The following is a 72,089-nucleotide window of genomic DNA, read 5'->3' as shown; positions in this document are numbered from 1 at the left end:
GGTGTAAAAAAAAAACGATCCGCCTACCAGAATGGACGGCGACAGAACGGGGGGCGGAGCCAGCAAGCCATGGTGTAGGACGTCTTCACCTGAGCTCCACACCACTAGCCCAGCTACTTCAGCTTTATTCAGTGGAAACTGATCCCAAAATGGGGAAAACTCTCAGAGACAAAGACAATGCCTCCGGGGCCACTTTGAAGACGAAGAAAACCCAGGGGGACTTGAATAAGTTCCTTAACAGGAGATCTACGTCGCACCCCGATGGTGGCAAGATGGCGCGTGAGGCGCGTAACCTCTCTGAGCGGGAAGGAGCCGATTCGGACGCAGACAGCTCTGATGCCGAAACATACAGCAAAAGTGAGTCGGACTCCCTACCTCTCACCCGTAGCTTTCTGCAGAAATCTCTGACTCAGGCCCTCACTCCGGTCATGAGGGAACTATCGGACATTAAGGCCGAGTTTCTACAACTTGGCCATCGAGTGGAAAGCCTGGAGGATAGCCATGATCAAATGATCCAGCGGGAAGCAGGTGTTCAAGACCATCTGAAGATGGTATCCAAAATGATTAACACAGCCTTCCTGAACCTGGAAGACCAGGAAAATAGGGGTCGGAGGAAAAACGTCCGTCTGAGAGGCATACCTGAGATGGTTCAAGCAGAGGACCTGACAGACACCGTTCGCGGTATATTTGCCTCCCTCATAGGAGAAGAACAGGCCGCCGCCATTGTTATAGAAAGAGCGCATAGAGCGCTCAGGCCAAAACCGCCCGCAGGTGAGCCGCCTAGAGATGTGGTTTGCGCCCTCATGAACTTTCTAGATACCGCTGCTGTCTTGAGAGCAGCAAGGGAGAAGGGGGATGCCTCCTTAGACGGCCATAAAGTGCTTTTATTTCAAGACCTGGCGGCTAGCACGTTAGCTAAGCGCAGAAACCTGCGCCCACTGACCACAATGCTCAGAGAAAAGAAGCTACCTGTCAGATGGCTGTTCCCTTTCGGCCTCAGCACCGCCATAGGAGGTAAACAATTCACCGTCAGACTCCCTGAAGATCTGCCACCTATTTGGGAGGCCCTAGGTACAGAAGCTCTTGATATCCAATCATGGCTCCCCTGCGATCCAACTTCAGAGCTTCCAAATCTGCCGCAGTCAGAGGGCTGGCGCTTGGCGCAAAAGAAGAAGTCTCCAAAGAAAAGAATCCCCTAACCTGCTCCTGTGAGACATTTCCTGGGATTTCACATTGTTCCGGATCACCGGAGCCCTTTGTTTTGGGTCTCCACTGTTGCTGTGTTCCAGTTATACAGGACTCAGGTTTTATGCCCTCTACCTGATTATTATATTATTGTGCCAATGCATCTAATAACTGTCTCTTCAACTTGCTTAACCTGGCATAAGGGCCATTAGTATACTTTACATTACTTATTTGTCTTGCCTCTTCCCTTTCCTCCTTTTGCTTTCTTCCCTTACCCTCACCTTGTCCATAAGCCACCGTCTGGTTGTTTTTTATGATATAGAATCTGCTGATTATGCTTTCCTTAGGGTCTATGCAAATCCACTGTTTATTTCAATACGTTGGGTTTGGGGTGTGGGCTCTGGCTCTGGGGTGTTTACACACTAGTTTTCCCCCGCCGGGGTCCCTGACCCTCTAGGTAATTGTTACCTGTATAGTACTTACCTTTAATCCCTTCTCTAAATGTTATGTTTATATTCATTGTTCTACTGTTACCCTGTGTCGCCCTCATTTGGTCACTTAGCTTTACTGCTTAGGCCCGCTCACTCTCACCATGACTGACATAAAGGTGCTATCTCTCAATGTGAATGGCATGAACACACCACAGAAAAGGAGCCAAATATACCATACACTCCGAAAAGAAGGAGCTGACTTAGTCCTGTTGCAGGAGACCCATTTTAGACACCTACATATACCCAAAACAGAAAATAAACATTTTCCTATTTGGTATCATGCCTCTTATTCCTCGGCTGCCAGAGGCGCCTCTATAGCCCTAGGACAGAGCTTTCCCTTTGCTCTAGGGGCCAAACTAGCGGATCCTGATGGCCGTTTTCTTTTCTTAAAAGGCAAAGTTGCAAACACCATGTTTACTATAGCCAACCTGTATGCCCCAAACAGCAGGCAGGTCACCTGGTTGCTCCACACCCTGGAGGCCCTAAAAACATTTAAAGAGGGATTCCTCATTCTGGGAGGGGATCTTAACCTCACACTCGATCCTTCTATAGACTCGACCTCTACAGGTCGCCCTACCTCAAGAAGACAGCTGAGGAAATTACTTATTACTCTAAGGGACTTAGGGGTCTCGGACGTCTGGCGCATTCTCCATCCTGAGGGAAAGGATTACACTTTCCACTCACTGACGCACAATTCATATCAGCGCTTAGACTACATTTTCTTTGCAAACCACCTATTGTCCTCAGTCACTGAGGCTAAGATCGGTAACATAACCATTTCCGACCATGCGCCGGTGAGTGTGAGGGTGAGAATCAATGAGCTGCCTCCGAGATCCTGGGTCTGGAGGTTGAATGAGACGCTCCTAGAGGAGGAATCCCATAAAAAAGCCATTGAACAGTGCCTCAAAAACTACTTCCTAGAGAACACTAGTGACCTTACTAAGGAGACGTTACTATGGGAGGCTCATAAGGTTGTAATCAGAGGGGAACTCATTAGTCTAGGCTCTAATGCAAAGAAACGGAGACAGAAACAATTAGACTCCCTCCTTCAGCAAATCTCCACACTTGAAATTCTCCACAAGAAAACAAAAACAGAGGAGGACCTAGTATCACTTAAGTGTTTAAGGCATAAGGTCATTGACCTTTTGAACATTAGGGCAGCTGGGGCCTTGAAGAGGTTGCGCTTCAAACAATATCTTCATGGTAATAGAGGTTCTAAACTAGTCTCCAACCTTATTAAGAACCAAAGGAACAAATCCTTTATTCAAGCCATTAAATCCGCCTCGGGCCTCCGACTCATCAACACCCCGGCGATAGCCCAGGAGTTTTGCTCCTTTTATTCGAACTTGTATAACCTCCCGGTACCCCTCACTAGCCAGCAGTTCGAGACTCGTTCATCTGAGTTCCTCAGCTCCATCAACATCCCAAGGTTAACTGCGGATAATATACATCGGCTACTTCAGCCATTCACAATAGAAGAAGTGGAAAAGGTTCTTATGTCCATCCCTTCAGGCAGGAGCCCGGGGCCTGACGGGTTTCCTATTTCTTATTATAAAAAGTATAAAGACATGTTAATCCCACACTTTGCTTCAGCTTGTAATCTCCTCCTTGGGGGTGGCTCTCTGACCCCACAGGCTCAGGAAGCACATATTACGATTATCCATAAAGAAGGGAAGGATAAAGAGGCTTGTGGAAGTTACAGGCCAATATCGCTGTTGAATACCGACCTGAAATGGTGGGCTAAATTGCTTAACAGTAGGATGTCGGCGTTGCTTCCTGGGCTTGTGGGAGAAGAACAGGTAGGATTCGTTGCAGGAAGAGAGGGCAGGCATAACATCAGTAGAGTTATACATACGATTACCCACTCCATTAAATCCAATTCTCCCCTTGTGCTTTTAGGTACTGATGCGGAAAAGGCGTTCGACAGGGTCAGCTGGGCCTATATGGGTAAAGTATTACAAGCCTTTGGTTTCCCAGAGGACTTTATCAGAGCTATTTTTACACTTTATTCTGCACCATCAGCGAGAATATTAGTTAACGGCACCCTGTCGAACGCCTTCCAAATTAGAAATGGTACCCGTCAGGGATGTCCATTATCTCCCACCTTATTTGTCCTCACCCTAGAGACACTTCTGCTTAAATTCCGCCAATCCTCTGTGATCCAAGGGGTGAAGCTAGGAAATTTCGTCCACAAGATGGCCGCTTTTGCGGATGATTTGCTGCTCCTACTATCTAATCCTGTAGAGGCGTTGCCGGAGGTTATGCAGGTTTTTGAGTCTTTTGGGGTCATCTCAAATTTTAAGATAAACTTTGATAAGTCGGAGGCCCTTGGAATCTCCCTTTCTACTGCCCTGCGCACTAAAGTCAAAGCCCTCACACCCTTCAAGTGGCCAGCGCAAGCGATAAAATATCTGGGAGTGATGATTCCGACGAATCCCAAGCTGCTGTTCAGTCTTAATTTTCCCCCACTGCTCTCCAAAGTTACCTCAATCCTTTCCAGAAGCAGTTCTCCATTCCTGACCTGGCTAGGCAGGAAAAATGTGCTCACCACCTACATCCTGCCGTTGATACTCTACACTTTGAGAGCCTTACCCATCTCGATACCTATTAGTTTTATCAATAAACTACAATCTATCATGAGCAGGTACTTATGGGACAAGAAGCGCCCCAGAATGTCCTTTCGCCTCCTTTCCCGAAGGAAAAAATGTGGGGGTATTTCCCTCCCTGACCTATTGACTTACATACAGGCCATTAGCTTGGAAAGATGGCTTAAACTTGCCAGAAAAGAAATACACTGTATGCATATAGACCTTGAATTAGCCTTGTTGGGTAGGGAGCTATTTCATAGGCTGTGGACACCCGAGAGAGCAGGAGAAGAAGTCAAAATTGTAAGTGAGCTTACCAAAGCAATGCTTCATATCTGCCATAAATTCTTGGGGTCAACTTCTACTCAAGATAAGATTTCCCCACTAGCCCCTATCTCAGTCATCCCCACATTATTATTTCCACGAATTAAATCTCCATCAGACATCTGGTTATCAATGTCACATCACAGATTAGGAGACATGAAGGGGATACAGCCCTCATCCAACTTCTATACTGCCCTCTCGGGTGAACCTGCTCTTGGTAAAGACTTTATCCAAATTAATGACTTTGAGAATACCTGTAAACAATTTATGTCATCTAAGTATATTCCATTGCCTGACCCGTCATGGTTAGAGAACTATGTATTACTCCCACACCTACCCCATAAATGTACCACCCTCATTTATAGACAGATTCTAAAAGCGAGAGACTCTAGCATACCACCATGGGTCGCTGAGTGGGGAAGAGAGCTCCAACTTGAATTTAATAATGCTGAAAGTAATTGGATTCAAAAATCCTCGCACGGTTTTTCCAAGTGCATTAAAATCCAGGAAAATTCTGTTAAAACAGCGATGCGATGGTATAGAACCCCTGAGTACCTCTTTAAAATACATCTGCTATCCACGGATCTCTGTTGGAGATGTTCGGCTGCCACAGGTTCCATATCCCATATCTGGTGGTCTTGCCATGCCATCAAATCCTTCTGGGCAGATGTAGAATCTGCCATTAACAGGATCTGTACATTGACCCTAAAGCTTTCAGCTCAGTTAGTACTACTCTGGATGCCAACCCCCAACTTTCGCCCCGGGAAAAATAATCTGGCTACTCACTTACTTATGGCTGCAAAGCTTTTAATTCCAGTTAAATGGAGAGCAGTTGATCCACCAACACTGAAGATGTGGCGCAACAGGGTTCATCAAATATGTCAGATGGAGGAGCTGATAGGCTGGACTTACCATAGCAGAAATAGATTTCTGCAGGTTTGGCAACCATGGCTAGATTATAGATCAAACCTTCTCAATTCCCAACTGTGGGAATCTGATTAGAAATGCAGGTAGATGGCCACCCCTTACAATAGCTAGACAATACCCCTTCCACCTCCCCCCTTCTCTTTCCATTCGTTTTCCATTCGTCTTCAATCTGATCATTGCTGGCGATTGGGTTCGGATATGCTATACCATGCCTTTGACATTGTAAACAATATTGCCTTTATAGCTATTCCTGAGCAGAATGTAAATGCCGCTTTGGGTCGACACACTGTTGGGTCTGTTATTTCCCTTCTTCCCCTCCCTCTTACTGTTGTGTTATGTGATGAACGTTACCCAGACGCATTGTAAGATCAATCATTTTAAGGGCCCTTAGCCCTAGAAAAGTGGTTGTCACACCCTTACCTGTATTGTTAGGCATTGCCTTTGACGATCTATGACTAGACTTGATGTGATGTGACATACGCTGTACTGCGCTACATGCGACATGATGATTGTTTATTTTATTTGCTTATCTAATAAAAAGAGATTTCAAACAGAATGGACGGCGACGCACCCGTTAGGAGGGATGGTGCTGGAGGAAGAATGCCAGCAGCGGCTGTAATAAATCAGTTAGCAAAGTTTGATGGCAATAATATGTCTGTGAGTGTGTGGGCAGAGCAGATACGAATGGTACAGCGCATGTACCAGACCTCACCAGAAGTACTAGTAGAGCTAGCCATATTGACGTTACAAGGGGATGCTAAGACTACAGTGATATTGCGGCCATTTGAACAAAGACAGACATTTGAGCAAGTTGTCCAGATTCTAGAAACTATTTATGGAGAAACCGCATTGCTGGGGTCCCTGCAGGCACGGTTCTTCCAGAGGGTACAGAAGGAGAAAGAAAGTCTCCCTCAGTATGCAAATGCCCGACAAGAACTGCTCCGAGATATTCAAGGGAAGGAAAGAGGGGGCTCACCAGCCTTCTGTAACCCTGATCGGACACTCCGTGACCAGTTTATTCTGGGGATCCGTGATGGCAGTTTGACTGTTGCTATGACTTTATACGACGGGAGACTGATGCAAAATTTCATGACGTACAGGTAGAGGCCATCTCACGTGCCAATAGTATGGTTCAGAAGCCTCAGACCGCAGTTGGAGTTACATTGTCGCAGGGGGCTAGCTCTGGCCCAGAAACAGTGGAAAAAGGGACAGTTAAAAAGATACTTACAGTAATGCAGAAATTGCAAGAGCAAATGGAACACCTACAAACCAGTTGTAATGAGAATTCTATGAGAATTGCAGGCCTCCAGAAAACTAGAGACGAAGGGGTGGGTCGTTCACACCAAGAAGGTCAGAATCACCCACAACCCCGCTGGGGGGATGAGGATAGGACCTACCGAAGGGGTCCCAATAATGTAGTACAACTCTTAGGAGAGACCGATGGGGCTTGCCGAAGGGGCCCAAACCGATGGCCAGAGCGACGGAAAATACGCTGCTGGGAGTGTGGACGCATGGGCCTCATTGCTGCTAGATGTCCAGAGCAGCGACAAGCTTATGAGAGACCGCCGTTAAACTGAAATCCCCTGCTGCAGTAGGGCGGGCAGTAGGGGAAACTGAGAAGGAGACTATGAGGGGAGAATGCCCTAAAGAGGACCTGATCGCTGCAAGTCCCATCATACAGATGGAATTGGAAGGTATTCCGGTTACCGGGATGATTGACACGGGTTCCCAAGTAACGACCCTGAGTAGAAACTGTTACTAACGGTACTTTCAGCAACATGTGAAATATGATCCCCATACATTCATACGAGTGGTTGCAGCTAATCAGTTACCAGTACCGGTGGTGGGAGTGGCCTGGATAAATGTCAGATTATGTGGCCAAGATCTAGGCAAGAAAGGCATTGTGGTGTTACAGGAGTCACATGAAGTAAAGGTCCCTGTCATCTTGGGGATGAATGTGTTAAAATAATTGGATCAGATTCTCTTTGAAAAGAAAGGTCACGGTTATTGGAGAGAAACCACTAGCCATTGGCCTACTCAAACGGCCTTCCAGCGGCTGGTCCGAACATGTGGCTTACAGAAAAGTTCAGATGCACAGTGTCCTCCTGCTCGAATTTCGGTCCCTCTGCATACAAAAGTTACGTTGCCACCCAGACGGGAGATGATAGTGTCCATGCCTGTAGGCACCTGTAGGAAACTAGAGGGCATAGCTGTGTTGATAGAACCACTGCCGACAGCCGGAAGAAGTGTTGATTCGCTAGTAGCCCGTTCCTTGGCAGTAGTCCGCAATGGGAGGGTACCCCTCCGATGTGTGAACACCCAGGATCAGAGTGTAGACCTAGCCCCAGGAAGGCTGCTGGCTAACCTCTATGTGACTCCGGAGGAAGTGAGGAAAGCGACCCCGATGTAGTTGAGGCCGGCTGAACAAGGTGAATGGACCGTAACCGTGTCTATGGGGGAAGGCGAGAACCCCACCCCTAAATGGAATGGCGGTGCAATTCGAGAACAGATGAAGATAGAGACTTCTTCGTGTTCTCTGGAACAGATCCGGAAGGTAGATGAACTGTTATTGGAAAACCGCACAACCTTTGCACGTCATGCTGAAGATTTTGGATGTACAACAGGGATCTACCATGAGATTCCCAAAGGAGACACCCCTCCAATCAGAGAGCGCTACCGAAAAATTCCTCCACAGATGTATCAGGAGGTGAAAGAACTGTTGACCCAGATGCTGCAGAGTAGGATCATTCAAGAAAGCCAAAGTCCCTGGGCAGCTCCAGTGGTACTAGTAAGGAAGAAAGATGGGTCCATTCGGTTTTGCATAGACTATCGAAATTTGAATACCTGCACCGTACGAGATTCCTAACCCTTACCTCGGATTGAGGAGTCCCTTTCGGCACTAGGAAGAGCCCAGTACTTCTCCTCGCTAGACCTGGCTAGTGGGTATTGGCAGGTGCCAATGCCCGAGAAAGATAAGGAAAAGACAGCCTTTATCTTGCCCATGGGACTATACGAATTTAACCGGATGCCCTTTGGGTTGACAAATGCACCTGGAACGTTTCAACGATTGATGGAGAAATGTCTTGGTGACTTCAACTTTGAGTTCACTCTCATCTACTTGGACGACATTATAGTGTACTCTGCAACCTTTGAGGACCATCTCCACCAGTTGGGACAAGTATTTCAACGATTGCAGGAACATGGGCTCAAACTGAAACCTAGTAAATGTCGATTGTTCCAATCTGAAATTGATTACTTGGGTCATCGTGTATCAGGAGAAGGGGTAAGGCCGTCGAGGGACAAGATAGCGGCTGTTCAAGATTGGCCGACACCGACTACCCTGCGAGAGGTAAGAGCGTTCCTGGGAGTAGCCGGCTACTATCGACGGTTTATTAAGGACTTTGCTAGGGTAGCAGCACCACTTAATGCTCTCCTACGAGGCAACTTCGGGGGTCCGAAGAACCTGTCCGTGAAATGGGGCCCTGAACAGGAACACGCCTTCCAGGCATTGATGGATGCTCTTACAATGGCCCAATCTTGGCGTATGCTGATTACCACTTGCCCTTCCAGCTATATACGGATGCAAGCCTGTATGGTCTCAGAGTGGTGCTTTCTCAGTTCCAGGATAGCCAAGAGCGTGTCATAGCATATGCCAGCCGATCCTTGCGAGATTCTGAGAGAAACCCTGACAATTATAGTTCATTTAAGTTAGAACTGTTGGCACTGGTATGGGCCATGACTGAGAAATTCTCTGAGTATTTGACCGGAGCTGAAGTCTTAGTACTGACTGACAACAACCCATTAGCTCACCTGGAAAATGCCAAGCTCGGGGCTTTGGAGCAGAGGTGGATAGCGCGAATGTCTAAGTTCAATTACCGCATTAAGTATCGGTCCAAGACAGAGAACCAAAATGCAGATGGACTTTCTAGGGTAACTACCCAGGCCCCCAGCGGAGACGTGGATCATGAGTTAGAGCATGTGGAGGTGCCTGACTTCAGCAAATTTTCACAAGCCTTGCTCATTGCTATGCAGTATGCGGTGGAAGGGACTGAAATGGCTCCTTTCTTTGGCCCCTCACGACAGGAATGGGTGCAAATACAGCAGGCCCATGAGGGGCTGGCGAAAATGATCAAGTGTGTTGAGAAAGGCAAGAAGCCCTGTAAAGAGGAAAGAGAACGACACGTGAAATGCTATCAGTCCTGAGCCAGTGGGAAAAGTTAGAGATGAAAAATGGAGTGTTATGCCGAAAGGTATATCTACCTTCTGAAATCGACATTCGTTACCAAATCGTAGTGCCTAGTGAACTGGCTCAATCATTGGCTCTTGAGGCTCATAATAAGAATGGACATTTTGGTCATGAGAAGACCTTTCGTTGGCTACAGCGACTGATTTACTGCCCAGGCCAAATGGTCGAAGAAGTATGTCATAGATGTCGAACTTGTGAGATCCATAAGGCGATAGAACAAAGAGCTCCCCTGCAAGCCATAGTGACCCAGGAACCTTTGGAGATTGTCATGATAGACTACCTAATGGTGGGCCCATCCAACAGTGGGCACCAGTACTGCCTCGTAATGGTGGATCACTTTACCAAATTTGCGGTGGTGACTACCACCAAGGACCAGACCGCTGAGTCGGCAGCTCGAGCCCTATGCCAAGATTTCTCCGAGTGTACGGGTGTCCACAACGCATCCACTCTGACCGAGGGGCTTGCTTCGAGGGACATGTAATGAAAGAGGTTCAACGTATCTACGAGATAAAGAAGTCATGCACCTTGGAGTCATGCACACCTGACCAGTCAATCTGTCCTGGAGGCTGGTTTTAAAGTCAGTATAAAACTGAGTCTGCTTATATAGAACCTACCAGTAGCCATTTGGCTCCAGGAGAAGTATGTGGTGGGCTCAGCGTGCATGTTGGTACTTGCATCCCTGGATCCGATGAAAGCTGTAATGGCACCGGACGGGGTTAAAAGCAGAGTGTGCTTGGCGTGCATGCTGACCTGCATTCCCTGGACTTTGTGTGGCTGTCATGGCCCATAAACAGGTAGGAACTAGTGTTAGGGACCACTCAATAGAGGCCACCTTGACGTGGTGAGTGGCTTATTACGCTTTGGCCAAAATGTACACCAATGCCTCATCCAGCATGGAGGCAGGGCAGAATGCTGGATGCAGAGTGCTATCACATTTGTTTTTTCTGTTTGTATATGTATTTCGCCATAGGGATGTGCACCTACATACAGGTTGTGCTGACTCAATCCCCCACACGGGATAAAGAAGTCGCATACGACTCCATACCATCCCCAAGGAAACGGAGCCTGCGAACGATTCAATAGAACTCTGCTACAGATGGTGCGGACTTTGGAGGAGGACAAGAAGTTACAGTGGCCTCAGTTCTTGTCTGAGATGGTGTGGGCCTATAACAATCAGGTCCATTCTACAATAGGGTATTCTCCTTATACTCTCCTCTTTGGACGGTCTGGGCGAAGTGTCGGAGAGTTACAGTTAAATGATGTGGATGGGTTCCCTCCAAGAGATCCAGCCTCCTGGGTGCGGGCACACCGGCAGAGACTTGAGACAGTTCATCGATTGGTGTGGCAGCGTCTGCAAGAAAATTCTCATCCTGATAAGCCAGGTGACCTGGTGCTGGTACGTGTCAAGAAGCCTCAAGGAAAATTGGAAAGCAGGTGAGAGGCTGTGCCGTATCGTGTAGTTGCCCGCAAGTATGCAAATGGGCCAGTGTACGAAGTCCAGAAGGAAGGAACTGATTGTGTCCGAGTACTTCACAGAAATATGTTGCGCCTGTGTCAATCTGAGGAAGAAAATTGTGATGGAACTGATAATGTCAACAAGCTCCCACAGTCAGAGACTGGTGGCGTGGAATGGGCTTACGATGATGAGGATGATTGTTGGCCAATCGCTACTCCTAAAGATGTTCCACCTGTGACTACTGTGCCCCCAGCCTGTGCCCCCTCTGGTGCGGAGTCTGCTGGTCCTTCTCAGCCTATGGCTACAGCACCCCAGAGTATACCAGTGGTTCTCAGACGCACCACTAGACAAAATGCTGGCACTCCCCCTATTCGGTATGCGCAGGATGAGTTTATTTGGCCTGCCATACAACGGTACATTACCACTCTACGTATAAGAGTACAGCCCTCTGGACATTCAGTCATTGGCAGGGACTGCCAATCTTAAAGTGGGGGGGGGGGGATATGTAAGAAACAATCATGTAATGTCTCTAAGTTTTATTATCCTGGTAAACTGTGTTAAAATTTAATGTAAAATGTCTGCAGTATTCGTTTGGTCAGTGGATGGCAGCATAGGATCCATTTGCATTAGAGTTTACCATAGAGAAAGTGTATTACTGTGATACTGGTTCTTTAAGGCAGCAGCTAAGTGTTGAAGTGAGACGCCCCTTATGATGTCAGCCTGCCTTAAAGTGAGCAGGAAGAAGGCGGAAGAGAGACTTGAACTGCAGCTGCCGCCATATTGGCAAGATAGAAAACAAGTTCTGTGTTGTGTAAGACGTGTGTGGAGATACTAAAGGACTTCCCTGTACAGCCAAGCTGTGTGAACTTCGGTCTAGAGACGGATGGAGTACAAAGAAACCGTGCATTTAGTGAAGCCAAGTTAAAAAGGACTGTGTGCAGCAACTAACCTGTGGAGCCGACATTGGGCTGAGTGGATTGCCCCAAACAGTAAAGAGACTCACAGTGCTGTCGAGGTACCGGACAGTAACTGTAAAATTCTGGATTATATTCAACTGGTTTTTCGGCCTGCTGAGGAGGACTTCTTTGTTGCGGATCCTGCTCTGGTTAAAGGAAAAGGACGACATCGGGCCCCACCGTGCACTTCCACAAACTGTAAGCGGTCCACTTGGACCACTGGGATAAGGGGGGTGCGCACCGGCTTGAAAGTTAGGGTCAGTTAGGGACAGTTTCTGGGACTATTAGTTCTTAGTGTCCGCACTGCGAATACGGACACAGCAAAGGTGAAAATTGTTGCAGTGTTTAACTTGTATTGTTTATACTGTTTTGAATATTTTGCTTGTCTTTACCTCTGTAACTTCACTGTTAACCTGCTTTTATAAATTTATAGTAAATGCAATTTTCTTAATCTTGACTTCTGCGTACGCACTCTTTTCTGGTGGCGGAGTCAAATCACCTGCCTTGCTCTTGGTTCACAACCCCTTCAGACAAGATAGGACCAGGATTTTCCGAATCACCCCCCCCAGGAAAACTATGCGACAAGGCATCCGCCTTGAAGTTCTTAATCCCAGGGCGATAGGTGACAGTGAAATAAAATCTGGTAAAAAACAACAACCATCTGGCCTGCCCTAGGTTCAGACGTTTAGCCGACTCCAGGTAAGCCAGATTTTTGTGATCAGTAATTACCGTAATGGGATGAACCGCTCCTTCCAACCAATGACGCCATCCCTCAAAAGCCAATTTAATGGGCAGCAATTCTCTATTGCCTACGTCATTATTTCTTTCAGCAACCCAGAGTTTCTTAGAGAAGAAAGCACATGGGCGCCTTTTACTAGGTGAAGGACCCTGCGACAAGACTGCTCCTACCCCTACCTACGATACGTCAACCTCCTCAATAAATGGCTGTGACACATCCGGCTGCACCAATATAGGAGCAGAAGCAAAACATTCCCTGGGTTTGGCGCCATATTGGAAGGCATAGCGTCCTCCTGCAGCGGTGACGATATCACTCTGCTCTTGAGTTTTTTGCCCATGCTAACGATGTATCGGTCCATACACCGCTCCTGGTTCAACTGTTGTCCTCTAGTTGTTCGGAGAAGGGTATGCACGGGCAGTGTGATACGTTAAGTGTTTGGCAGCCGAGGAGCTCGCTCTCCGTGCTTCTTTACATGTCGGCGACGGAACCGGAAGTCCAAACTGTTTTAATTCCTACACTGTTCACCTGATTTGGATGTAAATACCCTCAGATTCAAGTTGACAGTCTGCAGTTAAAGCACATCTAGTTTGTTTCATTTCAAATCCATTGTGGTGGTGTATAGAGCCCAAAATGTTACAATTGTGTCTATGTCCCAATATTTATGGACCTGACTGTATGTATATATATATATATATATATATATATATATATACATACACACAGTGTACACATGGATCACTAAAAATTCATCCCATATATATGAGTTAGATGATAAACCCATATGTGTGGTACATATCAACTGACCACTAGGTGTCACTGCTATCCATTACTGCTTCACCGTTCTATGGCTTCAGGCGAGAGGCCATAGAATGGGTGAAGCAGTAATGGATAACAGTGACACCTAGTGATCAGTTGATATATACCACACATATGGGTTTATCAATGGACTTTGAGGAGATTATATGTCGATTTTTATATCTATGCCTATTGTTATATTTTATCTTTGGATCCATGCCATGTTTTATAGATTGCTTTGACCTTGTTTTACTTTTTCTGCGTTTGATGATATTTTAACTTTTGAAGTATGCCATTTCTTTGTGTCTGCTGAAGGAGGCAGATGGCCCTGAAATGCGTTATACATGGCGGTTTTAATTTTAATAAATGTCAGTTTGGAAGACAGCTCGCTGGAACTTGTCTTCTTTTTCTTTGGATTGATCTTCTGGCTTCTGTGTGGAGCGACAAGCGAGATGGAAGCTGCAGCCTCCCGTGATACACTCATCAGGCTTAATTACTGAGTTGTGCTGGTCTTTGCACAACTCTATTTGGTGAGTTTATTTCTATCTGGTGTAAATGCTTATCTTTGAATGGTTTACACTATGGAGCACCTTGTGCTTTTTATGTTTTAGCTTTCTTGGAGGTGGCAGGAGGTTTCTGTGGCACCTAGGAGAATTGCTAACTTGTCCAGGAGGACTCTACTTTGTTTGGGAGCCTCTCGGACATTCTGGGAGAGTTGGCAAGTATGTTATACAGATGGCTGTGCCTGGTCCTGCAGCCCAGTTTCATTCAAGTGAATTTGACTGGGGGAAAAACAATCAATCTATTTTAGTGCTAGTGGGTAGTATCTATTCTATGCCCTCTCCCCTAAAGAGCTGGCACAGTGAACTCAATTAGTAGGTTAAAAATGCCCTCTAAACTATTAGGCATTGCAGCGGAAGGTGGAAGACCATACTTTGTGAACTCTGGTAATCCACAAGGGTAGTAGCAGAGTGCATTGCTAGGGCCTTCAAAAGTTCAGAAAGGTATACTTAGAGGACATCCGCACAAGATTTGCCATCTGGAATTTCAGACAGAAAAACTGCAGTGGAATACAGTAACGTGAATGAGATTTGAAAACATCTTGTCCAGACACCTTGGAAATTTCCAAAGCAGAAATTGACATACAGTACAAATTTTCAAATCTATAGCATGTCAATTTACATGGCAGATTTACACAATTGAGTTCAATAGGAAAGTCAGTAAAGAAAATCTAGTAAAGATAGCTTTAAATGAAACAAACAATTTACTCACAGTAAAAAAATACACTAGCCTTCCCTTGTGCCCTCGTGGCAACAACTCCCTGGTTCCCCACTAGTCTCTGTACATTTAGCATCCAGTTGGGCCAATAACAGCCAACTGTAGCAGCCACATGTGATGATAAGTTATTGCTGGAGGCCAGGTGGAGCCAAGGAGAGCATTATCATGGGAGATGCCAGGAGAACGTTACCTGCCTGACTGCATTGTGCCAACTGTGAAGTTCGGTGGAGGAGGGATAATGCTATGAGGTGGTATTTCGGGGGTTGACCTAGGCCCCTTAGTTCCAGTGAAACTGTTCCCACTAACCTTGTGAGAACAGTTTAAGGAAGGCCCTTTTCTTTTCCAGCATAACTGTGCCCCAGCGTAGAAAGCAAGGTCCATAAAGGTATGGTTGGGTGAATTTGGTGTGAAACAACTTGACTGGCCCACACAGAGCCCCGTGCTCAACCCCATTGAACACTTTTGAGATGAACTAGAACAGAGATTATGAGTTAGCCCCTCTCATCCAACTTTAATGTCAGACCTCTCAAATGCTCTTCAGGACACCACTTGTCTCTGAAGAGTTTTTCTGCCCAGATATCTTTGGCTCTTTGATTTTCCAGCATATTCTGAACCTCTATGCAAATTACTGTAGTCCCCCAGATGGTAATTATGCCCCACATAGTCCACCCCTAAGTGCGCCCATAGTGCCTTACACAGTAATAGTGCCACTAAATTGTGCTGCAAATAATAATAGTGCCCCCTTAATTTCCTCCAAAAAGTAATAGCACCCCCTTTGTGTCCCACAAAGCTATAATGCCCCCAAAATATAATAATGTGTCCCACACTGTAATAGTGCTTCCCTTTAGCCCTACATACTAATAGTGCCCCTATTTACCCTACACAGTAATATGCCCCTTTTCTGCTACCCACACAGTAATAATATACACTTATTGCCCTCCAGTATTTCTGGTGTCAGCAAGCTAGAGGAAGCGGTGCTGATGCTGCTATGTCTGTGCACTAGATGGATGCAACATTATGGAGGCAGGGTCCAAATTGAGAGAAAAATGGGCCTTGTTACACCAACAGTATATGGATTCTGTATCTCTGTGTGGACTGGCTGGAGATCCAGGCTTTACCAATTCAAAAGAAATAAAAATCGGCACACGTGAACAGCGATGGACTGGCCATCGGGAGTACCGGGAGAATCCCGGTGGGCCGATCGAATTATGGGCCGGCCAGGGCCGCCATCAGGGGGGTAAAGCCGATACCCCAGTAAGGGGCCCGGACCCCGGGGGGGCCCGGCCGGTCCCGAGCCATTTTAATTTTTTTGCTGTCAGTGTGTTAACTTTAAAATCAGCGCTCATCTCTTTACTATCTTACACTGACTCAGCTCCAGTAACAGCAGGCAGTGTGGGGGCGGCGCTCACTCACTGACGTCACACGCCTGCTCCTCCCACTAGGCGGCGCAGGCGCGTGACGTCAGTGAGTGAGCGCTGCCGCCCGCACTTGTTACTGGAGGCTGGAGGGAGCTGAATGTAAGGTAGTAAAGAGATGAGCGCTGTGTTAAAATTAAAGTTACTGTCTGCAGCCTGCAGGATACCGATTTATTAATGTATACTACTGTGAGTGGCGGGGAGGGGGATCTATGGATGACGGCACTGACTGTTATAGGGAGGGGGATCCGTGGATGGCACTGTTATGGGGGGGGGTCTGTGGATGACACTTATGGGGGGGGGGTCTGTGGATGACACTTATGGGGGGGATCTGTGGATGGCACCATTATGGAGGGGGATTTTTTTTTCTAAATTAAGAGTAAAAATAAAAAACCTGTTTATACTTACAGTGGAATGTTTTTACTTATGTTTTTTTTTGAGTGTGTTTGGGAAAAATAAAGTGGGCCGGTCTGGCTGAAGTCCAGGGCCACTTTATTGTCCCAGTCCATCCCTGCACGTGAAGGACTCCAGGGACTGTGGTTTATCCACTATAACGGTGGTGCTCAGCTACAAAGTCCAATGATCCAAAAAAACTAAAAAGAAGATTGTGAAATGCTGTACTAACCAACTAGTTAAAACAAACCCTTTATTCTTCACATAAAATGGAGGGCTTACAGAGGATTCAGTATGGTGTATTCAACAGCCGTTTTGCATCACTACGCTATGGGACTATAGACATCGGCATGTCCATATATACACATTGCCGACGTCATCTCGATAGTGACAGTTACAAGAACACACTAAGATCATTTTTATAATTTAGATCTAATGGTCTCACAGTATCAGAACAAAAGTTCTATCGATATGCTGTCAATATCTGAGTTGACCAGGGGCGTTTCTGCCACGAGGTGGCAGTTTTCCCTATTTTTGAGGGTGTGGCATCCACACAGCAGTTCAACACTGCTGGTGGACCCCGCCAGTGTTCCCTTTAAGCTAGACCAAAATGAACAAGTGGAAATGATGTATCAAAATATTAGTTTATTATAAAATATAAAATATGGAGAAACTACAGGATGACATACAAAGATACGGAAAAGCACAGGGTCAATGACGCCAACCAATCACCAATAAGTCTGCGAAATATAACACACAGGAAGGTACGATACATGAATCAAAAATCAGAGCTCAAGGAGAACCAGGATGGCAGAACACCAAATCGCCGCTGTAAGGCTATGCACAAAAAGTGCAAATGACCATACCTGGTGATCCATGAGCTAACTCACACATAACACAGTGCATAAATGTCTAAACCGACCAATATAATAATGAATACTCGAAGTAAAAATAATAAATATCTCAGTCAGGAAGAAGATGGTAACAATATGCACAAAGATTATATATATGAGGGACTCACTATGAATATAAGCAGAGATCCCATGGGCAGTGTGAAGCGATGCTAATAACAGGACGTACCTGAGTACATGGTGATGGATGGAATGTCAGACCCTGAGCGCGAGACCTCGACGCGCGTTTCACCTCAACGGCTTCGTCAGGAGGTACAGAGTTATGTGCAAGCAGGGTATATATAGGCTGAAATAAAGGTGGGTGGGTGGGGGGAATTACCTGCATGTAGAACACCTGTGGTCCACATACTCGAGCGCGGAAAGCTCCATGATGCACGGAGCCATCTCTCAGCGCGTCCCCATCTGCTCACCGCGCATGCGCGGCGCTTACAGACGTCACGGAGCGCGTCGAGATGGCGCCGTGCAGCGCATGCGCAGTCCGCGACCCAGTGGAACGCAGGTGACCCGCAACTTCCAGTAAGTGAATAGAGGGCCAACGAGCGCCATGATCACGTGAGTGGCAATGACGCTGTTCCAAAATCTGCACTCCGTATATCCATATTGAGTCCCCCATAAGATAACAAGGACCTGAAACCAGCAAAAATACCTACGAGTGAAGTGAAAGGCATATAATATATAAAAAATAATGTATAATATGTGTATGTGTGTGTATAGGACAGAGCCCATTCATATGCAAATGATTGCTCTGGCCCACCCACACAATAAAACAGAAAGTGAATACAAAAGACATATATAAGGGGACCATATACATGGAGCCAAAGTGTCATAAATACATAATGAAATAAAATATTGTGACAAAGACATAAATTGTTATATATAAATAAATGCATACACCATATATTGATATATATATATCATAAATACAAGAGAATGAATATCGGATACATGATTGAATAGCCATGATTTGCATAGCCAGATTGGCGATGCAATACACAATAAATAGTAATAAATCGCATGATTAAAAACTAATCTATATAAAATGAGTAAGGTAGCTTATATAATTGTTCATCAAAACATGATAATTCAAAGCGCATCCTATATTCATGATTGTTAAAAAAGAGATGCTATCATATGGGCATACAAAAAATCTTATCTATACATAAACAAGAAGTGACAATTGGTAAATTGCAGGAAAATTCTTCCTAGTGAATAGATGAACCAAGTACGCTGGTACTCATGAAAGCCACCTAGTAGGCCCATCTAAGGTGGCTATATGACCAGGATATGGGATGGAAGTACCAGGGGCGGCACCACAGGCGGCAATGGCCGCCAATGGGGTCGACCAAGGAACTCCCAGTCCACCAAGGTGTCACGGATGGTGTACAGGAAACAAGACAATACCATATAAACAATGTCTCTCTGGATCCAGAACTAAGGAAAATCATAAATACATAAACAGCACTTAACTTGCAGACAACTGACGACTGAGGACTGGGAACTGGGAACAGCATGCACACACACTCCAGGAAGTTGTATCAGCCGCACACTACTGCATTATGGGGAGGAACTTAAAGGGTAGCAATTAGTCCAACTGCATGACAGCTGAGATAGACTAACGAGATGAGAAACTAAACCAAAACAAAGAAATTCAAGGAGGAGGATCTGAGAAGCTCCTGTGAGCGCTTCTCAGCTGTCTGGCTGTGACAGTACCCCTCCCTCTAGGAGTGGACTCCGGACACTCAGAGCCCACCTTCTCAGGATGGGACCTATGGAAAGCCCTGATGAGACGAGAGGCCTTAATGTCCGTCACTGGGACCCACATCCTCTCCTCAGGACCATAACCCTCCCAATGAACGAGGTACTGGAGGGAACCACGGACAAGACGAGAATCCACAATCCTAGAGACCTGAAATTCAAGATTTCCATCAACCATAATCGGAGGAGGAGGCAAAGGCGAGGGTACAATAGGTTGAACATAAGGTTTCAATAAGGACTTATGAAAAACATTATGGATCTTCCAAGTCTGAGGAAGATCAAGACGGTAGGCAACAGGATTGATGACAGACAGGATCTTGCAAGGCCCAATAAACCTAGGACCCAACTTCCAGGAGGGAACCTTCAATTTGATATTCTTGGTAGACAACCACACCAGATCACCAACATTCAGGTCCGGACCAGGCACACGTCTCTTATCCGCCACACGCTTATATCTCTCACTCATGCTCTTTAGATTATCCTGAATCTTTTGCCAAATAGATGACAAAGACGAGGAGAATCTGTCCTCATCAGGCAAACCAGAAGAGCCCTCTCCCGAGAAAGTCCCAAACTGCGGATGGAACCCATATGCACCAAAAAATGGTGACTTATCAGAGGACTCCTGACGACGGTTATTTAAAGCAAACTCAGCAAAGGACAAAAAAGAACACCAATCCTCCTGATTCTCCGCCACAAAACAGCGCAGATATGTCTCCAGATTCTGATTGACGCGCTCTGTCTGGCCATTCGACTGCGGATGGAAAGCAGAAGAGAATGACAACCGAACCCCCAAGCGAGAACAGAAAGCCTTCCAGAATCTGGAAACAAACTGCGTGCCCCTATCAGAGACTATGTCTGAAGGAATCCCATGCAATTTGACAATGTGGTCAATAAATGCCTGCGCCAGCGTCTTAGCATTGGGCAAACCAGGAAAAGGGATAAAATCCACCATTTTGCTAAAACGGTCTACCACCACCAGAATCACAGACTTCCCCGAGGAACGAGGCAAGTCCGTTATGAAGTCCATGGACAGATGTGTCCAAGGACGGGAAGGAATGGGCAAAGGAAGGAGAGGACCAGATGGCCGTGAATGAGGGACCTTGGCACAAGCGCAAGTCTCGCAAGCTGCCACAAAACCCTCAACCGACTTACGAAGCGCAGGCCACCAGAATCTCCGAGCGATGAGATCCAGTGTGGCTCTTTGTCATGGTCTTACCTGCTTGCTGCTCTCCTTCGTTTGACATGTGCTGGCGGCCATCTTGGTTTCTGGGTATCTTGTAGCCTTCCACCCTGCGGCTCCTCCTTCCCCTGGGAGGAGCTGGATGCCTAGCTCATATATATAGGAGGTCTGTGGCTTCAGTTCCTTGCTTGGTCCTCTTGTGTTCACATGCTTCTAAGACTGCTGCTGCTTCTGGTTCCTGATCCTGGCTTCGTCTGACTACCCTGCTGGTTCCTGATCCTGGCTTCGTCTGACTACCCTGCTGGTTCCTGATCCTGGCTTCGTCTGACTACCCTGCTGGTTCCTGATCCTGGCTTCGTCTGACTACCCTTCTGGTTCCTGACCTCTGGCTTCGCAAAGACTCTGCTCGGTTTCACCATCCGTTTGGACTTTTGCTTTACAGCTTTATTTTCAATAAAGCCTTCTTATTTTCATTTATCTCTTGTTGTACGTCTGGTTCATGGTTCCGTGACATTAGGACCAAGCCATGAATTCTGACGGTACAGGGCCATCCTCGCTACCCACGCTGGTTGCCAGACTTGATCAGCAGGATCACCTGTTGGGTCGGTTCGCTGTGGCGTTGCAAACCCTGCTTGAACGCACGGCTCATTTCGCTCCCGTTGCCGATGGGTCGGTTGTCGCTCCTGGGCTCGCTCCTACTGCCGCTCCGGTTGTTGCGCCAGAGTCTACCCCGACACCTGTTGTTGCGCCTGCGGTGTTTCGGGGTATGATCGGTTCTGCCCCTCTTCCACAGCGCTTTGGGGGAGAGCCAACTCAGTGCCGAGGTTTCCTTAACCAGGTGGGCATTTATTTCGAGTTGCTGCCACATGCCTTTCCTACTGAGAGATCAAAGGTGGGCTTCTTGATCTCGCTGCTCTCGGACAAGGCCTTGGCCTGGGCCAGCCCTTTATGGGAGAACAACAATCCGGTGGTTGCCGAGTTTTCCGGTTTTGTTGCTTCTCTTCGGAAGGTATTCGATGTGCCGGCTCGTGCTGCCTCTGCTGCGAAGCTCCTTATGTCCATCAGACAGGGTTCACGATCCGTAGCTGAATACGCCATTGAGTTTCGTACCCTGGCAGCAGAGGTGGGCTGGAATAATGAGGCTCTGGTCGCTGCTTTCTCTCATGGTCTCTCGGATGCCTTGAAGGATGAGGTTGCAGCTAAGGACCTACCAGTTGAGCTCGAGTCTCTTATTTCTTTCCTGATTTTGATTGACACCAGACTCAGGGAGAGACCTTCCTTTAAGGAGAACCTGTGGAGGTCTTCTAACAGATTGGTGCCTACGTTTGCGGTCCCACCCGTGCCTCCCTCTCCTCCCACGCCTCCTGGGGATGACTTGTCTGGGGGTGAACCCATGCAGCTGGGGTTTGCTCGCCTGTCCGAGGGGGAGAGGGCACTCCGGAGACGCGAGGGCCGATGCATGTACTGTGGTCTCGGTGGGCATTTTCGGTTGGCATGTCCGAACCGTCCGGGAAACGCTCGTACCCTGAGATCCTGTCGGGGGCAGATCTTGGGTGGAGTCTCCTCGTCCCCGGTTTCCCGTGTTGACAAACCACTGATCACTGTTGTCCTCTCCTGGGTCGGGGGCTCGGTGACGACCCAGGCGTTGGTGGACTCTGGTGCTGGTGGTTTGTTCATTGATAGTGTGTTCGCTGCCGCCAATTCCATTCCTCTGCAGGCTCGAGGTTCCCCACTGGCTCTTGAGGCGATAGACGGCAGACCCCTTCTGCCGCCACACGTGACTCATGAGACCCTTCCAGTGGGGATAGCCATTGGTGCCGTTCACAGAGAGTCGGTCTGCCTCCAGGTTATTTCGTCTCCACACTACTCGGTGGTCTTGGGGTACCCCTGGCTCCAGAAGCATAATCCGACTTTCGATTGGAGATCGGTCGAGATCCTCTCGTGGTCACCGCAGTGTGGGGCTAGTTGCATCCATGGGTCTGTCAAGTTGCTGGGTACTTCCTCGGACTCTCTGTTGCCTCCTGAATACGAGGAGTACCGGGATGTATTCGATAAGGTGCGCGCGGTTGCCCTACCTCCGCACCGCCCATATGATTGTGCCATAGAGTTACAATCTGGTGCCGTTCCTCCTCGTGGCAAAGTCTATCCACTGTCGGTAGCGGAGAATGAGGCCATGGAGGAGTACGTGAGGGAGGCGCTTTCACGCGGACACATTCGCAAATCTTCGTCCCCGGCAGGGGCTGGATTTTTCTTTGTGAAAAAGAAGGGCGGTGAGTTGAGGCCTTGCATCGATTACAGGGGTCTCAATCGCATCACGATCAAGAACGCTTACCCGATACCCTTGATTTCCGAGCTGTTCGATCGCCTTAAAGGGGCCACGGTCTTTACCAAACTCGACCTGAGGGCGGCATATAACCTGGTAAGGATCAAGGCGGGCGATGAGTGGAAGACCGCGTTTAACACCAGGACCGGTCATTACGAATCCTTGGTTATGCCCTTTGGGTTGTGCAATGCGCCCGCAGTCTTTCAGGAATTCATCAACGATGTTTTCCGTGACCTGTTGCAGCAGTGTGTGGTAGTCTATTTGGATGACATCTTGGTATATTCTGAATCCATGGAGGCCCACATTCTGGATGTCAGACGAGTGTTGCAACGGTTACGAGAGAACAAGCTGTTCGGTAAGCTTGAGAAATGCGAATTTCACCGATCCCAGGTAACCTTCTTAGGTTACATCATTTCCGCTGAGGGGTTCTCCATGGATCCTGAGAAGGTTTCGGCTGTCTTACAGTGGCCCCAGCCCAGTGGTCTTCGTTCCCTGCAGCGCTTTTTGGGCTTCGCCAATTATTATCGGAAGTTCATCAGGGACTTTTCCATGCTGGCCAAGCCTCTCACGGATCTGACCAGGAAGGGCAGTAATTCCCAGGTCTGGCCGCTCGAGGCCATCCGAGCTTTTGAGGCCCTAAAGTCCGCCTTTGTGTCGGCTCCGATTCTGTCGCATCCCAACCCTGGGTTGCCCTTTGTCCTCGAGGTGGACGCGTCTGAGACGGGAGTAGGCGCCCTTCTGTCTCAGCGTAGAACACCAGAGGGTCCTCTGCTTCCTTGTGGGTTTTACTCCCGGAAACTGTCTTCCGCGGAGTGCAACTATCAGATTGGTGACAGGGAGTTATTGGCCATCGTGCAGGCCCTTAAAGAATGGAGGCACTTGCTCGAGGGTTCGGTGGTTCCGGTTCTCATCCTGACGGACCACAAGAATCTGACCTACCTTTCTGAGGCCAAGAGATTGACACCACGTCAGGCCAGATGGGCTCTGTTCTTGTCACGTTTTAATTACGTGGTCTCCTACCTACCCGGTTCCAAGAACATCAGGGCGGATGCCTTATCACGGCAGTACTCCGAGCTGTCCAGGGAGGAGTCGATTCCGACTTCGGTCATACCTCCGAATCAGATCCTGGCCGCCATTCGCACCAGCCTGACCTCTCCCCTGGGTGAGCAGATTTTGGCGGCTCAATCTGGTGCTCCCTCTGGGAGACCCAACGGCAGATGTTTTGTGCCTGAGGAGTTGCGCACTCGGTTGTTGCGAACCTACCATAACTCCAAGACCGCAGGGCATCCTGGAAAGAATCAGCTGTCCTGGGCTGTTTCACGTCTGTTCTGGTGGCCTTCCCTACGTTCCGACATCGCCGCATATGTAGCGGCATGCTCCGTTTGTGCCCAGAGTAAGTCCCCTCGGCACCTTCCGTTGGGCCTTCTGCAACCCATAGCCACCGGGGAGCGCCCATGGTCACACCTGGGGATGGATTTCATTGTGGACCTCCCTGCATCCCGAGGCCATACGGTCATTCTCATGATTGTGGATCGGTTTTCCAAAATGTGCCACTGTGTTCCTCTCAAGAGGTTACCCTCTGCACAAGAGTTGGCCACGATTTTTGCCAGGGAGGTCTTCCGGTTGCACGGTTTGCCTAAGGAGATTGTGTCGGATCGGGGGAGTCAGTTTGTGTCCAGGTTCTGGCGCGCCTTTTGCTCCCAGTTGGGGATTCATCTCTCCTTCTCCTCGGCCTACCACCCTCAGTCCAATGGGGCCGCAGAACGATCCAATCAGGCCTTGGAGCAATTCCTTCGTTGCTATGTCTCCGATCACCAAGACAATTGGGTTGACCTCCTGCCTTGGGCTGAGTTTGCCAGGAACACGGCGGTGAACTCTTCCTCTGGGACGTCTCCCTTCATGGCCAATTATGGGTTCCAACCTGCCGTGTTACCGGAGGTATTCTCTCCCCAGGATATTCCGGCTGTGGAGGATCACCTTTCCGTCCTACGTGCTTCTTGGGTACAGATCCAGAAGTCCCTTGAGGTCGCTGCGCAGCGCCAGAGACTCCAGGCTGATCGCAGACGAGCGCCTGCTCCTTCCTACCAGGTCGGAGACCGTGTATGGTTGTCCACCCGCAACCTCAACCTTCGAGTGCCCACTCCCAAGCTGGCGCCTCGCTTTGTTGGTCCCTTCCGAGTGCTTCGCAGGGTAAACCCGGTAGCCTATGCCCTTGCGCTTCCTCCTGGCATGCGGATCTCCAACGTGTTTCATGTCTCCCTGTTGAAGCCACTGGTGTGTAATCGTTTCACTTCCTCGGTTCCTCGGCCTCGTCCGGTCCAAGTGGGCAATCGTGAGGAATATGAGGTGAGCAATATCCTGGACTCACGCCTGGTCCGCGGTCGGTTGCAGTTTTTGGTCCATTGGCGTGGTTATGGTCCAGAGGAGCGTTCCTGGGTTCCCTCCGCAGATGTCCATGCTCCTGCCTTGCTCCGAGCCTTCCACGCACGCTTCCCTCAGAAACCGTTTTGTGCTCCGCGGAGGAGGGGCCCTTGAGGGGGAGGTACTGTCATGGTCTTACCTGCTTGCTGCTCTCCTTCGTTTGACATGTGCTGGCGGCCATCTTGGTTTCTGGGTATCTTGTAGCCTTCCACCCTGCGGCTCCTCCTTCCCCTGGGAGGAGCTGGATGCCTAGCTCATATATATAGGAGGTCTGTGGCTTCAGTTCCTTGCTTGGTCCTCTTGTGTTCACATGCTTCTAAGACTGCTGCTGCTTCTGGTTCCTGATCCTGGCTTCGTCTGACTACCCTGCTGGTTCCTGATCCTGGCTTCGTCTGACTACCCTGCTGGTTCCTGATCCTGGCTTCGTCTGACTACCCTGCTGGTTCCTGATCCTGGCTTCGTCTGACTACCCTTCTGGTTCCTGACCTCTGGCTTCGCAAAGACTCTGCTCGGTTTCACCATCCGTTTGGACTTTTGCTTTACAGCTTTATTTTCAATAAAGCCTTCTTATTTTCATTTATCTCTTGTTGTACGTCTGGTTCATGGTTCCGTGACACTCTTGCCCCCGGGTGCCCAGCAAGGACCGTGTCGTGGTGTTCTTTAAAAATCTTGTGTCTCAAAGCGAGAGGCACAAACAACCTCCCAGGAGGACAAAGATTAGGAGCTTCTGACTGGGCTGCCTGCACCTCTGCCTCCAATTCAGGAAAAAGAGCAGAGACCACCACACCTTCAGCCAAAATGGGACCCGGGTCTTCAAAATTCCCACCTCCCGGAAAACAACGTGACAGGGCATCTGCCTTCACATTCTTAACCCCAGGGCGGAACGTAACAACAAAATTAAACCTTGAAAAGAACAAAGACCATCTGGCCTGTCTCGGGTTCAGACGCTTGGCTGACTCCAAGTAGGCCAGATTTTTATGGTCAGTAAACACGGTAATAGGGTGTCTGGCTCCCTCTAGCCAATGGCGCCATTCCTCAAAAGCCAACTTGATGGCCAACAATTCCCTATCTCCCACATCATAATTTCTCTCTGCGGAGGAGAGTTTCTTTGAGAAAAAGGCACACGGTTGCCATTTGGCAGGAGAGGAACCCTGAGACAAGACCGCACCCACCCCTACCTCAGAAGCATCAACCTCAACTATGAAGGGTAACGAAATATCAGGTTGTACTAGGATGGGAGCGGAAGCAAAACTCTCCTTGATATTAGAAAAGGCCTTACGCGCCTCTACCGACCAGGAAGAAAAATCTACCCCCTTTCTGGTCATATCAGTGAGTGGTTTAACAACAGAGGAATAATTCAAAATAAATTTCCTGTAGTAATTGGCAAAGCCCAAAAAACGCATCAGCGCCTTCTGATTCTCAGGAAGCTCCCACTCAAGCACAGCGCGGACCTTCTCGGGGTCCATGCGAAAACCAGAAGCGGAGACAAGAAACCCCAGAAATTGGATTTCTGGAACCGCAAACACACATTTTTCCAGTTTTGCGTATAATTTATTCTCCCGCAGGATGAGTAAGACCTGACGTAAGTGTTCCTTATAAGTCTTGAAATCAGGAGAAAAAATCAAAATGTCATCCAAATACACTAATACAAATTTTCCCATTAAATGATAAAAAATGCTGTTGACGAAATGCTGAAAAATGGCTGGGGCATTCATCAAACCAAAAGGCATAACCAAATTCTCAAAATGGCCCTCAGGGGTATTGAAAGCCGTCTTCCATTCGTCTCCTTCTCTGACCCTAACCAGGTTGTATGCCCCTCTTAGGTCTAATTTGGAAAAGACTTTAGCCCCAACAACCTGGTTAAACAGGTCCGGGATCAGAGGAAGCGGATAAGGATCACGAATAGTGATACTGTTCAGCTCCCTGAAATCCAGACAAGGTCTTAAAGAACCATCTTTTTTCTTAACAAAGAAAAAACCAGCGGCAACAGGTGACTTCGAGGGTCGTATGTGTCCTTTTCTCAGACTCTCAGAGATATAAGCCCGCATAGCGACCCTCTCAGGTTGGGAGAGATTGTATAAACGAGATTTAGGCAGCTTGGCGCCTGGGATGAGATTAATAGGGCAATCATACTCCCTGTGCGGAGGTAAACCCTGAACTCCACTCTCAGAGAAGACATCCAAAAATTCAGAGAGGAAAGGTGGTACAGTCTTAGTAGAAACCTCAGAAACAGATGTTATGAGGCAATTCTCTCTGCAAAAGTTACTCCAACCATTTATTTGCCTCGCTTGCCAATCAATGGTGGGGTTATGTTTAGTGAGCCAGGGTAGCCCCAACACTAGAGGAGTAGGCAAACCGCTAAGGACGAAACATGACACATCCTCAACATGAGCATCACTCACAATTAAACGGATATTGTGAACTATGCCCTTTAATGATTTCTGAGAAAGTGGAGCTGAATCAATAGCAAAAACAGGAATATCCTTTCCCAAAGTGCATACCTGGAAACCATGAGTTATTGCAAATTGATTATCAATGAGGTTGACAGCTGCTCCACTATCCACAAAAATCTCACAAAAAATGCTCTTGCTCTCTAGCGCCACCCTAGCAGGCAGGACAAAACGGGAACTACAAGCAAACGGAAAACCTTCAATTTCCGCCTCAACCCTGCCAATAGTAACAGACGGAACATTTTTAAAAGATTTTTTCCTTTTTGTCTCTTTATTACTCCCAGAAAACTGCCTGAATCTCCTAGAGGGACAAACATTTGCCAGATGATTTATACCTCCACAACAAAAACAAACCCTCCCCTGCGGGCTGAATCTTCTATTGTCAGAGGCAATCAACCCCAGCTGCATGGACTCCTGCTCAGAAGGGGCTGACAGCGACTGAGACACCTGTGCACAGAATGAGACCGCTGCACTGTCCCGGGACTGAGTATGACAGGAAGGAGAGATCTCTCCTCTCTCTCTAAGACGCCTGTCAATACGAACAGCCTGAGACATAGCAGAATCCAAGGAGGTAGGTCTTTCATGAAAGGCAAATGCATCTTTCAATCCCTCTGAAAGACCATAGCAAAATTGACTTCGGAGTGCAGCATCATTCCAACCCGTATCTGCTGCCCATCTCCGAAATTCTGAACAGTATATCTCTGCGGATTGTTTACCCTGGCATAACAGACGTAGTCTAGACTCAGCCAGAGCAATACGATCCGGATCATCATATATCTGACCCAGGGCTAAAAAGAATTCATCCACTGAACGAAGGGGCCGTGCCCCCTCCGGCAGCGAAAAGGCCCAGGACTGAGCGTTACCCCTGAGCAGCGATATAATGATCCCCACCCTCCGTTCTTCATCACCAGAAGAATGGGGAAGAAGGCGAAAATGGAGTTTGCAAGCCTCTCTAAAACGCACAAAATTCTCACTACCCCCGGAGAACGTATCCGGGAGCGAGATCCTAGGCTCAGCACAAACTCCATGAACGCAAGCTGAACCGGTCACTTGAAACTGAGAAACTACTACTACTACTACTACAAAGGGGGCACAGAGGGCATTACAATCATAAGGGGGGCACAGAGGGCATTACTACTACAAGGGGCACAGAGGGAATTGCTACTATAAAGTGGGCATAGAGGGCATTTCTACTATAAAAGTACACAGAGGGCGTTGCTATTATAAAAAGGGCACAGAATGCATTGCTATTAGAAAAGGGGCACAGAGTGCATTACTAATGTAAAGCGGGCACAAAGAAGGCATAACTACTGTGAAGGGGCACAAAGAGGGTATTACTACTGTGAAGGGGGCACAGATGCGTCTGTCCCTTTGTGTGTCTGTCCCTGTGTGTGTGTGTGTGTGTCTGTCACTGTGTATGTCTTTCCCTGTGTGTCTGTCACCATCACCATGCCCACAGTGTTCCTATGTCTTGACGCAGCTGTATCAGGACTTTCTGCGTCGGCCAAGAAAAAGGAAGACGAGGCAGCACCACCAGCATGGAGTCATGTGGGAGAGGCACAGGGAGACACACTAAGGACGTAGGTAACACTACCACATGATCTACACTAGTGTTATCTGTGGTTTCACATAGGACCGCAGGTAACACTACCACATTTCCAGCACTAGTGTTATCTGTGGTTTTACATAGGACTGCAGGTGACACTACCACATGATCTGCACTAGTGTTATCTGTGGTTTCACATAGGACTGCAGGTAACACTGCCACACTATCAGCATTAGTGTTATCTGTGGTTATACATAGGACTGCAGGTAACACTACCACATGATCTGCACTAGTGTTATCTGTGGTTTTACATAGGACTGCAGGTAACACTGCCACACTATCATCACTAGTGTTATCTGTGGTTTTACATAGGACTGCAGGCAACACTACTACATTTTGTGTACTCAGATAGCCATCACTGTGTTATCTGTGCTGTTAGATAGGACTGCAGGTAACATCTACTATAGTATCTGTACTCAAGAGATTTAGCACTGTATTATATGTGGTGTTACATAGGACTGCAGGTGATATCAACAACATTATCTGTACTTGTACCGCCCCAGATCTGGCAGGACAGTCTCGGAGTTCGGTGGCTACTTGGCTTTCATACTATTTTTTAATGGGAAGGGGTTGCCATTTAAATTTTTGCCTTAGGCAGCAGAAGAGCTTGAATCGGCCCTGGAGATGGCTCAACTCCTTTAAAGAGGACCTTTCACTACAATAAAAAATCTAAACTAAGCATACAGACATGGAGAGCGGCGCCCAGGGATCTCTCTGCACTTACTATTATCCCTGGGCGCCGCTCCGTTCTCCCGGTATAGGCTCCGGTATCTTCAGATTTTCGGCTCAACTTGGAGGAGCCTGCCGGTGTCTCCTTCTCCCAGGCTGTAGCGCTGGCCAATCGCAGAGAAAAAAAAAAACCCTCAGGCTATGAGCTGAGCGCTGCAATTGGCCAGCGCTACAGCCTGGGAGAAGGAGACGCCGGCAGATCCCTGGGCACCGCTCTCCGTGTCTGTATACTTAGTTTAGATTTTTTATTGTAGCGAAAGGTCCTCTTTAACAATGGTTATATCTCATAGGTGTACTACCTGATTCCCACTGACTATCTAGTGTGTGTATATGTCTGGATGTAATTTTTTGCAGTGTTGTTCTATGGCCTGTATGCATTCATTTTCCTGCTGTCCATAGCTTTTATCTTTTACATTCTCTTTTACATTACATTTTCTTAGGGCATTGCGCTTAGGGATTTATGTTGGTCTTACCATAAACTGTTCATAATTTGTAATAGATATTCTATGTGCATGGGATGTATGGATACAGCCCAGTGTACATCATATGTCAGCATGGGTATGTCTTTGCCATTCAATACAGATGTCATTATTTCTTCTACTTATTGTATTCCGTATACAATATTTGTTAGGTACTACTTACAGGGAATTGTAAGAGTGGCGTCCATGACATCAACCTGAAGAGACATTGGGCGGTGCAACATGACAAAGATCTAAACTAACGGATGGTACAAAAAGATTTGTTATTTGGAATGGCCAAGTGACAATGCTGACTTTATCCCTATGAAGATGTTGTGATGTGATCTGAGGAGGGCTGTACATGCAAGGCATACCAGAGATATTGATGGGAGGAATGGTCCAAAATTTCTCCTCCTATTGTGCATATGTTATTTGCTGCTACAGGAAACATTTGGTGGAGGTGATTTCCGGTGGAAGTGATTTCTACTGACTGTGATTCCAGGTTATTGAATTCAAGGGTTCACATACTTTTCCTCCCTGCACTGTGGATGTTTACTGAATGTGCTTAATAAAAGACATGAATGGTAGACCCATTTGTGTTTATAATTATGATGAAAATCAGATGACATACTATTAGTAATCAATGCAGAAATCCAGGTCATTATAAGGGTCCATTCACACGTCCGTATATTGGGTCCGGATCCGTTCCGCAACTTTGCGGAATGGATCCAGACCAATTCCGCAACGTTGCGGAACGGATCCAAACCCATTCATTCTCTATGGGGCCGGAAGAGATGCGGACAGCACACAGTGTGCTGTCCGAATCCGCATTTCCGGAGCGCGGCTCCAATCTTCCGGTCCGTGGCTCCCGAAAAAAATTGAACATGTTCTATTTTTGTCCGCAATTGCGGACAAGAATAGGCAGTTCTATGGGGGTGCCGGTCGGGTGTAGTGCGGATCCGCAATACACTACAGACGTGTAAATGGACTCTAAAGGGCTTACTTTTTTGTAACTGAAGATGACTCAGTACTGAGCAAACATCTGAATATGTGTTAGTCACTGAGCCATCCTTGTGTGGGGTCCCAAGTTCAAGCAAGAAGTCAAGGGCTAATACAATCCATAAGGACTGACCCATTTACAAGCTATTACAAATAAATCCATTGGTAGAGTGGTATAGCTGGTGACCCAGCAACCCTCATATTATTCAAGGCACCTGCTAAGCTTAAAGGGGTTGTCTCATCATGGAAACAATGGGTGCATATCGCTAGAATATGCCCCCACTGTCTTATAGGTGCGGGTCCCACCGCTGGGACCCGCACCTATATCAAGAACAGGGCCCCGCAAGGTGGTGGCTGGAGGACTCCGGTCCGGCCACCACCAAGCCGGCTCCCCATAGAAGTGAATGGGAGCGTACCGCACATGTGCGGCCCCCGCGCCCATTCATTTCTATGGGGCTGATGGAAATAGTCAAGCCAGCAGTGCATCCTCCTTCACTTGTGGGGCTCCGTTCTCGATATAGGTGTGGGTCCCAGCGGTGGGACCCACACCTATAAGACAATGGGGGCATATCCTAGCGATATGCCCCCATTGTCCATGATGAGACAACCCCTTTAAGGAACGTTTCTGTCTCAATCTTGCAAACTGCCAGGAGGTGCACAAATATTTAAACTCATTACTGCCCCCTGCTGAAAACTAGTTAAAGTAATATCTAGTTCCAGGTTCGAATTGAATAACCTGCTGAGTGTTTAGATTCTTACTTTGTTCAATGTGACCCTGCTGTCTTGTGTAAACCGTTGACACTGAGTTTTATGTTTAAGACCAGTTTCAGCCCCAGGAAAAACTGGGCAAATACCAGATCTCATGGGCTTGGATGGCCCATAGCAATCTAGATAAAACTGCTCCACATTTGTCAAGCCAATGCTGGGGTAGATGGGCCCCACCTTTGACTGCTATGCACAAGAACCCACATGCACATGCCTGACCATGATTCCTGTCATTTTAAAACGTCAGCACAGCTGATAACTTTGCTTTAAATCCATGAAAAAAAAGGCCTATCATTTAAAAAACAGAGTAGGATTGTGGGACTTTGAGCCCACCACAGGAAATTAGGGCCAAACGCCAAGAACTGCCCATAGTAACAAGTGGTTGACTCCAAATCGACATCACATGGAGTCTTCAATTGGACCTTTGGGGCCCAAACTATGCCTGGGTTCACTGGAGGATCTTCTGGTAATGTGGTAGGCCAGTCTGAACCAGATCAAAACTTTTTGCCCATAGCAACTAGTCAAAATTTACTTTTTATTTTTCCAGTGCAGTTTAGTTAACCAAACGTTACAGCCAACAAGGCGCATTGCGAGTCTATGTGTAACAGTGGCTGTGTGCGCCGCTGTTCCCCTGCTTACTACCACGGTCCCGGGCGCTGTGTTCAGAGGTGATCTGCTGCCAGTGTTCACTTGAATGGAGCTTAGCTGCACCCAGGCCAGTTGATACTAGTCGTGACGTCACTGGGCCAGCGGTAAACAGTGAGAAGGCCGCGCCGCTGCCTTCTCAAACAGCTGATCGGCGGGTTTCCCGGGTGTCGGACCCCCGCAGGTCAGATGCTGATGATCTATCCACAGGATAGATCATCAGTTAAAACAAACTGTAGAACCCTTTTAAGTCTTTCCTTTCCCTTTTGTATTTTGTTTGGGTTCTGTGTGTTGCATTTCCCTATTGTTTGTATTAGGCCTGAAGGAGACTCCTGTTCGTCCTTCCTTTTGGAGGAACAGGTAGTCTCGTCCCTGCCATTAGTACCAGGGTCCTATAGGGCTAGATAAGACTCTAGGTATTCCTGTGTATGAACTCACCTACCTTTGGGGTCTGTTCATACTGGTAGTCAGTCAGGATTTTGGTTAGGGTTTTCACTAGGAGGTGCCCATCTTCCTTCCCTAGTTCTCAGTCCTGATTTCCTGTTTCCCCCTTCCCTCCTATGCTCGGTGTGGTGTTCACATGGGTCCTAATGTGTCATTTTGACAGGAGTACTAGTGCTGCATGCTGTGCTATTCTTTCTGTCAAATCTGAACGATAGCCTTATTTTGTTAAAATGTATCACTGTTTGCTTACTTGGGGGTACTCAGTTCAAACTTCTTTTTATTAAGGGGTACACTTGGCGTTAAGGGGTTGAGAAACACTGCTGTAAAGGATGTACTGGCGACAGTGTAGCCATAACATCACATTGGCAAGCAGTTTTAGGGCAAAACATGTGCCTTTTCTTACCGAGGGCAGCATAATGTAGTTATCTGATTTTAGTGGGCTGTGAGGACAATGCATTTTACTGTTGGTTTGTGGGAGCACAGTGTCTGAATACAAGTGAGTATAAAGATAAAAATGACATAACTGGACTCGGCACCACTAACACCACACACCGCCTACTCTAGGTTGGGGGTGTTTGCGAGCTGACAGATTCCCTTTAAAGATGCAGTTGTAGAACATGTTGGTAGAATAAATGGTAGAACCTCCTTTGCACAGCAGTGGGATAGTCTGCTGAAAGGGGTTGGCCCAGATTATATATTGGTCACCAATCCACAAGATAGGTGATGAGTATCTGATCACTGGGACCCCCACCGAGCTACTACTTTGAGGGCTCATGCACATGAACATATTTTTTTCTGTGTCCTTTCCGGGGTTTTTTTGCGGCCCATATGCGGAACGATGCACCTCAATGGGGCCGCAAAAGAATTGGAAATGACTCAGTGTGCATTCCGTGTCCATATGTCCGTTCCGCAAAAGAAAAAAGAAATAGAACATGTCCTATTATTGTCCGCATCACGGACAAGGAAAGGACTGTTATATTAGGGGCCAGACGTTCCGTTCCGCAAACTGCGGAATGCACACTGCTGGTATCCGTGTTTTGCGGATAGCAAAAAAGCCAACGGTCGTGTGCATGAACCCTAAAGTCTATAGGACTGAAAAAATATAGCTGAGAGCTGAACCCAGCTTAAAAAAAATATTTCACTCAATTTAACTTCAACCCCTTTACAACCTTGCAATTTACCGTTTTTGAGTTTCTTTACTCCCTGCATTCCCGAAGTCAGAACTTTTTTTTTTTTTCAGTTCACAGTCGGGACAAGTTGCATTTTCTAATAGCACCATTTAATATTGCATATGATGTAGTGGGAAGCTGCCAAAAATGTCAAATTGGGTGGAATTGGAAAAAAAACACAATTCTGCCACAGTTTAATGGGTCTAGTTTTAACGGTGTTCCCTGTGCGATAAAACTTCATTCTACGGGTCAGTGCGATTACAATGATACCACATTAGTACCGTTTTTCTTCTGTTTTAATAGATAAAAAAATCTAAACTTTTGAAAAAAAATTATATTTTTCTTTCCATCGCCATATGTGTGAGGGCTTAATTTTTGCTGGGTGATCTGTAGTTTTCAGTGATATTTTGAAATGTGTATGTATTTTGATCAATTTTTATTTCATCTTTTGGGAGGTGAAGGATTTTATTTTTCCATTACGTTGTTCACTGTATGGGAAAAATACATATATTTTAATAGTCATGGCAATACCTATAGGGGATCATTTATTAAGACCGGCGTTTTAGACACTGGTCTTAATAACCCCTATATGTGGTGGTGGACCTGCCGAAGTTATAAATAGGTGCCAGCCTCTACATAACGTCGGTGTATACAGCGCCAGTCTAAATGTAAACCAGCTTCTAAGCTCCCTTACTATTAGAACATTTTCTACGCCTAACTGCCGACCCGTCCCCTTCCCCATCACGCCCACTTTTTTGGACCTGGTGTTAGCGGGGAGACGTTGCAGATTTCGGTATAATAAATGACCCCCATAATCTTAATTTTTTTTTATTAACTTTTATTATGGGGAAAAGGGAGTGATTTTTTTTAACACTTTTTACATCCCCCTAGGGGACCTGAACATGTGATCGTGAAATACCATTGCAGCCTGTGAATTTCATTATGTTCCCATGGAGACCTGCCACAGGCTCCTTGGTATAGAAAAAAAGAGGTGACAAGTTCAGTTTTTTTTTTTTTTTTTTTTTTTGCGGATCCATTGTAACAATGCCTAAAACGGACAAGAATAGGACATGTTCTATTTTTTTTTGCGGGGCTACGGAACGGACATACTGATGCGGACCCATTGAAATGAATGGGTCCACATCCTATCCGCAAAAAAAACGAAACGGACACGGAAACAAACAACTTTCGTGTGCATGTAGCCTAAAGCATCTTGCATATCACATTTTGGAGTTCCTGCACATGCTTTCCTATCGCAAAGGTTTTATGCATACAAACTTATTTTTTTTCCATGTCTGTTCCGTTTTTTGTTTTTTCGGGAGGAACGGAATTTAATGGAAGTGCTTCTGTGGGCTTTTTGCTACATGCCTCTGCACCGCAAAAGGTAGGTATATCTTTTGCATATATTGCGGATCTCTGACCCATTCAAGTGAATGGGCCTGTGCCACAATATGGGATTCACACGGCCGGTGCCCATGCATTGCAGACTGCAATTTGCGGTCCGCAACATGGGAGTGTATGGCTTACGTTCGTGTAAATGTATCCGTTATGCAAAATTTGGACAGCACAGAGCCGGTCTCTGCATTTTCGAAATGGAACGGCCAGCCCTAATAGAACTGTCTAATCTTTGTCTGTAACGCGGACAATAATAGGACATGTTCTATTTTTTTACAAAACGGCCATGGGGACAGGGAATGCACACTCCATTTCCATTTTTTTATTTTTTGCGGCCCTGTTGAAGTGAATGGTTCCACATACAGGCCGGAAAAAAAAACAGGGCAGACACAGAAAAAATATGTTCGTGTGCATGAGCCCAAAGTCTGAGGGGAGATAACTCAGATGTAATAAGCGGCCTATATCAAGTCATGTGGAAGAGCGACGACTAGAGGGCGCGCTAGGGAACTACGCGCCTCTTTATAGGGCTGCATCCACTTCTAATGGAACGCGCGCATTTATCTATGAAATGTGTTGTTAGGTTTTTTCCTTCATATTTTACAGCTATATGAACTTCTGGCGCCTAAGAGCGGTCATAGTGCGCAGACTCCGTGAAGAAGGCGCGCTCTGCTGACGTATTGGTGACAGCGCTGTGTTCGTGAGGCGCCGGCGGGAAATAAACATGGAGGTGGAAATGGAGGACGCGCAGCAGAGTAGCAAGGAGCCGCAGCCCACTGGGTCGGGGAGTAAAGGCTCGGCTGGGACGTACGAGCTGCCCTGGTGAGTCCTGGCGGCCATGTTCTAGTCCGGTATGTGGGTGCACATCGTCCAGTGTTCCTGTGCAGGTTACAGCAGTGGCATGGATGAGCACACCCATCCTCCTCTGCACTGACCATGAGTGCAGTGCCACCTCCTGTCCTCTAGGTGCAGCCTGTCCTCTAGGTCCAGGTCCTATGAACTGACCATGAGTGCAGTGCCACCTCCTGTCCTCTAGGTGCAGCCTGTCCTCTAGGTCCAGGTCCTATGAACTGACCATGAGTGCAGTGCCACCTCCTGTTCTCTAGGTCCAGGTCCTATGAACTGACCATGAGTGCAGTGCCACCTCCTGTCCTCTAGGTCCAGGTCCTATGAACTGACCATGAGTGCAGTGCCACCTCCTGTCCTCTAGGTCCAGGTCCTATGAACTGACCATGAGTGCAGTGCCACCTCCTGTCCTCTAGGTGCAGCCTGTCCTCCAGGTCCTATGAACTGACCATGATTGCAGTGCCACCTCCTGTCCTCTAGGTCCAGGTCCTATCTGGCAGATATGCTGCAGATTTGGCGCTGCCAATTTTTGTGTGGCGAATCCACAGGGTTTTATGGTAGCAGAAACGTGGATGAGGTTTAAAGAGATCTCTTAGACGCGGTGCAAATAAATCCGCAGCTTAAAGGGGTTTTCTGCCATTTTTAGACGCATGACCTATCCTCAGGATCTGATCAGTGGGGGTCTGTCATCTGGGACCCCTGCTGATCAAACTGCTTGCCTTCTAGGCCAGTGACATCATGTACATCGGCCACGTGGCCTAGGAGCAGCTCGGTTCCATTCGAGTGAATGGGGCTGCGCTGTGATACGAAGCACAGCCGCTATATAGTGTATGGTGCGGTGCCTGGTAAGCTGCGAGAAGGCCGCCACGCTCACAGAAGTGCTGCTGCCTTCTCAAACAGCTGATCAGTGGGGGTCCTGGGTGTCAGACCCCCACCGATCAGATACTGGTGACCTATCCTACGTACCAATTTATCTGCAGCGTGTCAGTTTATGCCGAGGATCTTCACTGTGGATATCAACCTTTGCAATAGGAACATGAAATCCACAGCCATTTCCATGCTAAAAGTCGCATGTAATTAGGGTTGTTGCGATATCAAAATTTTGATTCTATTTTGCTACCAGAAAAAAGTTTTGCGATATTTGTTACCACGGGGAAAAAATAAATCACCAAAAAGGCTGTGTGCATTCCACATAAAAAAAAATGGCGAATTGCACAGTTTTAATATATTTATTTTTTCTGTTGCGGCATTTGCCGCATAGGAGATTTAAAAAATATATATATTTTAATAGTTTGGACTTTTTGGACGTGGCGGTATGTAATAGGTTTATTTATTGTTTAGATATTTTATATGTAAAATTGGGAAAGGGGGCGATTTATACTTAATATTTTGGTACTTTTTTTTACTTACTATTTCCCCCCTTAGGGGCCAGAACATGGGATCTTTTCATCCCTTGTCCTATTCACCCACATAGAGCTCTATTAGGGTGAATAGGATCTCACACTCTCCCTGCTGCCCTGTGCATAGTACACACAGCAGCAGGGAGGTTACCATAGAAACATAGAATGTGTCGGCAGATAAGAACCATTTGGCCCATCTAGTCTGCCCAATATATTGAATACTATGGATAGCCCCCGGCCCTATCTTATATGAAGGATGGCTTTATGCCTATCCCATGCATGCTTAACCACCTCAGCCCCCAGTGCTTAAACACCCTGAAAGACCAGGCCACTTTTTACACTTCTGACCTACACTACTTTCACCGTTTATTGCTCGGTCATACAACTTACCACCCAAATGAATTTTACCTCCTTTTCTTCTCACTAATAGAGCTTTCATTTGGTGGTATTTCTTTGCTGCTGACATTTTTACTTTTTTTGTTATTAATCGAAATTTAACGATTTTTTTGCAAAAAAATGACATTTTTCACTTTCAGGTGTAAAATTTTGCAAAAAAAACGACATCCATATAGAAATTTTGCTCTAAATTTATAGTTCTACATGTCTTTGATAAAAAAAAAATGTTTGGGTAAAAAAAAAATGGTTTGGGTAAAAGTTATAGCGTTTACAAACTATGGTACAAAAATGTGAATTTCCGCTTTTTGAAGCAGCTCTGACTTTCTGAGCACCTGTCATGTTTCCTGAGGTTCTACAATGCCCAGACAGTACAAACACCCCACAAATGACCCCATTTCTGAAAGTAGACACCCTAAGGTATTCACTGATGGGCATAGTGAGTTCATAGAACTTTTTATTTTTTGTCACAAGTTAGCGGTAAATGATGATTTTTTTTTTTTTTTTTTTTTTTTCTTACAAAGTCTCATATTCCACTAACTTGTGACAAAAAATAAAAAGTTCTATGAACTCACTATGCCCATCAGCGAATACCTTGGGGTCTCTTCTTTCCAAAATGGGGTCACTTGTGGGGTAGTTATACTGCCCTGGCATTCTAGGGGCCCAAATGTGTGGTAAGGAGTTTGAAATCAAATTCTGTAAAAATTGACCTGTGAAATCCGAAAGGTGCTCTTTGGAATATGGGCCCCTTTGCCCACCTAGGCTGCAAAAAAGTGTCACACATCTGGTATCTCCGTACTCAGGAGAAGGTGGGGAATGTGTTTTGGGGTGTCATTTTATATATACCCATGCTGGGTGAGAGAAATATCTTGGCAAAAGACAACTTTTCCCATTTTTTTATACAAAGTTGGCATTTGACCAAGATATTTATCTCACCCAGCATGGGTATATGTAAAAAGACACCCCAAAACACATTCCTCAACTTCTCCTGAGTACGGAGATACCAGATGTGTGACACTTTTTTGCAGCCTAGGTGGGCAAAGGGGCCCAAATTCCTTTTAGCAGGGCATTTTTAGACATTTGGATACCAGACTTCTTCTCACGCTTTGGGGCCCCTAAAATGCCAGGGCAGTATAAATACCCCACATGTGACCCCATTTTGGAAAGAAGACACCCCAAGGTATTCAATGAGGGGCATGGCGAGTTCATTGAAAAAAAAAAATTTTGGCACAAGTTAGCGGAAATTGATTTTTTTGATTTTGTTCTCACAAAGTCTCCCTTTCCGCTAACTTGGGACAAAAATTTCAATCTTTCATGGATTCAATATGCCCCTCAGCGAATACCTTGGGGTGTCTTCTTTCCAAAATGGTGTTATTTGTGGGGTGTTTGTACTGCCCTGGCATTTGAGGGTCTCCGCAATCATTACATGTATGCCCAGCATTAGGAGTTTCTGCTATTCTCCTTATATTGAGCATACGGGTAATGAGATTTTTTTTTTTCCGTTCAGCCTCTGGGCTGAAAGAAAAAAATGAACGGCACAGATTTCTTCATTCGCATCGATCAATGTGGATGAAAAAATCTCTGCCAAAAAAAGAAAAAAGGAGGGGAAAGGCGTCTGCCAGGACATAGGAGCTCCGCCCAACATCCATACCCACTTCAGCTCGTATGCCCTGGCAAACCAGATTTCTCCATTCACATCAATCGATGTGGATGAATAAATCATTGCCGGGATTTTTTTTTTTATATATACAAAGTGTTTGCCAAAGTATATGAACACCGCCACCTCCTCAGCTCATATGCCTTGGCAAACATATCTTTTACTGCAGAGGAGAAATCTCGTCTTGCAGCGCCGCATACACCGACTTGCGTGTAATCTGACAGCAGCACAATGCTTCTGTCCGAATGCACATCAGTGCTGCAGCTGGTCGATCGGATGGTCCACCTGGAAGGTAAAAAAAACAAAACAAAAAAAAGAAAAAACCAGGCCGCAAAGCAATAACTTTATTAACTTTAGAACAGAACATATTAACTTTTTTAAACTTTTTTAACTTTTTTACTTACCGGTAATTTTTTTTTTGTTTTGTTTTTTTTACCTTTATAGAACAAACCTCTCCTTCCCCATGGGACAATGTGCAAAGCGCAAATCACCCAAAGATGTGGCGAAGTACGTTATGCACTTTATCCCAGGTGAAAGGAGAGGTTTGCAGCAGCTGTGAGAGAAAGGGCCCTAATAGCCCTGTGTGCCTGTCCTGGTGAGATGTGATCCCTATGCTAGGTGTACCTGTGTGTGGTACTTCCGGAAACACTCTCCTAAGCATAGGGCAGGGTGGTCCGGACAGTCAGGACAGAAATAGCGGGTGTCACGCCTTATTCCACTCCTGCTACAGACACGACATTTTTTTCGGGGTGGCGGTTGGGTTGAGGTACCAGCAACGACACTGGGGAAATGTCGCTCGTGTAGACGGCTAACTACACTGGTGGATGGGGCCACGGAACCTCCTGGGTAAAGGAGGTTCTCGATGATCTCTTCCTGGAATTTGAGGAAGGATCGTGTTCTCCCAGCCTTACTGTAGAGAACAAAACTATTGTAGAGCGCCAATTGAATTAAATATACAGACACCTTCTTATACCAGCATCTGGTTCTGCGGGAAACTAAATAGGGAGCCAACATCTGGTCATTGAAGTCCACCCCTCCCATGAGCGCATTATAGTCGTGGACTGAGAGGGGCTTTTCAATGACACGGGTTGCCCTTTGAATTTGTATTGTCGTGTCTGCGTGAATGGAGGAGAGCATGTAAACGTCACGCTTGTCTCTCCATTTCACCGCGAGCAGTTCTTCGTTACACAAGGCAGCCCTCTCCCCCCTTGCAAGACGGGTGGTTACAAGCCGTTGGGGGAAGCCCACGCGACTAGTTCGCGCGGTGCCACAGGCGCAAATCCGTTCTAGAAACAAATGCCTAAAGAGGGCCACACTTGTGTAAAAATTGTCCACATAAAGATGGTACCCCTTGCCGAATAAGGGTGACACCAAGTCCCAGACTGTCTTCCCACTGCTCCCCAGGTAGTCAGGGCAACCGACCGGCTCCAGGGTCTGATCTTTTCCCTCATAGATCCGAAATTTGTGGGTATAGCCTGTGGCCCTTTCACAGAGCTTATACAATTTGACCCCATACCGGGCACGCTTGCTTGGGATGTACTGTTTGAAGCCAAGGCGCCCGGTAAAATGTATTAGGGACTCGTCTACGCAGATGTTTTGCTCAGGGGTATACAAATCTGCAAATTTCTGGTTGAAATGGTCTATGAGGGGCCGAATTTTGTGGAGCCGGTCAAAAGCTGGGTGGCCTCTGGGACGGGAGGTGGTGTTGTCGCTAAAGTGCAGGAAACGCAGGATGGCCTCAAATCGTGTCCTGGACATAGCAGCAGAGAACATGGGCATGTGATGAATTGGGTGCGTTGACCAATATGACCGCAATTCATGTTTTTTTGTCAGGCCCATGTTGAGGAGAAGGCCCAGAAAAATTTTAAGTTCGGAAACTTGGACTGGTTTCCACCGGAAAGGCTGGGCATAAAAGCTTCCCGGGTTTGTGGTTATAAATTGTGTGGCATATTGGTTGGTCTCTGCCACGACTAAGTCCAAGAGCTCCGCAGTCAAGAACAGCTCAAAAAATCCCAGGGCCGTACTGATCTGAGCCGTCTCAACCCGAACTCCAGACTGGGCGGTGAAAGGGGGAACTACTGGTGCGGCTGAAGTTGGTGACTGCCAATCAGGGTTTGCCAGCACCTCAGGGATTCTAGGGGCTCTACGGGCCTGTCTGTGCGGTGGCTGCGACGGGGTAACTAGTGCACGTGCCACCGTACCAGCTTCAACTGCCCTTCTGGTGCTCGCTACTTCACCATGTTGTACGGCAGTGCTGGTACTAGGTCCAGGAAGGGCTGCGCTGCTGGTGTATGCCTCACCACGTGATCCGGCAGCGACAGCCCCACTCTGCTGCTCTTGAAGCGGATCCTGCATAACCTGTGGTCTAGCGACACGGGGCCGGGTACGCCTGGTGCTGCCAGGGACCTCAACCTCCTCGTCCGAACTTTGGGTCAGAGAGCCACTGCTTTCTACAGGTTCATATTCTGACCCGCTAGATTCATCAGATGAGGGTTCCCACTCCTCATCCGACTGGGTCAGAATCCTGTAGGCCTCTTCAGAAGAATACCCCCTGTTTGACATTTGGACTACTAAATTTAGGGGTATTCCCTGAGACTACCCAAGAAAAAAAGCAAGCCTGTCTTACAAAGGGGAGGCTAGCGAAGTACCGGAGGCCGCTGCGGTTGATAAAAAATATCAAAACTGATTTTTTTATCGCCGCAGAGCGTGTAAAGTGAATGTGCAGTGATCAAAAAAAAAATTTTTTTTGTCACTGCGGTGGGGCGGGCGTGGGTGAACGCACGTGTGGGCGACCGATCAGGCCTGATCGGGCAAACACTGCGTTTTGGGTGGAGGGCGAACTAAAGTGACACTAATACTATTATAGATCTGACCGTGATCAGTTTTGATCACTTACAGATACTATAAAAGTACAAATGCTGATTAGCGATACGCTAAACAGCGAATAAAAGTGACTGCGGTGCGGTGGGGTGGGCGCTAACTGACGCTAACTACCTAACCAAGGGGCCTAAACTATCCCTAAAACCTAACAGCCAATACTAGTGAAAAAAAAAAGTGTCAGTTTACACTGATCACTTTTTGTCTTTCACTAAGTGATTGACAGGGGGCGATCAAGGGGTTAATTTGGATGATGGGGGTGATGGATGGTGATCAGGGGCTAAGGGCAGTGTTTGGTGTGTACTCACAGTGATGTCTGCTTCTCTGCTGGATCCAACCGACGAAAAGGACCAGCAGAGAAGCAGAGAAGCCATATAACAGATCATATTTACTAATATGATCTGTTATCTGGCTTGTGATTCGATTTTTTTAAAAATCAGCAACCTGCCAGCGACGATCATTGGCTGGCAGGTTGCTGATGAAATACTCCTCTAACTTTTGCCGGCCCGCGATGCGCATGCGCGGGCCGGCTGTGACCGAAATCTCGCGTCTCGCGAGAGGACGCGCCGGCGCGTCCAGGAGGAATGAATCAACCACCTCCAGGACGCGTCTGTGCGTACAGCGGTCCGGAGGTGGTTAAACCCCTTTACTGTATTTGCAGCTACCACTTCTGCAGGAAGGCTATTCCATGCATCCACTACTCTCCCAGTGCTTCAGTAGCGTCCTGGCTGCCATGGTAACTGATCGGAGCCCCAGGATTAGGGTCCATTCACACGTCCGTAATTTGGGTCCGCATTCTTTCTGCAATTTGCAGACCCATTCACTTTCAATGGGGCTGGAACTGATGCAAATCCACATTTCCTGGATCCGCATGTGTTTTTTTGGGATCTGCAATTTCGTTCCTGAAAAAAATAGAACATGTCCTATTCTTGTCTGCAATTGCGGACCAGAAAAGGCATTTTCTATTATAGTGTCTGTGATGTGCAGTCCGCAAATTGCGGATCGCACATTGCAGGTGTCCGTGTTTTGCGGATCCGCAAAACACTTGGGCCCCTTTCACACGAGCGAGTTTTCCGCATGGGTGCAATGCGTGACGTGAACGCATAGCACCCGCACTGAATCCTGACCCATTCATTTCAATGGGTCTGTGTACATGAGCGTTGTTTTTCACGCATCAGTTCTGCGATTTTTCCGCGCGAGTGCAAAACATTGTAATGCGTTTTGCACTCGCGTGAGAAAAGTCGCGCATGTTTGCTACCCAAACCTGAACTTCTTCACAGAAGTTCGCGCTTGGGATCGGTGTTCTGTAGATTGTATTATTTTCCCTTATAACCATGTTATAAGGGAAAATAATAATAGCATTCTGAATACAGAATGCATAGTAAAATAGCGCTGGAGGGGTTAAAAAAATAATAATAATAATAATTTAACTCGCCTTAATCCACTTGATCGCGCAGCCGGCATCTCCTTCTGTCTTCATCTTAGCTGTGTGCAGCAACAGGACCTGTGGTGACGTCACATGGTCCATCACACATGGTCCATCACACATGGTCCATCACACATGGTCCATCACACATGGTCCATCACACATGGTCCATCACACATGATGTGATGACCGGAGTGACGTCACCACAGGTCCTGTTCCGCCACACAGCTAAGATGAAGACAGAAGGAGATGCTGGCTGGATGCCAAGTGGATTAAGGTGAGTTAAATTATTTTATTTAATTTTTTAACCCCTCCAGTGCCATTTTACTATGCATTCTGTATTCAGAATGCTATTTTCCCTTATAACCATGTTATAAGGGAAAATAATAATGATCGGGTCTCCATCCCGATCGTCTCCTAGCAACCGCACTTGCTTGCGGATGCTTGCGATTTTCACGCACCCCATTAATTTCTGTGGGGCCTGCGTTGCGTGAAAAACGCAGAATATAGAGCATGCTGCGATTTTCACGCAACGCACAAGTGATGCGTGAAAATCACCGCTCGTATGAACAGCCCCATAGAAATGAATGGCGTTCAACTCAAGCATTGCATCTGCGTGGAATACTCGCCCGTGTGAAAGGGGCCTAATACTGCTGGGTCTCTGATCGGAACTGCCACTAATGAGAAGGAGGAGGGGGGGGGACACACCCTGTGGCCACTGCCACCAATTATTTTAATACGGGGGGGGGGGGCACACTGCGCCACCAATGATAATTAACCTTTAATACAGGAGTTGGGTGCCGGCAGCAGAATCACATAGCTGGGAGCTGCGATCAGCGGTAGTTAACCCCTTAGGTGCCGCATCTGAGGGGTTAACTGCCACTGATCGTGGCTATGTGATTCTGCTGCCAGCACCTGTATTTATATTAAACTTTAACTTTTATTGGTGGTGGAGCGCGCTGCTGTCATCATGCTCCGTGTTCTCCTCAGCAGCACAGGGGAGAAGGAAGCAGCCTCTCCCTCCACCTGTGCCGCCAATGAGGAGAGAGGGGCTGGCACACTGCGCCGCCAATGAGGAGAGAGGGGCTGGCACACTGCGCCACCAATGAGGAGAGAGGGGCGGGTGCACTGCACCCGCCCCTCTCTCCTCATTGGCAGCAGCGGCACAGGTGGAGGGAGAGGCTGCTTCCTTCTCCCCTGTGCTGCTGAGGAGAACACTGAGTGTGCTGACAGCAGCGCGCTCCATGTTCTCTGATGCTAGGTTGCACTATAGCAAAGCCTAGTATCGATAAATGTCAAATCCTGGTATAGTATCGATACCGGGACAAAAGTATGGATTGGGTATCAATATTTCGATACCCGCAATAACCCCTCATGTAATATGTGTTTTATGCCTGTGAGGCAGCTTGAAGTCCAGCTTCTCTTTTGATGGACAGCTATTTTCTTCAGGTCTGATGCGCCTGGTATCTTGTGCTTGCGCCGTTCTTTATTGTGAGCCTGTGCGGTGCGCCTCAGACACCTAATACACTACAGGGGAATAAATTAGATTTTCAGCAAAACTTAGCCATCAGATGACGACAAGAGGGTTTGAGCTTTAAGGTACCGGGGAGCATTATGGAGATATCGGGTTCTGTGTTTAGGGGCCACACAGTTCCACCTCTCTGTATACAGTGTGTTAAGTTATACGCACTTCTTTATACTGGTTAAGATCTTCTCGTACATCCCCACAGTATGATACGAGAGACTTGCTAAAATATTAGAAAATTGCTCCAATGTGACATATTCTGCTTATATGCTTCCTTTACCTAGGGTTGAAAAATACAGGCCAATAAAGCTGAGCGAGATTGTCGGTAATGAAGAAACAGTTAGCCGCCTTGAGGTAAGTGACTTCATTTACAGATCAGAGCCATGTAGGCTCCCCGGCAGATTATGTATTAGTCCCATAATTAGATACAAGCACATTATTAAGAGTGTTCACAAGATGCCATAACTGTGATAGGTTTGGGCTCCATCTCTGGAGCCTACACCTGTGTGGGGAACAAGGGGTCCCCCTGAGGAGGTGGCTGCTGACCACTGCGTTCAGGTTGGGAGTGAATGGAGAGATGCACTCTGTCCATTTACTTCTATGGGAGTTACGGAAAAAAATGCATGTGCCATAACTGTCCAAGGTGGAAATACCTATTCAGGCTGCGTGCGTTTGTTGTGTATTGTGTGGATTTCCAGGCAGAAAATCTGCAGGGTAATATAATACACTGCTCAAAAAAATAAAGGGAACACAAAAATAACACATCCTATAGTGTGTGGTCTCATCGCATCATTTGCTGCCATTCGTTTTGGCAGCACATGAATGATTGATATAGGTCATTTTAAATTTGATCACTTGGTTAATAGATGTTGCAGATTTCTTATGACAGATGTGCAATAATAGGAGATACTGCTCAAAAAAATAAAGGGAACACAAAAATAACACATCCTAGATCTGAATTAATTAAATATTCTTCTGAAATACTTTGTTCTTTACATAGTTGAATGTGCTGACAACAATCACACAAAAATTTAAAAATGGAAATCAAATTTTCTCGCCCATTTTCCTTGGGGGACACAGGAAACCATGGGTATAGCTCTGCTCCCTAGGAGGCGTGACACTAAGTGAAAGCTGTAAGCCCCTCCTCCATCAGCTATACCCTCAGCCTGGAGAGAGAGACTGCCAGTTTTTTGCTTAGTGTCCAAGGAGGCAAGACACTCCCTGCTTAGGCAGGGTCGCTTTCCTATAATTTATTTATTTATTTTTTTCTGCGGACGTCGTCCGCACCATGATCCGCGCTCGTAAGCCATCCTCTTCTAGGATCTATTATAGGACCTGGAGGACCTATTTGGGGTTCTGTGCCGATCTGGGGTTTCCTCCGCTCCGCTTTTCTCTCCCCACCGTTTTGTCTTTCCTTCAGGGTGGCCTTGCCCAGGGTCTGGGTCTTAGTTCTTTGAAGGGTCAGGTGTCTGCGCTGTCCATTTTGTTTCAGCGCCCACTGGCCCCCCTTGGTCCTGTCAAGACTTTCCTTCAGGGCGTGGCTCACGCGGTTCCTCCGTACCGCCCTCCGGTACCGCCCTGGGACCTGAACCTGGTTCTCTCAGCGCTCCAGGCTTCTCCTTTCGAGCCTCTGCGGACTGTTTCCTTGCGGCTTCTGTCCTGCAAGGTTATTTTCCTTGTAGCCGTCACCTCTCTTCGAAGGGTGTCCGAATTGGCTGCACTCCCCTGTCTGGAACCTTTCCTAGTGTTCCACCAGGACAAGGTGGTTCTTCATCCGGTCCCTTCCTTCCTTCCTAAGGTGGTCTCCACCTTTCATCTGAACGAGGACATCGTTCTCCCCTCCTTGTGTCCTTCCCCTTCCCACCCCCGGGAGAGGAAGCTTCATCGCCTGGACGTTGTCAGGGCGCTGAAGGTTTATCTGGAGGTAACCAGCTCTTTCAGGCGTACTGACTCGCTCTTTGTGGTTCCGGAGGGGTCGCGCAGAGGGATGAGGGCGTCTAAAGTTGCTATCGCCCGTTTTGTCAAGATGGCTGTTACTGAGGCTTATCTCGCCAAGGGCAAGGTTCCGCCCCTTGGTGTTACCGCTCACTCCACTAGAGCGGTCGGGGCTTCCTGGGCTCAGAGGAATCGGGCTTCCACGGAGCAGATTTGCAAGGCGGCCACTTGGTCCTCCTTGCACACCTTCACCAAATTCTACAGGGTGCATACTCATGCGTCGGCTGACGCTGCTTTAGGCCGTCTGGTGTTGCAGGCGGCAATTGATTGATGCCTCTGGGTGTTGGTCTGGTTGTTCTGGTCCCTCCCTTCTGGGACTGCTCTGGAACGTCCCATGGTTTCCTGTGTCCCCCAAGGAAAATGGGCGAGAAAAGGAGACTTTTGTATAACTTACCAGTAAAGTCTCTTTCTCGCTCTTCCTTGGGGGACACAGCACCCGCCCTTCATTTGGGTTTACAGTTGTGGTTCCGGCTTGGTTGCCCCCGTTGGGGCTTGACAGTTCTTTTTTTTTTCCGGTTGGTGGTTATCTTTCACTACTTGGACACGCAACTGGCAGTCTCTCTCTCCAGGCTGAGGGTATAGCTGATGGAGGAGGGGCTTACAGCTTTCACTTAGTGTCACGCCTCCTAGGGAGCAGAGCTATACCCATGGTTTCCTGTGTCCCCCAAGGAAGAGCGAGAAAGAGACTTTACTAGTAAGTTATACAAAAGTCTCCTTTTTCAACCCATGGAGGTCTGGATTTGGAGTCACAGTCAAAATTAAAGTGGAAAAACACACTACAGGCTGATCCAACTTTGATGTAATGTCCTTAAAACAAGTCAAAATGAGGCTCAGTAGTAGTACAACGCCTGTCCATGCTCCTGATGAGGTGGCGGACGGTCTCCTGAGGGATCTCCTCCCAGACCTGGACTAAAAGCATTTGCCAACTCCTGGACAGTCTGTGGTGCAACGTGACGTTGGTGGATAGAGCGAGACATGATGTCCCAAATGTGCTCAATTGGATTCAGGTCTGGGGAACGGGCAGGCCAGTCCATAGCATCAATGCCTTCGTCTTGCAGGAACTGCTGACACACTCCAGCCACATGAGGTCTAGCATTGTCTTGCATTAGGAGGAACCCAGGGCCAACCGCACCAGCATATGGTCTCACAAGGGGTCTGAGGATCTCATCTCGGTACCTAATGGCAGTCAGGCTACCTCTGGCGAGCACATGGAGGGCTGTGCGGCCCTCCAAAGAAATGCCACCCCACACCATTACTGACCCAATGGCAAACCGGTCATGCTGGAGTATGCTGCAGGCAGCAGAACGTTCTCCACGGCGTCTCAAGACTCTGTCACGTCTGTCACATGTGCTCAGTGTGAACCTGCTTTCATCTGTGAAGAGCACAGGGCGCCAGTGGCAAATTTGCCAATCTTGGTGTTCTCTGGCAAATGCCAAACGTCCTGCACGGTGTTGGGCTGTAAGCACAACCCCCAACTGTGGACGTCGGGCCCTCATATCACCCTCATGGAGTCTGTTTGACCGTTTGAGCAGACACATGCACATTTGTGGCCTGCTAGAGGTCATTTTGCAGGGCTCTGGCAGTGCTCCTCCTTGCACAAAGGCGGAGGGTAGCGGTCCTGCTGCTGGGTTGTTGCCCTCCTACGGCCTCCTCCACATCTCCTGATGTACTGGCCTGTCTCCTGGTAGCGCCTCCATGTTCTGGACACTACGCTGACAGACACAGCAAACCTTCTTGCCACAGCTCGCATTGATGTGCCATCCTGGATAAGCTGCACTACCTGAGCCACTTGTGTGGGTTGTAGACTCCGTCTCATGCTACCACTAGAGTGAAAGCACCGCCAGCATTCAAAAGTGACCAAAACATCAGCCAGGAAGCATAGGAACTGAGAAGTGGTCTGTGGTCACCACCTGCAGAACCACTCCTTTATTGGGGGTGTCTTGCTAATTGCCTATAATTTCCACCTGTTGTCTATCCTATTTGCACAACAGCATGTGAAATTGATTGTCACTCAGTGTTGCTTCCTAAGTGGACAGTTTGATTTCACAGAAGTGTGATTGACTTGGAGTTACATTGTGTTGTTTAAGTGTTCCCTTTATTTTTTTGAGAAGTGTATATTAATAGCGAAGTAAGGGAGTTTACAAAAATTTTGCTTGTAAATAGCCCTGTGATGTTAATTTTAAAATCTACAGGATGTCAATTGAGAGTGAAATCAGTGACAGATACACCACAGAATCTGCGAGGGACATACATGTGCAATGTGACATCTATTATTCTCGTGTTTGAAGCCTCATCACAATCATGGCAGTATCGCACTTGCTGGACATCATGAAAACAGGTGCAAAATAAAGTGCAGACACAAACCAAATTAGACATCTAATGCAAACGGATAGCGTTGGGGAATCCTGCCCAAATATTACGTAGATGTAGCCGATCATTAGGGTTTCCTTTAATTGCTAAATTGGGGATCCCATTACTATTTACTAGTAGATCATATCATGGCACTCACCCTGGAAGAAAAAATTCCCCTCACTTTATTGCTTCAAGCGGGTATACGTGGACTTGAACATCTAGGCGGTGGCCGTTTCATGCATACTTGCACTTCGTCTGGCCTTCGAAGGCAATACCTAATGTCTATATTATTATTATTAAAAAAAAAATTTTCTTGCCATGTTTCACACTATAAAAGCATAAAAAAAAGCTTGTTTTTGAGTTTCCATATTCTAAGGGCGATTGTCTTATGTCGGGGCTTGTTTTTTGCAGGATGAGGTAACGGTTTGATTGGTACCAATTTAGGGTATATTATATGACTTTTTGATTGCTCTGTATTACACTTTTTGTGAGACAAGGTCACCAAAAATGGCTGTTTTGGCACAGTTTTTATTTTTTTTACGCCATTCACCTGACAGGGTAGATTATGTAGTATTTTTATAGAGCCAGACATTATGGACACGGCGATGCCTAATATGTCTATTTTTGCCTATTCTTTACTATTTTATATGACTTAATTATGGGACTTCAACTTTTGGGGATCTGATCCCTTCTACAATGCATTACAATACGTAGTGAATTACAATGCATTGACTGTCAGTGTAAAGCTTCATGCAGACATCTGTGGAACACTGTCCGTGAGATACCGGACGGTGCTGTACAGTAATACTCGTATAGATCATACAAGTGTATTACTGTACTGCGGCACGGCGTCCTAGCAACCAAGGACGCCGTGCGCTCCTACAATGCCAGTCCGGTATCTCGCGGACCGTGTTCCACGGACGTCTGCATGAGGCTTAATACATTGACAGCCTGCCTGGGGGCAGGATCTTATAGTCTTTCATAGGGGGCAAGCCCCGATGCCTATTATAGGGCTCATGCAAACGTATTTTCTTTCCGTGTCCGTTCTGTTTTGCGGAACCATTCACTTTAATGGGTCCGCAAAAAAAAAACTGAAGTTACTCTGTGTGCAAAAAGCTAGAACATGTCCTATTATTGTCCGCATTACGGACAAGGATAGGTCTGTTCTATTAGGTGCCAGCTCTTCCGTTCCGCAAAATACGGAATGCACACGGATGTCATCTGTATTTTTAGCGGACCGCAAAATACAAACTGTCGTGTGCATGAGCTCTTAGGCTGAGTTCACCCTTCAGTTATTTGGTCAGTTATTTATATCAGTTAGGCCTCATGCACACGACCGTTGTGTGCATCCGTGGCCGTTGTGCCGTTTTCCGTTTTTTTTTTTTTTTTTTCGCGGACCCATTGACTTTCAATGGGTCCGTGGAAAAATCGGAAAATGCACCGTTTTGCAGCCGCATCCGTGATCCGTGTTTCCTGTCCGTCCAAAAAATAGGACCTGTCCTATTTGTTTGGACGGACAACGGTTCACAGACCCATTCAAGTCAATGGGTCCGTGAAAGAACACGGATGCACACAAGATTGGCGTCCGTGGCCGTAGGTTACTTTCATACAGACGGATCCGAAGATCCGTCTGCATAAAAGCTTTTTCAGAGATGAGTTTTCACTTCATGAAAACTCATATCCGACAGTATTTTCTAACACAGAGGCGTTCCCATAGTGATGGGGACGCTTCTAGTTAGAATATACTACGAACTGTGTACATGACTGCTGCCTGGCAGCACCCGATCTTTTACAGGGGGCTGTGATCAGCACAATTAACCCTTCAGGTGCCGCACCTGAAGGGGTTAATTGTGCATATCATAGCCCCCTATAAGAGATCAGGGGCTGCCAGGCAGCAGGGGGCAGACCCCCCTCCCTCCCCAGTTTGAATATCATTGGTGGCCAGTGTGCGGCGTCCCCCCTCCCTTTATTGTAATATCATTGGTGGCCAGTGTGCGGCCACCCCCCCTCCCTCTATTGTAATATCATTGGTGGCCAGTGTGCGGCCTCCCCCACACACCCCATCATTGGTGGCAGCGGAGATTCCGATCGGAGTCCCAGTTTAATCGCTCTGGGGCTCCGATCGGTAACCATGGCAACCAGGATGCTACTGCAGGCCTGGTTGCCATGGTTACTTAGCAATATTACAATATTAGAAGCATCATACTTACCTGCTTGCTGCTGCGCTGTCTGTGTACGGCCGGGAGCTCCTCCTACTGGTAAGTGACAGGTCTGTGCGGCGCATTGCTTAATGATCTGTCACTTACCAGTAGGAGGAGCTCCCGGCCGGACACAGACAGCGCAGCAGCCAGCAGGTAAGTATGATGCTTCTAATATTGTAATATTGCTAAGTAACCATGGCAACCAGGCCTGCAGTAGCGTCTTGGTTGCCATGGTTACCGATCGGAGCCCAGGAGCGATTAAACTGGGACTCTGATCGGAATCTCCGCTGCCACCAATGATCGGACAGGGGGGGGAGAGGGGAGGCCGCACACTGGCCACCAATGATATTACAATAGCGGGGGGGGGGGGGGGGGGCACACTGGCCACCAATTATATTACAATAGCGGGGGGGGGGGGGGGCGCACACTGGCCACCAATGATATTACAATGGGGGGGGGGGGGGGGGCGCACACTGGCCACCAATGATATTCAAACTGGGGAGGGAGGGGGGTCTGCTGCCTGGCAGCCCCTGATCTCTTACAGGGGGCTATGATACGCACAATTAACCCCTTCAGGTTCGGCACCTGAAGGGTTAATTGTGCTGATCACAGCCCTCTGTAAGAGATCGGGTGCTGCCAGGCAGCAGGGGGCAGTCATGTACACAGTTTGTAGTATATTCTAACTAGAAGCGTCCCCATCACTATGGGAACGCCTCTGTGTTAGAATATACTGTCGGATCTGAGTTTCACGATGTAACTCAAATCCGATGGTATATTCTAACATAGAGGCGTTCCCATGGTGATGGGGACGCTTCAAGTTAAAATATACCATCGGATTGGAGAAAACTCAGATCCTATGGTATATTAACTCCTGACTTTACATTGAAAGTCAATGGGGGACGGATCCGTTTGCAATTGCACCATATTGTGTCAACGTCAAACGGATCCGCCCCCATTGACTTGCATTGTAAGTCAGGACGGATCTGTTTGGCTCCGCACGGCCAGGCGGACACCAAAACGACTTTTTTTTCATGTCCGTGGATCCTCCAAAAATCAAGGAAGACCCACGGACGAAAAAACGGTCACGGACTAACGGAACCCCGTTTTGCGGACCGTGAACAAATACTGTCGTGTGCAGGAGGCCTAAAGCAGAGAAATAAAAAATGTTAAAAATTGCAAATTTTTTCAAATTTTGGGTGAATTTGGTATTTTTATATTTTTTTGAATAAAAATAATAAAATATTTAGACTCAAATTTACCAGTTATGAAGTACAATATGTGATGAGAAAACAGTCTCAGAATGGCTTGGATAAGTAAAATCGTTTTAAAGTTATCACCACATAAAGTGACACTGGTCAGATTTGCAAAAAATGGCCTGGTCCTTTAAAGGGAACCTGTCGCCTCCAAAAGTGATATAAAACTGTCAGCATTACCTTTATAGCAGCCCCAGTATGTTATTGAGCATGTATGTGAGCCAGAAATTTGATAATCCATACTTGAGAAAAATGTTTTTTTTAAGAGCTTGAAGTCAAGAGGGCAGCGGCCTCCTTGCTTCAAATCGGGCAAAGCCCTCCTCTTACCTGTCCCCTCTTGACTGTAATTTACATATTTTCGATTCCTTGGGATTGTTCAAGTCTGGCGCCCGTGCGGTGCACCCCTTGTGACTACATGATCCCGTCTCGGGCTCCCGCAGTCAGCCGGGCATAATTTTTTCACAGCGCGAGCGTGATCACTGGCTGGCTGCAGGAGAACTGAAGCCAGTGATCACCTCTGTGAATATACCACGCCGAATCTAGCCTGCGCAGTGAGAAAATTATGCCAGACTGACTGCAGGGAGCCAGAGACGGGATCGTGCAGTTAACAGTGGGCGCACCGCGCAGGCGCCAGACTTGCGCGATCCCAAGGAATAGAAAATATGTAAAAGACAGTCAAGAGGGGACAGGTAAGAGGCGGGCTTTCCTTGATTTGAAGCAAGGAGGCCGCTGCCTCCTTGACTTCAAGCTCACAGGAAACTGAGCTTTTATGGAGATTAAAAAAGCGTTTTTCTCAAGTATGGAATTTCTGGCTCGCACACATAATCAATAACAGACTGGGGCCGCTATAAGGTAATGCAGGTAGTTTTATATCACTTTTGGAGGTGGCAGGGTCCGTAAGGGGTTCAAAATTATCTAAATCAGTGCTCCAGACAAAAAAAAAATGACTAGGAGCCATTGGCTCCTAAACTAAAAATTTTAGGAGCCAAATTGGACTTTGAGAAGATGAGACGCAAGTGATGGTAGTGAGCCAGCACTACATATAGGAAAAAACAGCAGCACCACATGCCTCTCACATCCAGGGACATCTTCTGGGGGACAAGGTGTTTTTTTTTTTTTTTATTCTGTTACGGCCTTCACCGAGCGGGAATATTTTTTACGGGAATATTTTTTAATATTTTAATAGCTCACACTTTTTGGGACGTGGCGATATGTAATATGTTTATTTTTTATTGTTTGTAAATTTTATACGTAAAACTGGGAAGGGGGCCATTTAAACTTTTAGTATTTTGGTGTGTGTTTTTTTTTTTTTTTTTTTTTACTTTTTACTTAATAACCATTTTTTCCCTTAGGCCTCTTTCACACGGGCGTTGCGGGAAAATGTGCAGGTGCGTTGCGGGAACACCCGCGATTTTTCCGCGCGAGTGCAAAACATTGTAATGCATTTTGCACTCGTGTGAGAAAAATCGCACATGTTTGGTACCTTCTTCACAGAAGTTCGGGCTTGGGATCGGTGTTCTGTAGATTGTATTATTTTCCCTTATAACATGGTTATAGCGCTGACTGCCCAGAGCCAGGGAGTTTTTTTTTTCCTCCCTGGCTCTGAGCTCTGCGCTGTGATTGGACAGCGCTGCTGTCAGGGAGAAGGAGAGACACTGGCGTCTCCTCCTCCTTGCTCTGAATGTTGAAAATACCGGGAGCCACAGCGGACGAACGGAGCGGCGCCCAGGAATAATAGTAAGTGCACTTAGATCCCTGGGCGCCGCTCTATGCAGCCTGCTACTAAGTTCATATTCTTTGAACCCACGAAAGGTCCTCTTTAACTCCTTTATACAATTGTCTGCAGCGGTATCACAGACCCGGCCTCAATAACAGGGCATGCGATCTGTGGCACCTGAATGAGGGGTTAATTGCCGCGGATCGCATGCCCTCTCATTGAGGCCGTGTCTGTGATACCGCTGCTTATACTTATGTTTTACATTCATTGGCGCAGTGGACGGCTCCTCCCCTCCTCCTCCCTGCTATCTCCCCATTGGTGGTAGTGGCGGCCGCGTGACAGTGGAGAGGGAGGGACTCCTTCCTTCTCCACTGTGCTGTGCTACTGAAGAGAACTTGGGCTGCGCAGGATCGCGGCGGTACAGTCGCAAATGGCGACAAGACTAAAAAGTCTTGTCGCCATCTGCAAATTTTAAGGTGCATTGGCGACCGTTTTAGTCGCCATCTGGAGCCCTGTAAATCACACTGATATTTTCTGTTTGTGACCTACAGTACTAGTAGAGAACTTTTTTAGAACTACTCTGATATGCCATCTCATTTGCTAGGTGTTTGCAAGAGAGGGAAATGTTCCAAATATCATCATCGCTGTAAGTAGCCACGTTTTCAGTCCCAGTTTAAAGTGAGACAAATGTTTTGCTTGGTGAATTAATCCACTTTTTATTCCACGTATAGGGTCCTCCAGGAACTGGTAAAACAACAAGTATTTTGTGTTTAGCCCGTGCACTTTTGGGTCCAGCACTTAAAGATGCCGTTCTGGAGCTCAATGCTTCAAATGATCGGTAAGTTAAATATCTGATCAGTCTCTACATACCTCCGGATCAAGACCCTTATGTACGCAATTCATTAAAAAAAACAATGAGGGATTCATCTGATTTAGAACATGTAATGGTGACTGTCCTCTTAGAGTCTCTGTCTTCAAGTGAATGGGCGCTGAGCTGCAGTAACTCGGCACGGCCACTACACAGAGAACGGCGCTGTCTGCTTCTGGCTCTGTTCTGTATGAGTTTTGGTGCCTCACCTCGAACTCTGCCAATCTATAGCCTAGAACAGGGATCAGCAACCTTCGGCACTCCAGCTGTTGTGAAACTACATCTCCCATCATGCACATGATGCTTGGCTGTTCTCTGAACTCCCATAGAAGTGAAAGCAGCATGCTGGGAGTTGTAGTTTCACAACAGCTGGAGTGCCGAAGGTTGCTGATCCCTGGCCTAGAAAAACCTCTTGAACAGTTTCTGATGTTACTTGGAAGGCATTGTCTAGAGCAGGGGTGCACAACCTTTTTTTTTGGTCTGGGGGACACATTGTCACATCGCTCTAATTCAAGGGGCAGCAAAAAATTTTAATAAAATGTTTGGCGCTCATTTGCATCAGCCTATTACACAGACCAATGTAAAGTGACTGGGGGGAATGATCGCTATCGCAGTTATTCATCCTTCATTTAGTTATACTGATTATCAGTAGCACATCCGTGATTACACAGAGATGTGCAGCACGATTATACCGGCCAGTTATCATGAATGAGAGCTCATATGAACACTTGTTCCCAGTAATTGACCTGAATATCTCGCAGTGTAATGGGGGCTTAAAGGGATTTCCCAGTAAAAATGTATTTAACAAGTTCTTGCAGCATGGTCCCTGAAACAGAAGAATTATACTTACCTGCTCCCTGCATAGCCCTCCCTCCAGCCAATCACTGGCTTCAGCGGTGATTTAGCCACAAGCAGCGTGTCACTGCTGAAGCCTGTCATTGACTGGAGCGGTGTATGTGGCCATGACCATGCACTGACAGGTGTAATAGTGCATGAACCGGAAGATGGAGGCAGAGGGGGCCAGGACAGCATGCAGCAGGCAAGTATGAATCTTCTGCTTCAGGGGGCATGCTGCAGGAACTTGTTAAGTCATTTTTACAGGAAAAGTGGCAACATTTCCTTCCTGCCTCCTATTCATAAATCAGTGATTTCCTTCACTGCAGAGGAGGGGCAGGAGCTGTAATGCTCTGTCGTGCGGCGCTGCGGGCAGAAACGCAGCACCTCGCAAGATCGGCTCTGTTTCTGTCCAGTAGGACGAGGGCTGCAAACCTTTGCTCTGGGGGCAGCATGCGGGCTGTCGGTTGTGCATATGCTTATCTTAATGCTTTTTCCTTCAGAGGGATTGATGTGGTGAGAAACAAAATTAAAATGTTCGCACAGCAGAAGGTTACGCTTCCAAAAGGTCGCCACAAGATTATCATACTGGATGAAGCTGACAGGTGCCTGCTTTTTGTTTGTTTTTTTTCTTTTTCAAAAATATATAGCTGGCAATATACAATATGTGTACAATAATCACCATCCGATTTATTTAGGACTTATGCACACATCTGACCCCAGTGCAGAGTCTGTACTGGCTCCTTTACTATATTCACATGAGGTGTGAATGGGACCGTTTTTAACATCCCATTTCTCAGAAAGGCATCAGAGAAACGTCCGTTTAAATCTGAACTGTTTTCTAGTTTTTCATGTGCATGTATCATTTGCCTGTACCTCCTTTATTCTCATTGAACAAGTTTCAAATTTTTGAAAAATGTGTTTTTTGGTTGGAACGCTAGTTTCTGTTCCTTCCACTCCTGGCATAATAAGTCATTCATACATGCACGCACATGTAGCTTCTGGAAAGATGTTCTAGGACGTCACACATCTGTAAGTGCTTTTCTGAGATGGGGTATACAAGAAGCCATCATGGGCATTTACGATTTTCACTCAAAATAACATTCCTGTTGAAATCTAGTTTTGGTTTAGTGTTATACAAGGTATAAAGCTGCACATAGGTCTTGGCCATGATAGCTGTTGTGTGACTGAAAATTGCTACATCACAGCATAGTGAACAGAATTGTGTTGCGACGTGAGGATTAAAGGGTAAGACAGCACTACTTACTGAGACATCTCAGGGGGGCCATTTGGTGGCGGTGCCTGCCTGCCGGACTCCCCAGTATCAAAAGAATAGCAGAAACTGCGGCACTCCAAGTCTTCAGGAAGTTTCCGTGTTTATTTTCACCAAACAAGCTTGGAGGATTTCCACAATTCTACATTTGTAAGAAATCCAACCCCTTGTGACTGTATTGTTGCTGCGACCAGTGCGTCACAACATGACTCCATTCACTTTATGCCGCATTGTAGCATAGTGAAAGTGCGATCTTCATTCACACCATGGATGTTGTGGCCAAGATTGCCGTGTAGCCCCACAAAATGTAGCTTTTATTGTTATTCTCATTCACAATGTCTGACTGTATTTGTTACACATCACACTTAGTTCTGTCTTTGTGATTTTGACATAGCATGACAGATGGAGCACAGCAAGCTTTGAGAAGAACAATGGAAATCTACTCCAAGACAACACGCTTTGCTCTGGCTTGCAATGCCTCTGATAAAATTATAGGTATTTTTAAGACTTGTTTTCCACACTTTGGGACTGCATCTAATGTCTGCATTTAATCTGGTTTATTGATCTGTTATAATTTTTCTTTCTCTCTCCAGAGCCTATCCAGTCTCGCTGTGCTGTTCTCCGCTACACAAAATTGACTGACGCTCAAGTTCTTGCTAGGTTGATGACCGTGGTGGAAAAGGAGAATGTTCAGTGTACAGATGATGGCCTTGAGGCCATTGTATTTACTGCACAAGGAGACATGAGACAGGTACTATAAGCCGAATGACACATAATTTTTGCTGTTGGAGTTGTGCTTTATTAGAAGTCACCTGGTTTATACAGCCCCATCTGAGAGCAGGATAGTGACAGACTTGAATTATAGCGTTGGGTCACTTTTTGTACTTTTCAGAAAATCACACTTTATTAGCTGCAGCAGTTTAGAGTCATCCTGTTTATGAACCACAGGCTAAGGCTCCATTCACACGTCCGCATCCGTTCCGCAAATTGCGGAACAGGTGCGGACCCATTCATTCTCTATGGGGACGGAATGGATGCGGCGAGCACACTATGTGCTATCCTCATTTCTGGAGCACGCCGCCGATCTTCTGGTCCGCGGCTCCGGAAAAAAATAGAACATATCCTATTCTTGTCCACAATTGCGGTCAAGAATAGGCAGTTCTATGGGGGTGCCGGCTGGGTGTATTGCGCTTCCGCAATGCACTACGGACGTCTGAAATGGACCCTAACCCTGCCCTCCTACTCCTGACAACTGCATAGGAGGAAAGCTGCATAGGAGGAAAGCTGTCAATCAGTGGCCGCAGATGAATATCAAGGATTGCACTGTGCACAGCACTGAGAGGACTCCTGTTTCGGCTCTTGCTGCAGCTACTAAAAAGATGATTTCATGAAAACTGCAGGAAAGTGACCAAGCACGGGATTCTGGGTATCACTGCTTAAAGGGGTTGTGTTATCTTAGACTTTGATGGCATATCACTGTGGTGTGCTCCCCATTCATTTCTATGAGAGGCTGAAACCTGCTTTCACTTTCAGCTGCTATCATTCCCAACCCAATTTCTAACAGCTATAACTCCTGAAGTAGATGATGTTTTAAAGCATGTATTGTCAGACCAGGACCATATCTATAGCTGCTAGTGATCCTAAAATATACTAGTGATCCTGAGGGGTTAAAGTAGCTCTCACTCTGCCGCCCAAGCTCCTCTTTGGCTGAGCTGTTAAAGGGGTTGTCTGGCCATTAATATTGATGACCAATCGTCAGAATAGATCATCAGTATCTGATCGCCCCCCACCAATTAGATATTGATCTATCCTTACCAGAAGGCGGTGCTCCATGCGAGCGCTGCCTCCTGGTCATTACACTATGTCTTGTCTCCTTTTGGAGCGGCGTAGTGTAATTACAAGCACTCACTCCATTCACTTGAATGGAATAAGTACTTGTATTACACTGCACTTCCAAGACGAAGTGCAGTGTATTGAAGTAGTGACGGTCACATGGAGTGCTGCCTCCCCTTTAAACAGCTGATCAGCGGGAGTGACTGACCCCCGCCAATCTGATATTGATGATCTATCCTTGTGATAGATCATAAATATTAACGGCTGTATAACCAGTATCATTCTCAAAGCCTGAGCAAAGCACGGGCAAAAGTGTTAGCTGGATAAATAAGTGCTTAATAGTATAATCTTGCCACTCTGAGTGGATGCAGAACTTGAGTGCTAGGGTACATCCGGATGGTGCCAGCACCACAAAATCTATATATAATGCAACTGAATGTTGGGCAAATGGGAACTGCTCTGAGCAAAAAAGCCATGCTTTTTACTTGTTTTTCTTAAGACCTTAGTTAAAGTGATATAGGCTGGTTAATCTGAAATGTCAAATGTGATTTATTTTATCAATTTGGAACATATTTTGCGGTGCCTTTCATCCATTATGGATAAACCTTTGTACATGTATACAGTCATTTTTTCTTTTCACTCTTCCAGGCCTTAAACAACGTGCAGTCCACACACACAGGATTTGGAGTTGTAAACAGTACAAATGTATTTAAGGCAAGTTTCTTATGAATTTGTTTATGGATTCTGATATGAAGATCCCGGCTATATACCTTAGTCTTCTATTTGTGAGTTATTGGTGTGCTGCAGGAATGTCAGAGTTCCTTATTGTAACAGGGGTTTGCTGAACTAAGAAGACAACGACTTCCAGGGTTTTAGTCATTTATTTTGCACCATGTTTTAGTTATAACTATTTGGACCCTAATCTAAAATTTCTACAAACTAACCTAATTATTTCATATCATTCAGGTTTGCGATGAACCACATCCATTAATGGTGAAAGAAATGTTGCAGCACTGCGTGAACGCCAACATAGATGAGGCATACAAGGTTTTATATTTAATCATTTTTATTGCAAAGCGAACTGTAAGTAATCTTTTAGTGACTGGGCATCTTTCCATTTGTTTTTTTTACTCCCAACCTTCCACAAGCCGTAATTTTTTCAATTCACATAGCCGTATGAGGGTTTATTTTTTTGGTACTTTCTAATGGCCCCAATTACAGTTGTTTACACTGTAGCGGGAAGCAGGGGGAAAAAAAAAACAAATGGGGTGGAATTATGTGAAAAAAAACAACTATTTGGCTACGGTTTTATAGGTTTTGTTTTTATAACGTGGTAAAGCTGACCTGTTACTTTCATTTTGCTTTACGATTACAACAAAACCACATTTATAGTTTTTCTTGTGTTTTAATACTGAAAAAAATATATATAAATTTGAACTTTTGAAAAAAATTAAATCTTTACATCACTATATTCTTACCCCCATAACTTATTTTTTTTAAGGAGCTGTGTGAGGCTCATTTTTTTGCAGGGCAATCTGTGTATTGGGGTAAGACTATCACAATTTCTTTTTTATTTTATTTTTTATTTTTTGTGGGAGGTGAAGCAAAAAAATATATAAATTGTGATAGTCACACCCCAATACGCAATCACAATTTTTTTTTTTTTTTTTTTTTTTTTGGGAGGTGAAGCAAAAAAAAACAGCTAATCAGCTATTTTAGCTTTCTTTTCCGTTCCGCTGTTTGGGATAAATATTTTAATAGTGCAGGTGGCTTTGCATGCAGCGATACCCATGATGTTTAAGTTTTAAATTTATGTACTTTTATTAATTTTGGGTAAGGGGGGGTGAATAGATAAAAAAAATAAAAAATTAAAATTAAATCACTTTTGTATAGTTTCCGTAGGTGAACTATAACAAGCAATGGAGTCCATTTAGAATTGCACTGCTTTCTATGGAGCCCAGCCATGATCTCCATAGGAACTAATGTGCAGAAGCCCTGTAACACTCCTGAGTACGGGGGCTGCCGCACACTACATCCAGCTGTTACTTAGATTGAAGCTTTGTCCACACAGATGTCCCTGAATCTGTTCATTTTAGTAATTTACGCAAAACTGTTCTTAGCAAATGTTTCGAGGTGTATTTACAGCAGGTCTGGGTTCCTCCAATGTCATACTGTTTGTACATTACCTTAAAGGGGTTTTCCAGGGGGAAAAGAACAATTACCTCAGTGAGCCCCATCTTGTTTTGATGCTGCTCTGGTCCCCTCCACTCTCTACTTACTGCTCAATATACAGGAAACTATATGGATTTACCCACTCCAGCAATTTTGTATTTTATCTATTTACAGATTGTAGCTCATCTATGGAAACTTGGGTACTCCCCAGAAGATATTATAGGCAATATCTTCAGAGTGTGTAAGACTTTCCAGATGCCAGAGTATCTCAAGCTGGAGTTTATTAAGGTATTCCACCTTCTACTGGATTTATACAAGTATATTTGTATTTAATAAAGGTGATATATACATATTTACAAGTAGCATGCCATAATTTTGAGCTTGTAATGCCCCATTGTGGGCCCACAGCATGTCTGCAGACTTTCACGGTCCGTGGTTTGTGCTTGTGACCAGAGATTATAACATGTCTAGTGGTCAGGTGATGCATATATCTAGGGCAGTGATGGCTAGCTTCTGGCACTCCAGCAGTGGTGAAACTACCACTCCCAGCATGCTTCATTCATTTCTATGAGGTTCAACCAAGTAAGGGGGCATCTTGGGAGTTGTAATTTTACCACAGCTGGAGTGCCGGAGGTTAGCCATTAAGAATCTAGGGCATATTTACACATGCAGAAATATTTTTGGCGTATACATCAGAAAGTTGTTTCTACGGTGTGTTCATGGGACTTCTGTAACACCTGAGAGAAATTTTTGCCAATCTTTCACATCCTTACAATCCATTTAACAGCACCAGCTCATTTTGCAATTAGCATCCAATGCGTTAGGAGTAGGACCTATACTCAGATACACATACAGAATATTAGGTTAATAGACTTCCTGCAAAATTAGCCCATCATATAGCATCAATCAAATCTGAATGGAACTGTCCACATATCGTCTACTAAAAGAATGCTACTCATTGACAAAAAAAAGGCACCTAGAAATGTTGGACTGCTGCAGAACTCGGCAAGCAGTTATGTTTCGGGCAGGTATGTAAATCAAGAGGTCTTTCCCGTACTGCCCTATAGAATGTCTCTCATTGGCTACTTTTAGGCAGTGTACCTCTTGGTGAAAGATCACGGACTACTAGACATTGTTTGATTTGCTGACTAGCACAAGCAGGTCCTACCGTTTTCCACCATCCAGACACAGGTGGCACCTTCATTCCACAGAGGAAAAAAAGACAATGCAACAGCACCCTGCACGCTGCCATGGCTGAAAACAGAGGGAAAATAAGACAATGCAACAGCACCCTGCCAACCAGATAAAGTACAATAATGCCATAGTCACAAAAAATATTATAGTTCTAATGCTGCGCTTATTTATAAAGTGAGATGCTTGGCAAATACATTTTGTACAAAACCATTTGAGCCCGTCTGCCGAACGTCAAGGCGATCTCTGTAAGACGAGTCCTAACACTAAATACCTGTTATGCGCCATAATGGCCGCCATAAAATTCAGGAAGTGTTGGATCCACATGCATCCTGGGTCCACTCTGATTTATACCATTTTTGGGGCCAAAATAGCCTCCATTACTTACAAGGGATGCAGGTACCTGTAGCAGAGATCGCCTTGACGTTCAGCAGACGGCTCAAATGGTTTTGTACAAAATGTATTTGCCAAGCATCTCCCTTTATAAATAAGCATAGCATTAACACTGTAATTTTTTTTGTGACTATGGCATTATTGTACTTTATCTGGTTGGCAGGGTGCTGTTGCATTGTCTTATTTTCCCTCTATTTTCAGCCATGGCAGCGTGCACCTGCGCATTGGGAGGTGCTGACTAACACCCTTTTCTTTGCAGACCTTCATTCCACACCCATTTCTCTGCTTCGATCATTTCCAGGCGCTTGGCAGAAGGAAATTTAGTGTCACAGTGCCCTTTAAATTCTTGCATTGACTGCCAGCCACCGGTGCCCACAACATTTCTGGCATTGACAACCATCCCACAGTCGCCTTCATTTGTAGTGGTGGTGTTAACAAAAAAAAATATATGGACTGCTACGCACTGTAACCATATTCTCTTTAGTGACAAATGCAGGTTCTGTTTGAGAACCGACCAATGATGGGTTCCGACCAATAATGGGTTCCAGTATGGAGGTTTTTGTCATGAACGCTTTAATCTTGCTTTTTCTATGAAACGACACACTGACCCAACTGCTGGTGTGATAATCTGGGGAGCCATCACATATGACAGTCAGTCCCTTAGTAGTGATACAAGGTACACTAACAGCTCAGTGTCATGTGCAGGACATCCTGCAGCCCCATGTGTTGCTTCTCATGGCTGGGCTTCCAACTGGCAGTTTTTAGCAGGATAATGTTCACCCACAATCAGCAAGGGTTTTCCATAAATTTCTCCTCCAAATTGCAACACTTCCTGCTCATTGGCCAGATTCATCACCAATCGAGCATTTATGGGACCAGCTCGGATGTCAGTGAGGGTAAAGGTTTCGCGTGATACCAAATGGAACCTGTATGCCTCCTTGCCCAACCGTAGAGTTTCCTTTCAGCTGTACAGTTTTCCCAAATAAACATATATTTTCACTGTAATATTGTAATATCACATTCACACACAGTTTCATTTCAACAGCACCTTGGTATGTTTTTTTTTTTTTTTTTCCTTAGAGTGTATATGAAGTTATACAACCTTTTTATTAATTTACAGCATTTAGAGTAAACGATGACCGATGGTCTACATTTTCTGTTAATAGAAAGGTAGTCACTCCACACATGAGCACTTTGTCAGTAGTTTCCAGCTCACCTCGTCCAGTGATTGCATGTATAGAGATTGTAACCTCTTGTGGGCAGGATCCTGTACCCCTCTGTACCAGTATGTTAATAGTTTGTTTATTGTATTTGTATAACCCTGTCTGGTTGTACAGCGCCATGGAATTAATGGCACTTTAAAATAGACATACTCCTGTATGTGTGATTGACACATTTCATGAAGTAATGTTAATAACATTAAGCACATGCTGTTGAAACCTTGATATTCAGTTATGACAGCCTAAACCTGGTGCCAGATTCCCTTTAAAGGGATTTTCCAGGATTTGAAGTGAATGAGGCTAAGTGTGATGCCAAGCACAGCCGCTATACAATGTACGACACTGTGCTTGGTTAGCACAGAGAAGGCCGCGGCGCTCACATGAGCAACAGTGTCTTCTCAAATAGCTGATCGGCCGGGGTCCTGGGTGTCTGACATCAGTATCAAACACCCGGAAAACTCCTTTAACTGTTAGGCATTTATGAAAATTAAAATACCTTACCCTATGAATGACAATTAGTGTCTGAATGTTTAGACATGTATTTAACACTTGAGCTGGCAGTGATAAATTCGCCTTAAAGTTGCATTGTTTGTCAAAATACTGACCCATATCTGTATGTTTCAGGAAATTGGTTACACACACATGAAAGTTGCAGAGGGTGTGAATTCTCTACTACAGATGGCTGGACTTCTTGCACGGCTATGTCAGAAGACTGCAATGCCCACAAGCTCATAGTTCTGTTTTTCAGTGCTGTTGTTATATAGCCGTTGATCGATACATATTGCATTTTATATATACTTCATTGCTGTATAGTGTACATCTCCAAAAATATTTTCATATTTCTAATTTTTATATTTGGTATGTTTTCTTTTAGAGAATGTGTTTTTGAAATGTTATGGTATTGTTCCATTTAACATGGACCAGTCAAACTTTTTTTTTTTTTTAATCAGACAAGTGTCACGAACCAGTGGGTGTGAACCCACTGTGCCACGTGTTCTACCTCCTCTAAGGGTGTTGTCTAAAGGTGTTGTCTAAGTGAACCCCTCGATCTTCACAGTACCCCTGATGGTGGGGATAGACTTTCCTAAAGAAGAACGCCAGGTCGCTACCTCTTGAGGAGGATAGGCACACGTGGTAGCTGGTCCAGGCGGTACCTGAGAAAGGTACCAGAGGTACAGGCGTTGTCAGCAGGCTGTCGTTACCAGGAGCAACAGTGCAGGACCGAAGAATGAGGCAGAGGCGAAGTCAGACAGGCAATATGTCAGGGCAGGCGGCACAGGGACAGGTCAGGCAATCCGGGTAGGCAACAGGACAGTCAAAATCAAGCAGGCAGGGATCAAACAGGTAGCAGAGTCCAGGAACACAAGTGGATATCAGGAACCTTTGCAGGACACAAGGACTTTGACACTGAGGCATCTGGGAAAGGGGGTTGAGCAACTTATAGATGTGCAGGAGGGCTAGGATTGGTTGGCGAGGTCACATGATCCAACCCATAAAACACAGGAAGTGTCGCGCACCGGCCCTTAAGGAAATGCTGCCGGAAACCAGCAAACATGCTGTGGCCAGGGCTGAAAGGAACCTGGCAGTAGATCACCGCTGAACACTGCATCAAAATGCATTGCAACTGCGCGGGGAAAAATGAACGCAATCGCAGACAAAACTGACTGAACTTGATTGAAAAGTGGTGCGAGTTTTCCCGAACGCATCCCGACCTAATCCGTCACACGTGTGAAAGAGGCCTTAGAGATGAGCGAATTTCATGTTATGAAATTCATTCACGCTTCGTTAAAAGCATTCCGTTATGCATTCAGTCATAGAATTGTTATGGTCCATGGTAACAGAATCCATAACGCAATTCTGCTTTTACCACCAATCTTAGCGTGAATGAATTTCAAAATATGAAATTCGCTCATCTAGTCATACAAGGAATGAGTAGATACGCTGTGACAGTCACTTGTAAATGCTTGGTCCTGTGTGATCTGTATACAGTTGATTATCTCTCATTGTGATCCTGCCTGTGATAATGAAATGATTCTTAAGATGTTGTGTACATAGAATGTGTGTCGGCAGATAAGAACCATTTGGCCCATCTAGTCTGCCCAATATACTGAATACTATGGATAGCCCCTGGCCCTATCTTATATGAAGGATGGCCTTATGCCTATCCCATGCATGCTTAAACTCCTCCACTGTATTTGCAGCTGCCACTTCTGCAGGAAGGCTATTCCATGCATCCACTACTCTCTCAGTAAAGTAATACTTCCTGATATTACTTTTAAACCTTTGCCCCTCTAATTTAAAACTATGTCCTCTTGTAGCAGTTTTTCTTCTTTTAAATATTCTTTCCTCTTTCACCTTGTTGATTCCCTTTTATATATTTAAAAGTTTCTATCATATCCCTTATGTCTCGTCTTTCTTCCAAGCTATACATGTTAAGGTCCTTTAATCTTTCCTGGTAAGTTTTATCCGGCAATCCATGTACTAGTTTAGTAGCTCTTCTCTGAACTCTCTCCAAAGTATCAATATCCTTCTGGAGATATGGTCTCCAGTACTGAGCACAATACTCCAAATGAGGTCTCACTAGTTCTTTGTAGAGCGGCATGAGCACCTCCCTCTTTCTACTGGTAATTCCTCTCCCTATACACCCAAGCATTCTGCTAGCATTTCCTGCTGCTCTATGACATTGTCTGCCTACCTTTTAAGTCTTCTGAAATAATGACCCCCCTAAATCCCTTTCCTCAGATACTGAGGTTAGGACTGTATCACTGATTTTGTATTCTGCTCTTGGGTTTTTACGCCCCAGGTGCATTATCTTGCACATTAACAACATTTAAATTTTAGTTGCCAGATTTTTGACCATTCCTCTAGTTTTCCTAAATCCTTTTCCATTTGGTGTATCCCTCCAGGAACATCAACCCTGTTACAAATCTTTGTGTCATCAGCAAAAAGACACACCTTACCATGTACAGAATAAGAAGTGGTGCTTAGTACGCAGAGCGAAAACTGCAGGATTTTAGGATTTCTATTAAATATAAATATTGACATGGAAAATTTAAAAATAACCATCTAAATTTTCTAACATAAAAACTTTTAAGCAATAGGTCATTTACTACTTGTAATGACACATTCTCTTGTTCAGCCAGTATTAAATAGTGGCCATTCAAATGAATGGCTGACCATGTATAATGTGAACAGCTTGTGTCCACCAAGGCAGGAACTGCTGCTTGTCAGAAAAATCATGTAAAAAAAAATGCATGAACTAAAAAGCATTTAACACAAAAGAAATGTATGTGCTTTTACCGGATTTTATTAATGGCAAAGAAATGCTAAACCAAATTTGTATGTAATGGAAGCTTTTAAGCATACCTAACCTTTTAATAAACTTTGCATTAATCAAATAGTACAGTGTGTACAGTCGTGGCCAAAAGTTTTGAGAATGACAAATATTAGTTTTCACAAAGTTTGCTGCTATACTGCTTTTAGATCTTTGTTTCTGTGATGTAGTGAAATATAATTACACGCACTTCATACGTTTCAAAGGCTTTTATCGACAATTACATGACATTTATGCAAAGAGTCAGTATTTGCAGTGTTGGCCCTTCTTTTTCAGGACCTCTGCAATTCGACTGGGCATGCTCTCAATCAACTTCTGGGCCAATTCCTGACTGATAGCAACCCATTCTTTCATAATCACTTCTTGGAGTTTGTCAGAATTAGTGGGTTTTTGTATTGACCACAAGTTGACCAAGTTCTCAATGGGATTAAGATCTGGGGTGTTTCCAGGCCATGGACCCAAAATGTCAACGTTTTGGTCCCCGAGCCACTTAGTTATTACTTTTGCCTTATGGCCTGGTGCTCCATCGTGCTGGAAAATGCATTGTTCTTCACCAAACTATTGTTGGAAGAAGTTGCTGTTGGAGGGTGTTTTGGTACCATTCTTTATTCATGGCTGTGTTTTTGGGCAAAATTGTGAGTGAGCCCACTCCCTTGGATGAGAAGCAACCCCACACATGAATGGTCTCAGGATGCTTTACTGTTGGCATGACACAGGACTGATGGTAGCGCTCACCTTTTCTTCTCCGGACAAGCCTTTTTCCAGATGCCCCAAACAATCGGAAAGAAGCTTCATCGGAGAATATGACTTTGCCCCAGTCCTCAGCAATCCATTCACCATACTTTCTGCAGAAGATCAATCTGTCCCTGATGTTTTTTTGGGAGAGAAGTGGCTTCTTTGCTGGCCTTCTTGACACCAGGCCATCTTCCAAAAGTCTTCGCCTCACTGTGCGTGCAGATGCGCTCACACCTGCCTGCTGCCATTTCTGAGCAAGCTCTGCACTGGTGGCACTCCGATCCCGCAGCTGAATCTTCTTTAGGAGGCGATCCTGGCGCTTGCTGGACTTTCTTGGACGCCCTGAAGCCTTCTTAACAAGAATTGAACCTCTTTCCTTGAAGTTCTTGATGATCCTATAAATTGTTAATTGAGGTGCAATCTTGGTAGCCACAATATCTTTGCCTGTGAAGCCATTTTTATGCAACGCAATTATGGCTGCACGCGTTTCTTTGCAGGTCACCATGGTTAACAATGGAAGAACAATGATTTCAAGCATCACCCTCCTTTTAACATGTCAAGTCTGCCATTTTAACCCAATCAGCTTGACATAATGATCTCCAGCCTTGTGCTCGTCAACATTCTCACCTGAGTTAACAAGACGATTACTGAAATGATCTCAGCAGGTCCTTAAATGACAGCAATGAAATGCAGTGGAAAGCTTTTTTTGGGATTAAGTTAATTTTCATGGCAAAGAAGGACTATGCAATTCATCTGATCACTCTTCATAACATTCTGGAGTATATGCAAATTACTATTATAAAAACTTAAGCAGCAACTTTTCCAATTTCTAATATTTATGTAATTCTCAAAACTTTTGGCCACGACTGTACATGAGGCATAACACTATTTTCCCTGACAGCACCACGAGAGAGAGGATCCGCCCCCACAGACAGGAAACCTACAGAATAAAAGGGTGGACACTCCTCCCAATTCAGTATGGTTTTCTGTATCAGGAGCAGCACCCTGCTAAGGGACAGGCAGAGGCACAGCGAATCCCCGGAGGGGGTGATGTGTGCAGGGGGAGGAGGAGAAGCTTCCGGCAAAGTGCAGAGTAAGTCCTGTGTTTCCGGTCACGTGATCGGCGCGCCGGCCGTGATGCCATCGGGATGCGCCGGTTTAAAGGCGCACTGTGTTACAAGGCTGGCGTCCAAAACCGAAGGAGAGGGTTCCCGGGCGTCCAGCTGCTGTATCTTGGAGGAAGACAAGCTCACTGAGGAGTCTGCGGTCCCTCCTACATCGGTACCTTTTGAGGGGTGAGTGCCTGGGCTTTTAGCTTGGATTTTATATGCTTATACACTTGTATTAAGGTCTTGCAGATTAAGCCTAGGAAAGTGGTATCTATAAAGAGTGTGCTATATGTAAAGTGGGTCTATCTTCTGACTGGGAGAAGAAAATATGCCAACCATGCATTGACAAAACGGTGGCAGAAGAGTCACCATCTTTTTATAAATGTCTGCAACATTTAGTTAGATCCGAGGTCAATTCTACACTATTATCCAAGAAAGGGGAGGGGAGAAAGACCCTAGAACAAAGCGCAGGGAATCGGCACAGGAACAATGGTCATCTGATTCGGATGAAGAGATGGGATCGACGCTCTAGTACAGAGATGGAACTTTCACCTGGCCTATGCATTTCCTCTTCCTTTGACCCGTGCTCTGTCTTCCCTGATCTTTCATAACACACGAGGGATCATTCTCATTGCCCCCTTTTGGCCAAGGAGATCTTGGTTCACGTGGCTCCGGATCATGTCAATATCGGAGCCATGGGTCCTTCCAGAGATCCGGGGCCTGTTGAGCCAGGCAGGGATGGTGCAAGGATTTTTGCCACCCTAGGCAAAAGCTAAATTTGCCACCCCCTTGACTCCGTCCATTGACCACACCCCTTTTTCAGCCACCTATTGCATGCAACATTTAACTATGGTCGTGTACCCTGTGCCAGTCTATGGTCGTGTACCCTGTGCCAGTCTGACTATGGTCATGTGTGTATATATAATATCCAGCCATTGTCTGCCACCTAGTACCATCCCAGTGATGCCAATCATTCTGCGCTGTTCAGCAGGTTGGCACACCAAACACGAGCAGTGCCACCTATTCACTGCCAGGCACCATTCAGCCACTGTCTGAAATCCTGTGCCACCAGGGCAACATAAAACAGTATGCTGCCTTGTGCCCTCTGCCAGTCTGGCACTGTCCTGCACCCTGTACCATTCATAGCCCTTTAGACAGTTTGTGCCACCTATTAGGCTCCATGTGCCACTGCTGGGCACCCTGTGCCAGTCAGAATCTATGGCCCCTAGTCAAGCAGCAGGTGTGCCCTGACCCCTGTACACCCTGCTGCCAGTCACTGTCCTGCAGCCTCTGACACCCTAGTGCAGGTTGCCAGGGGTGCTCACCAGGTTCTGCTCCTCGCTGTGCTCCAGGTCCACATTGCCTTGGCTCTTGCCAAGATCATGTGTCTTTGGCGCGTGATCCCGCGAGACCCACCTCTGGAGGTCACTGGTCTCGCGGGATTGCGC

General features: G+C 46.3%; 1 protein-coding gene across 2 annotated transcripts; it reads left to right on the top strand.

Annotated features, from left to right (window-relative positions):
• The first annotated feature begins 36,706 nt into the window (after positions 1–36,706).
• RFC2 (replication factor C subunit 2) lies at positions 36,707–66,402 on the top strand. Of its 2 annotated transcripts, XM_040424828.1 has the most exons (11): positions 36,707–36,859; positions 46,446–46,515; positions 56,284–56,325; positions 56,411–56,517; positions 57,885–57,986; positions 59,049–59,149; positions 59,248–59,405; positions 61,136–61,201; positions 61,454–61,534; positions 62,834–62,947; positions 66,088–66,402. In XM_040424828.1, exons 1-11 carry the CDS (start codon positions 36,762–36,764, stop codon positions 66,196–66,198), a joined length of 1,050 nt encoding a protein of 349 aa, XP_040280762.1. In that variant the 5' UTR covers positions 36,707–36,761; the 3' UTR covers positions 66,199–66,402. The 2 variants fall into 2 exon arrangements, with proteins under 2 accessions (XP_040280762.1, XP_040280763.1); XM_040424829.1 differs by lacking the exons at positions 36,707–36,859; positions 46,446–46,515; positions 56,284–56,325; positions 56,411–56,517 and adding an exon at positions 57,441–57,723 and having other exon boundaries at positions 57,808–57,986.
• The last annotated feature ends 5,687 nt before the right edge of the window (positions 66,403–72,089 follow it).

Source organism: Bufo bufo, chromosome 3, assembly GCF_905171765.1.
Source record: "Bufo bufo chromosome 3, aBufBuf1.1, whole genome shotgun sequence".
Lineage (NCBI taxonomy): Eukaryota > Metazoa > Chordata > Amphibia > Anura > Bufonidae > Bufo > Bufo bufo.
This window is presented reverse-complemented; position numbering and strand designations above follow the sequence as displayed.

Excerpts from the sequence above, each read along its gene's own strand:
- RFC2 (XM_040424828.1), top strand. The coding sequence starts at position 36,762 with ATGGAGGTGGAAATGGAGGACGCGCAGCAGAGTAGCAAGGAGCCGCAG. Across the intron at positions 36,860-46,445 it reads GGGACGTACGAGCTGCCCTG|GGTTGAAAAATACAGGCCAA; the intron begins GTGAGTCCTGGC and ends TCCTTTACCTAG. Across the intron at positions 61,535-62,833 it reads ACATAGATGAGGCATACAAG|ATTGTAGCTCATCTATGGAA; the intron begins GTTTTATATTTA and ends ATCTATTTACAG.